Source organism: Telmatherina bonti (genome assembly GCF_933228915.1).
Source record: "Telmatherina bonti genome assembly, chromosome: 20".
In the NCBI taxonomy this organism is placed as follows: Eukaryota; Metazoa; Chordata; class Actinopteri; order Atheriniformes; family Telmatherinidae; genus Telmatherina; species Telmatherina bonti.
Genome location: NC_136618.1, coordinates 21,565,604 through 21,637,692, shown reverse-complemented (window position 1 = coordinate 21,637,692; position 72,089 = coordinate 21,565,604). Strand labels below are relative to the sequence as shown.

The window sequence follows — 72,089 nt, the reverse complement described above, 5'->3', positions numbered from 1 at the left end:
AGATATCCATTTAGTTATTATGTGAATTGAACATCCAGTCAGGCAGTACATGATAACTGCTGACAATGTGAAAGCCATCAGCAGAGGCCACACATGGACAAACAAAGATTACAGTCGATATCTACTAAAACCTGCTGCTTGGCTTGACACAACCCCAATTTCTGAGCAGTTCTGAAACTGTGAGCATTCCCTAAAGTCATAAAGCTGGCTGGCAGGGCGTCCAGCCCACGCCTGATGTTCCTTGGACACAGCATGGAGGCAGGCTGACCGCTGATGACAGATGGGGCGCTGAGATACCAGAAACCTGTGAGGCAGTCACTTTCCCCCACAGACAGTGTGTGGTGACAGCAGTGAACCACCTACAAAGCTCAGGCAAGACAAGAGGGAGGCATACAGTATGTGAGAAGAATGATTTGTAGAGATACAGTGCTAGGCAACGGACTTATGATTCACCCAGTGGTATCAGTCATGGAAACCTCAGCCAGAAGCCATTGGTGAGGAAACATGCCAGCAGAGAAGCGTGACATGACGAAGATTTTCAAACATGACCTTATGCTTCACAATCAAGTATGATTTCTTGAGTTCTTTTAAGTCTCAAAAATCTCTCAGATTAAATTGTCCTTAAAAAAATGTTGTTGTTTATGCTGACAGTGTAATTATAGTGTGAGATGACCAAATCATAGGGACACCAACAGCGTCAAAAGAAGACAGCAACAATGAACAGAATGTCTAAGTAGACATTTTCTATTGAGCCAAAATTGTGTCTGTCTTTATCGGTGTGTTCCTTTAATCCATCCCCAACTCTAATCACATGTAATTTCAAGGCATCCAAATATAGAATCTCAGAAATTATCACATTTTGGTGTTTTGAGTCTTTTATGTTTGTTTTTTTTTTTTTGTTCTTTTTTTTTTTTACTGTGTGATGCAGCTTAACCCAACTCATCATCTTTAAGCTCTTTATACTTGTCTCGGATGGTGTCATGCTCTCAACATTGGCAGGATTAGCTGATTATATTATACTACTAGTGAAATGTTTGGACACTGTCCCATTATATGTAAGGGGAAAGCGTGCCCAAACTTTTGAGTGGCACTGTATGTGGCATAAAACATTTAAGATGGCCCATTTGTGCCCAGCCTTAATTACATTAAACTGTTTGACATCTTAGGCGACATTCCTCGATTTCTAAATATGCCCTTGAATTACATTAAAAATAGTGCAATTTCTAGGGGTTGTGAGAGCTACTGCATCTTAAGTGTAAACATGGTAGCCACTTGAAGGTCAACTTCTTTACATCTATGACAAAGACAAAGCCAATGTATGGTGGTCTATATATGTCATAATATATTTTCAAAGCCAAAAATACCATAATATAAGTAGAGAATTAAGTTAAAAGCAAAGTTATCCGCATCAGGGAGAAGACATTAAGTAGTAAGCCTTAACCATGACTTTGCATCCCTACAAAATAGTTTGAATTATGTTTGTCTAAAACAGTTTGGTCAAATCTGATAGGAACACATGTGGTAACTGTCCAGTCAGAGTGCTTGAATAAAGATTCATTCAAAACTGAGAACAGAGTATGTAAAACAATTGTTCTTTTACATGCACTTAGTTATTTAATTGTCTTCAATTGTACTTCATTATGCTGCAGTAGTTACAATGGTGTGTGTGGTAAGCAGGGATTTATCATCTTTGTATCCCATAGAACCTCAGCTGATGTGGTGTTAAAAACATTTGAAACATAGTTGATGTTATCTGAAATTGGAGGGGGGGGTTGACAAGTTGGGCTGTACCCTGCCACGCACTGGGAAAACACCATTATGTAATACATAAGTCATTTTGTTTAATTTTGCATCAGAGAATGTTGTAACTTCAATAAAGATGCAGTAATTTTCATAAAAATTGTGTTAAGCATCCTGTTTATTATTCACTTGACCTTTGTGAACGATTGCCTGTTGTGGTCCAACATACTCATCAGCTGGGACCTTTCTGTATGGAGTGTGGACACTCTGATTCCCTCCCACAGACCACAGACATGCATGTTAAATTAATTTGGGATTCTAAATTCACCATGAGTGTGCAGAATTGTCTGCCTTTCCCTGTCCCTGTGATGGACTGGTGATCTGTCCAAGAAGTACCACGCCTCCTGTCCCCCTGTCAACTGGAATGGGCTTTAGCCTTCCGTGACCATGAACAAGACAGCGTCAGTATGCCAAACGCATGGATGCTTATTTGTTTTTATAAAGCGCTTCAAAGCCTATATTGCAGTTTTTCAAGATGTTTCGCTGAGAGCCAAGAAAAAACATCACACAAAAAGGCTTTTTATTCAATCTTTGTACAGACATGCTTAATTTATTCTGCACTTTTGTATTATTTTGCTCAGTTTTCACACAGACCAGGAAACAACAGGAGGCACTGACTGTATTATCTTTGTTATATTGACTATTATCTGTAAAACAGCACACAGTCATCTTGCCTCTTATAATCAAATTTCTTTCACTTTTATTTTTTTCATTGTATGGTAAGATACAGCAGAATATATGTTTTTTTATGGCATAAATGTTTGAGTGTGTAACTGTTTTTAGTCATTAAATATATTTTCCTCCTCGCTATAGGACAACAATACCCTTGAAAATGATCTTATGTCTGGAATATACAATTTTTACTTTGTTCTTAATTACTGGAATGTATATGCAGCCTCTCTGAATGCCTGACCTCAAAGCTTTCGCATCCCATTAACAAGAGAATACAGACTGAAGGCTGTGGAAGTGTTTAAATTTATCACTGTCTTCTCAGTTGCCGGCTGCCTCTCTATCCAGTATGCAGTGGAAACATTGATCACAGTTAATTTTGCATAACCTTGGAGAATGTCAGTATTATTTACTCTGAATGTTAATATTCCTAAAGACTTATTTCAGCTATATCTGCATGTGGCGGTGAGGTTAAATAGCAAAATTAGCTCATTAAATGAGGGAAAAACAATCACCCCGATTAAAATTGTCCCCATAAATAGTTTTTATGTTAATATGTGGAGCTGAAAAAGCAAAAACAAAAAACAGAAATTTGATTATTGAGGTCAAGCTAAAATAGTTTTGTCTTATATTCGCCCTTCTGCACTGCATCTATCTCACATTCCTGAACTTTCCAGCAATTTCAGTCAATCCTACAATACATAAACTATGTAATGAGCTGCGGATAATATGTTAAAGTAAATTATTCAAAGATATAATTGGAGTGTGAACTCTTTCTCTGCAGCTACCTATTCACATATTACAGTACAAAGTAAATCCAAAAAAATGTCAGGACTTGTATGAATATAGAGTTAAATATGAGTTATTCATTATGGACTGTGCACTGAGATCCACTGGGTGCCTTTGGGGTTTAATGAAAGTGTCCAATGCCTCTGAAGAAATATCCTTTAAGATGAATTAGAGGGGGTGGGGAGGTGTGGGGGGGGGGGGGGTTGTGATGCATCCTAACTCAGCTATGGCAGCCTTTCATATTGCAAAGTGTCAGCATATTCACAGCCCTAACTCTATCGGCGTGTTTTATTGCCATAAAAGCTAAAACAGATCTGTGATAGCTCATCATTACACCCCCTTGAATGGTTTCACAGACCAAAGATTCATTTGGTCTGCTGAATAATGCGGTGGTATGTGTGGTGCAGTGCCAATAAAATTCCTGCTGAGGCGCGCAGTGTGACATGAGTGAAGCAGACCGAGTGGATACAGAAGTCCGATTAAAACAACACACTGTGGGAGAAAAACCAAGAGGGGAGAAGCAGCGTCATGTCCTGTTATGATCGCTGAGATGTCAGGGCATGATGAGTCATTATCTAAATTGTGAGCTAATGCAGGAGGCTGGGGATGATGGTGCACTGCTAAAGATTTCACTGATGACAGAAGTTACAAAGCACTCGCTTGCTAAGTCAGAAACACTTCATTATCACTGAAGCTGCAGCACAGACTCTTGTGTTTTTGACACTGTAGACAGTGTTATCATAAAACTCCCCTTTCATATGCATACAGTGTCTGAATGTTTGCATTTGGGACAACAGATACTCAGATAAGTCAACTAAACTCAAATCTCCACTTAATGATAAGATGTTGTCTCCTTCCACATCAGTTTCTCATAAAGTTCTTAAAAACAATTGATTTCACTATATTTCTCTTGGAAAATGAAACAATAACGCTGCCATGATCAAAATGAATAAATAACTCAAGATCACATGACTATGTTTGTGGGAAAATGGGTGTGATATTGACTAGCTAACCCAAAACATGGCATCTATGTATGTGGACAATTCACTGTTGGTTGTCTGCAACATCATACTAAAGTCTGTGTAACCAGAACCTGTTGTACACAAATGTGGACGCATACACAGTTGCATGCAGTGTCAGAAGAATATGGTTTATTTAAAATAATATTTAGACCTACATTATAGCTGTAGCTCAGGAGGAAAAGCAGTCATCATCATAAGGGCTAACAGGGCATGTGTGAGGGTGGTTGTGGGTGGGTGAAAGGGGACTATGGGTGTATGTGTGTTAGTGCTTTATCTAATTTGATGTAAATTGTTTTATAATGTGAAGCACTTTGCATTGTTTTTAAGCACGAGAAGTGCTATACAAATAAAGTTTGATTTGATTTGATTTGATCTCCCAACTGGAAGGTTGGCGGTTTGATTCTAGGCTTCCCCTGACTACATGCCTAAGTGTCCTTGGGCAACACACTGAACCCTGCATTGCCCCCTGAAGTGCCTATCGGGGTGGGAGTGTGTGTGGGGATGGGTGACTGTGACATGTCGCATAAAGATCTTTGAGTGGTTGACATGACTGAAAAAGTCTATTTACCATTATATATAATGAAATATTAATAATATAAAAAAAAAAGAATTATACATGTTTATTTGTTGCTAACCTCAAAAAGCTAAGAAATCTAAAACACAAGTCAAACTAAGATGGTCTTTATAGTGGATTATTAAGATTTTAACAATCCATTTATCCAGTTTCATTTGCTTATCCAAACTCTGATCATGAAAGCAACAAGTTCAGGAGGAACACAGCTAACCAAGCAATACCTCAGCTCCTCCTGGGGGATCCAGAGGCCTTCTCAGGCCAAGTAGGAAATACAACTCCTCCAGCATGTCCTGGATCTCCCTGGAGGTATTGTCCCAGTTGCACCTGACCAAAGTCTATACCATCTCCGCTGATTTCTTTTGATGGAGGGAGTAAAGAGAGAGTTAAGCCTAAAGGTAAAGTTTTTCCATTTAACTGAGCCATCTTAGTTTCAATCCTCTCCTGAGATTTCATTCATGTCAACACCCTCACCAATGCTGCAGGTTAATCTGGTTCTTCATCAGTTTGTTCTTCTTTTTAATTCTTCACCAATTAAGAAGTAGCCCACACTGCAAAGGTTTTCATCTTAAACACACATGCTGTCTTTGTGAAGTCCCAAAATGAGTAAAGGATTTATATTTGAGCAACCATGCAGATGATATGAATCAAATGCTCAACAGGTTTAATATACCAACATGCTCAACTTGATCATTTTAAGTAATTTTAAATTCAGACTTGGTCGTATTTTAAACATGGAAATGTATCTTTGGCTCTGACACAAATACAGATTGTACAACAGCAAGATAAAAGTATAACTTAAAATAAAAACAGTAGCCATTACAATGAATAAAGACAGTGAAAAAAACACACTCTACTTTCAATCAAACTGTGAAGCAAAAATATAATTGAAGCACCAGGACTGAGATAATCATGCCCTGTCTCTCTCTCCATGCCTTACCACCAGTCTGCTGCGGCGCTCCAGATGCAAGCTCACAGCTGTTGACAACTGGTGATCAGCGTATCAATCAGTGGCACTATAAAAGACTGCTCTGCTTGCCTGTAGCCAGGGCTGACCTGAGAGTGGCCAAGGTGGCAGCGGCAAGATGACTGAGTGGCAGAATATGAACAGAAATGGAGAATAGGCTGTGCTGTGATTCTAAGGTTGTAAGCCGAGTCAAGACAGAGATATCCTGTGTCTTTTAGGAGGCTGTTGCTATAAGTCCACTCACCCAGGTCTCTCCAGGAGAGGTTGTTATCATTGCACACTTTTAATTGTTTTTTCTATAATGTGTCAATTAAAAGTGAGTGCATTGTTTTTATCCTTTATTTTTATAGCATTTCTCTTGCTGGTCCTGAGTGTGGCCTTAAAGCTGGTGATTGACTGTTTTTAGACTGAATTAGGCTTAATGGGTGCTTGTTCAGTTCACGTTTAACGTTACAATTATCACTGGTAAAAGTCCTTTACTGTGTTGTGCAGGAGACAGTAAATGTGTTTTTTGCTCACTCATCCTGGCTTGCTCTGGCTCTCTGAGGTGCTCTGGCCAAGGGGGAAAGTTCAGGGTCACAGCCCCACTACTTCTTTACTCCCTTGTGTTATAATATATTTATTTTATTAATAACAATAAGTGCAATCAGGTCAGATGCAGGTCATGACTTTACAACAGATGCATTTACTTCATTTACTATTTACTATTCATTTTTAAATGATTAATGGAAATTTTGCTTCTTTGATTCATTTTGAAAGATTTATGGAAACCTACAAAACTAAAACTTTAAGACTTGTGCTGCTGTTTCTGAATTGGCATGTCCATCCATCCATCCATCCATCCATCCATCCATCCATTTTCTGCCGCTTATCCGGGGTCGGGTCGTGGGGGCAGCAGCCTAAGCAAGAAAGCCCATGACTTCCCTCTCCCCAGCCACTTTAGTCAACTCTGCAGGGGGGGATCCCAAGGCATTCCCAGGCCAGCCAAGGGATCTAATCCCTCCAGTGTGTCCTTGGTCTTCCCCGGGGTCTCCTCCCAGAGGGACGGGCCTGGAACACCTCACCAGGGAGATGTCCAGGAGGCATCCAAACCAGATGCCCGAGCCACCTCAACTGGTTCCTCTCAATGCAGAGGAGCAGCGGCTCTACTCTGAGCCCCTCCCAGATGACCGAGCTCCTCACCCTATCTCTAAGGGAGAGCCCGGCCACCCTGTGGAGTAAACTCATTTCAGCCGCCTGTATACAAATTGGCATGTCGTTTGATTATTTGTCATCAGGTAAGGCAAAGTCTTGCTTTATCCAGCAAACTAAATTTAATCCAAAACTGTTTATCCATGTAGTAACAATATATGGGAAAATATGGGAATCATCTGCAGGAAAAAAAATGGAAGTCTGAAAGCTGATTTTATTAACAACCACTCCATTAAGACCCATGGTCATAAAGCGTGGTGTGTATTATGGCTGCAGTTGGAATGTGGCAACATTAACTAGGTTTCCTTACCTGTCAGTCCCATCAAAATAATTTCCAGGTTGAGATATATGTAGTGAAATAAAGATTTTGTGTATTAGAAATAGTGTTATCTAATGAGACCAGAAAGTGATTGACTTGTAACAAGATGTTTGACACACACATTGCTCCATAAGCCACTCTCAGACAATGTTTCCCACATCTCCATCCGGTACATTCCTCATTTATTCACCAGAATTAATGCCAGTTCTGCAGCTCCTTCTGCTTCAGTTGCTTCTTTGTTTGCAGCTTTTCAACCAGCAAACACTGTACCTCAGGAGACATTCTTCATATTTTTTCAGATGTAATTTGTATTAATGTCTTTATTAATGTTTTATTAGGTATAGATGCTCTTCACTTCAGTAAAGACATTCATTAAACATGTATGATTTAGTGAAGTTTCTCTGACTGGTTTGACAACTAAAAATGTGGCGACCCTAAGCCAATTTTATTTCTGCCCTATTTGTATCAATACAAGCAGAATATAAAAGAGTTAGGGTTAGTCAGTATGTTTGGGTGAAGATGATGGTGGCTGTTTTCATCATAACTAAAACTGGTGGTTTGCTCAAACATGCAGCTTCTCAGCTGCAGGATTAATGCTTAGACCTTGAGCAGCTGGTTCCAGGTCATCAGCTGAAGATTTTTGCAGTGTCACCCCACTGCCTGCACAGCCTCCTGCCATAAGATTGAAGTTAAAAGCAGATTATTCAAATGCATGCTCCCTAAACTTTAAATGGCATCAGAAACTGTCAGTCTTTGAGGCTGTTTAATCTTTGATCCTCTTGAGATTCCAACTGTAAGTTTAATGACTGTTCATTTGCATGCAAAATGATGGGAGTCTCTGCTGCATGCTAATCAGTAAAAAAAAAAGAGCAACTTTTCAGATTCATTTTGATCCCAGACACTGTTGACAGAAGCATAAGCAAGGGGAGGGGATAAATTATGGACAAAGAGTAGGTTACAGTGTATGTGCTTATCATATGTATCAGCAGTGACTTTAAAGCTCCTGACAAGCTTATTGGAATTGATGTCGACAAAGTTGTCACTCACGGGGGATATCAAGTCTTAAAATACTACAGAGCGTTATTCTTGCATTGTTTCCAAAGGTATAACATGTTTTTCATTAGCTTTCACTTGCAGATACAATAAATGCCACATTTATATAGCATTTTATTCATACTGCTGTACTATCAAATGGAACAAGTAACTTATCTGCAGTGCTTTATACAGGCTATCCTCAAGAGGAGATGCTGTTTTTTCAGTTTAAATCATTTTATATATGGAAGTGGGTATTTTGCACTTATCTAGAAGATGTTTGAAGGGTTTTAATTTAATGAATCTGATTAAAACGTGAAAAATTTAACCCGGAGGCTCCTTTAAGATTATTTTTGGGAAAAGTGTGCAATCAAAACAAATGTCATGCCAAATAAATAAAGCCAGAAGGCAACTTTTCTGATATAACTACATCTGTATGAATTAGCATAGCATCCTCCCCATGCATGCTTAACGTGACTGGAGTAGCTGAACGTCAGGAATTTTGTCATGATTCCAGCTCTGACTTTAGTTTATAACCCTCTGAGTGTCAAAGCTTAAATCTGCATGACTTTGCTGGATACAGATCTTGCTTTAAAGCCTTTTACACACAGGTCACCAGCAGAAATTTGAGCCTTAAAAATAATATTCAGTTGTTGTTAAACTATTGAAAAAAGCTAGTTTTGGAAGCTTGGTAACCATTGTGTCAGCAATGGATATTCAGCAATAGATGTTCAAAGTCCTCTCATTTGATGGATTTGTTCTGTGATCTGTGGATTAAGGTGGGTTTTAGTTCTTGTTTTGTGGTTTGTTAGGTTTCTAGTATTTTTTATTTTTGAGCTCTTTGTTGTTTCCTGTATTATTTTGTAGAGTTTAATTTCCCTTGTGCATTGTGCTTCATGTTGCCTACATCCACTCTTTAATTGTTGCACCTGCTTCTTGTCTTGTAATGAGACCCTCTGTATATATGCTGTGCAAACTTTTCCTTTAGTTATTGCCAGTTCGTTGTGTATGTGTGTTCCTTGTTAGTCTGGTCCGGTTGTTAATCTTCATCTTAGTTGTGTTATCCATTGTTCTCTCAGTTTGGAAGTTTTTTAATTAAACCATCTTGAACTCATTCCATTATCTAGCTGTGTTTCTAAGTCTTACATTTGGGTCTGTCTCCCATGATTCATGGCAGGGATCACCAACCCCAGTCCTCAAGGGCCAGTGTCCTGCAGGTATTGAATTTTTCCCTGTTTCAATCAACCAGATTAATAAAAAGATCTCGAACAGTTTGATAAGTTTTGTAAAAGTGACATACAAGAAACATCCAATACCTGCAAGGCACAAGCCCTCCGAGACTACGGGTGATCCCCAATCTAGAACAAAGTACAGAGCATAAAGTGGTGCAAAAAACACACTAGACAAAAGGGCAAACCATAGAAGATCTCTTGTTTTCAAAGGACACTACAGGGTCAATCCAAGTGTTCCACTTAGGGATTTTTAGAAACATTTATACTTATGTTGAACACTTGGACAGAGCTGACACAAATTCTAACATGAACCACATAAACTGTTTATCAGCAAGGTCCCAAATGGTTTGTGTACAGTGACAAGGAAACCATGTCAATTCATGCCTTAGATGTACCCGTTCCCTCATTTGTTTGCTGTCTGGAACAAATTACAAAAACTTTATGTTAATGCTAATCACAGTACAATAGAGAAATAATAGGCTGCTTTTTTTTAAATCAAATTTTCTGACACAACATCTTTACTTTCTCAGTTCACACATTGTTCTTTATACTCAAATCTTACACAGGGACTTTTTAGACTGTCTTCCTAAATTACTATGTTCACATGGGAGTTTAATTCTGAATAAAAGTTACTTCCCTTTAAACTGATGAAAAACGACCATTAAACACTTAATTCCTCATGCAAATTTCTATTCGGAACTAAACTTAATTTCGATGTAAGTGGCTGGTTTATTCGCACTTTAATTCTGAACTATTTAATTCCTCTGTCATGTAAACCTTAATTCCGCTCTAAGTTAATTCCGGTCGTTCTGTGCATGCTCGTTACCTTGTCCTGTCCCAAAGGTGCGCATTGTTTTGCCTCCCGTGTTCGGTGGTCTAACTTTCTTCTCCTTCTCAGTTGCTGCGAAAAATGAAGTAGTATGCTCGTGTCAGGCTGGTACTTCAAAATTATAATCAAATTAGCGGCAAAAAAGGAACTTATTAGGTAGTTTTTACAAGTTACAACTGAAAAGACAAGAAGCGGGGTGCAAACTTTATTATGTGATCTATGATGTCGGAAACTTTATTTCCGACATCATACATCACGTGCACCCTCTGTCCAATCAGAACCCTTCCCAACACTTTGCTCTAAAGAGGAGTAAAATGAGGATGTGTTTCATGTAAACCCCCATTCTTGATTATTATTTTTACGTAAACTCGTAGGAGAATACGTTAATTCCTAATTATTATTTCCGAATTTTAAAAAAAATGTGTAATGTGTGTCCTTTTGCTCTCATGTATGTCAAAAGAGCTATTTACATTAAGGAATTTGACGTCTACTAGTCGTGAAATTAACTGCAAGTAAATTGTTTAAAACAGCCAATTATTAACAAAATAGTCCTATTATAAAAAGAAAAAGAAGTGATTTACATTAAACTTACCGCCAACAAAATGCTTGTGACACGGCTTCACAACAGCTTGGCAGTAACTCGTTTAACCCACCCTTCTGGATCAGTAGGTAGTCTTTGGAATGAAATTCCATCCTTGAAATGTCAAGTAGAACAACCAAGGTATGGATGTAACCTTTTCTTTTTTTCTTTTTTTTTTTTCGCAACAAGCCAGCTACAGCAACCAAGCTGATAGCAGTTTACCTGCCTTGTTTATCTTTTGTCACCCACAAATTTGTAGAAATTATATGAAAACAGCCAGGATGTAAATTTCCCTTAACTTTTATTTTAACATGTAAAGCTGTCAAACTAGCATCCATATGGTTGCATTATTAAATTAGGAGTCATTGATTTTTTTCCCCATTTTTAACTCATCAGCTTAAAATGATGCCTATATTTCCTGCCCCTCATTCATCTGTGTGTTTCGCTGTTCCCTTAAAAGCTTTTCAGGAAGATTTGCTCGCTGACTGCCTCAGTCAGTGTTTAGTCCAATCCAGGGGTTTTGAAAACAAATAACCGCAGATGTACGAGTATACGAGCTGCCCTTAGGGAATTTTAAGTAATTTATGCCCTTGGTGTATTAAATCAGAACCACTAGTTATTAAATAATTCACACATTGTGCGGCTCATAGTTTTAGCATTAGCATTAACATTAGCATAAACTCACACAAGCTAATTATAGCCATCTTGGAGATAACAGACCAGTTTCTGTTTGTTGATTTTGTGTCTTAGAAATTATAATACATTTTCCCTTTCAAATCTTTAACTGATAACAATGAAACACCATCCTTTTTGCACTCTTGACCAGAGGATGAGTGTCTACAGATAGCTGCATAGTGAGCTGCATGCTTTTACTAAAATCCTGTTCTTGATAACAGCTCATGTTTTTCCAAAGGTCATTCATTAGTATGTTGGATTGCTAATTTTAAGATTAATCACAACTGATTTAAATTAGTAGTAGCAAGACAGTGTGAAGCTCAGCTCAGCTAAAACAAAAGCTGTGAAAAAGAAAAAAAAAGAAATGGAAAAAAAAAAAGCCCTGGTCTACTGCCATTGTATTTGATGAAGAGGAGTGTCAATATCACACAAATGAGGTGTACAGTGGTGTTTACAAAGAAAGATAAATGGATAAAGCAAAAGACCAACAGCAGCCGCATTCATCATTTTGGAAGACTGTCCACTAGATTGTATTATCCTTTGTTCCACATAACAGAGATGTGCGGTTCTGCAGTGCGAGGCTCAGCCTTTAGTTTTATGTTTTTCTCTGGGAGATGAATAAAATATTAGTATAAGTGAAGATTTAAAGTTATTACAGATGTAAAATTGATGTTTCATCACATGTTTAACAGCGAACTTAAGTATTCAGTTACCCTTTAAATGTCTGTAAGTGTATAATTACAGCCTTTAAATTTTATTAGTTTAACATGTGGCTACTATGCATGATTGAATGGAATCCATTGAAAGTAGGAGATTGTTATATTCAGATGTCGTCTGATGAATACTGATATTTATGTCTCAGAATTGCTAGACAAACAACTTTGATAAGACACTCCTGATAAATCAGTTGGTTACAAACTATCCTTGTCTGCACTGTCTGCTGATATAACATGTTCATTTTCTGATGGCAAAGACAGTTGGCATCTGTTTCTCTTTGTTTCATGTCGCTGGAAAAGCTGATTGATGTAAAGAAAAAGTACTGTTGCCGCATAGGACTCTAACAGGCATAGCTGGCTGGCTGCTTCTCGTTCAGAGCTTGTGACAAATGTAGCCCCTCAGTGGCTGTGGCAGGCTGTGATCCTGCAGGATCCTTCATGTTAAGTATGAGCGTTAAAATTTTTTCATTAACTCCAGGTGCTCCATCCCATTTTCTCCCATTCTGTCATCTTTGGCCAGAACGGAGCAGTGCAGCCAGCACTAAGCAGTTTTACTTTCCGCTCTGTTTAAATCATGTCCAGAAAGCCGGAAACACATGACAGACAATCTCTGCCCTACATGCAGCTCCACTACATGCACACTAAACAGAGACACACATGGAGCTGAAGCCACAGAAGAAATACACTTTTAAAAAAAAAAAAAAAAAAGACAACATAGGGCTAAGGGCCAGCTCTGAATCTGCCTCTGGCTGTCCTTGAAGGACCTCCTCTGGGCTAGATCCTCCTGGGTGGTCCAACCAGTGTGGTGCACTGAGACGATTTATCTGGATGGTTGACAACTTCTGCACCACTTACTCAGGCTGCGTGTGTCTCCAAAGAGAAAAGCTGTCACTGCCTTAAAGATGAAACTATTGACAGTTACATGGTGCCTTTTTTTTTCAATCTGGTTTTCAAGTTTTTAGAAAATACAGATATTTTTCTAAGTTCTAGAAGAGATTTCATTACTGTTTCATACTGAACTAGCCATTACAGACACATTTTACATTTAGAAAAATAACCATATGATATGCAAGTTGTGTGTACAAGAGGACATCTGTTCAGGCAAAGGTTTCCTGTCATGCAGCATGACAACAGCCTAAACATACACTCTGACTCCTAAAGAACTAAAGCAACAACATGGAGGCTTGCAGCAGATGGTACGGCCCCAACAGGGCCCTGATCTCAACATTGTGAAGTCAGTCTGGGATTACATGACAAGACCAAAGTCACTGAAGCGGCCCAAAAATTACAAAACAACTTTGGAAAGTTTGGAAAGATATTTGAAATGTGCTGTGGAAAACACTAGAGGAGATGATTTCTTTCTTTACTTTTCGACCGCAATGCTTGAGATGATACTTGATAACACCGATTACAACTGTAACTCTGGTCAATAAAATAAATATTAGAAAGCACTCACTGAGTATTACATGAGAGCAGTAGTCCATTGAATCCTAGATGGCTTTCAGTGGTATTACACTTCTTGCTGTTTGAAGAAGCACTGTATAACTTTACGATCTCAAAACTGTGTTTTCACTCATTGATGGTAGAGTGATCTCTGTTATGTACATTTCTGAAGTTGTTACCCTCCCCAACAGTGTGTAAAGGCTGAAAAACTGTTCTTCACAACTTTGCCGCTTGGGACGCTGCTTAACGTTTCAGCTGACTTTTTGCCTCAGACACCATGCCACGCATTGGCAACTGGATGTAAGTACAGCTACCATTTTAAACATGCACCATGGCTGATAAAGCCAGAGAACAAAGGGATAGAACAAGAGATAAGACAAGAGTCTCCATGGAACTGACTTTTACTGGCTAGAGAGAGTAGAGAGTACAGGTAGGATGCAAGATGGATGCCATATTAACCATTGCTAGGGGACATGTCATCTTGAACCGTATAATTGTCATTGATCACATACTGTCAGAATAATGCTTATTTTCAGAATGACATTAAGGCGGCACAATAGGAAATTCAGACAATGCATAAATGATGGGATTTGCTGAATAGAAGTAAATAACATGAAGACGTAAATGAAGTTTTACTTGTAAAGGACCATGCAAGGTGGCTCCAACCTCTTGGCCAGTATCTGTTAGGGTAGAAACAAACAAAGTGCACAAGGAAACCTTACATTCATCAGAAAATGAATGCATCCATTTTTCAAACAGTTTTGTAAAAAAAATAAATAAATAAATAAAGCTGTTGTACAAAAGCCTTCAGCTCTCAGCCTTGAAAGAAATGATGAAATCAAAAGGTAGTTTGAGAAGTTAATACTTTAGATTTTCATAAATTATTGACTTCATTAAATTTAGCGAACCAGAGTTTATCTAGATGAGAAACACTTGGTGCATCAAGTGTAAATGCAACAAATGATTTCTAAACCACATTGTCTCTTTTTATTTAGATTTCAATCAGAATCCAAAGTTTGAGGGAAATATGACTGTATATAAAAATATCTTTCCACATCTCAGATGAATCGATGACATCCACATGAACTTCTCTGTTATAACGGCAGCAGATGTTGACAGCACATTTAACCATCTCTGTGAGTGTCTTATTGTCTCTTGTTCTCATTAATATTTCAGAAATCTTTCATCCTTTTTACATTTTTTATCTAAGTCCCTAGAGAAACCATCTTCAGTCACATTTTATGCAAAAGAATTCAGTTTGCAGAAAATGCCGTGAATTTCAGCAGAGTTTTCTTATTAGTCATAGAAGCAATGCAGTCGCCTGTGTCGCCTGCAAAAATAATCAGCTGTGATTGTCATATTTAGGTTTTTATCTGCTTTTCTCTCAGTGATACCTTACTGCCTTCAGAAATAAGAGTAATTCAGTGCGAAAAAACAAAGAATGTGCATATTACAACCAAGATGCCCTAACATTAGTTGTTGGTCTGTTGTGGTCCTTACAAACAGAAACAAACCCTGATTTCTATTATTGTTTGTTTGCAAGTTTGTGCATCAGCCATCTGCTCCCAACAAGAATGTATTCTAAGAGATTACTTTGCACCCGTGGGTCATTTTAAACCAAATAACTGCTCACAATTATGTTTTCCTAATTATGATTATTTCATGATTACATGATAGAGCTCCCTTGCCAAAGCAAACACAACATGGTCTCCAGGCTACTGGAGGAGAGAGGTGACAGTGTCACTGGAAGCAATTAAAAAGCTATCACAGGGAGCCGAAAAGGAAACATTTCCTATTAGATTGTAAAGTTAACCACTGGCCTGAGCCAAATGTGGCCACAGGGGCTCGAAGATGTTATTACTCTCTGTGGGCGTTGTGTTGTTATTCGTCTGTGCCGCTGGATGCTAAAGTGAGCTCTGTAAGGACCAATAACTGCACTTTGGGCTGCTTTTTCCAAAGAAAACCACATCAGGAGTGTCTGTCTCTACTTGACTTGTCATTGTTCACATGAACTCTAGAAGGCATGTGGTAAATTTTAAACGCTTTATTTTTGTCTGCGTTGTAGCTGTGCAGAAGCATGTGTGTGTGGTATGAAGGGACCATATGGATAAGGGAACACTGATGAGATTATCCCCCACTAGAATCAGGCTCTTTCAAGCATACTAAGACAAAGTCAATGTAACTTTCACTGCATTTGTCCGGTTTGAATGAGCAAGCTACACAACAGACTCGTCTGAACAGTGCAGTGAAGACTGCCCTCCGATTCCTCTTGATGCTGCGGTTAATCAAGCATCCGATGTTAGTGCACCATCTTTATTAATTCATTTCTCTGAATCAATGACTTGAACAACCGTGGAAAAAAGTATTTCTTCCCTAAAATCTCAGTCAAACATCCTTGAGAATGTTCAGTCTGGTTTGGAGTACAGCGTAGGTGATCCGGTCATGAATAAACAGCTGTCAGTAACACAGCTGGAAGTAAAATGTTTCCCGATATACAACCCAGCTGACAACTTTTAATCCCATGTCAGTTATCAAATACACAATACCGTAAAAACATCTGGAGCCGTCCACCATTTCTTTATTTTTATTTTTTGGAGCCAAATTTTCTCTTTCAAAGTAGTTTTGATAACTGAAGGTGTAATGGGGACTTTCCTACGCTGATCTGGTTCAGTGTTGTTGTGATCGCAGAGTGTGCATCGGTTAAAATGCAAGACAATTCAGGGGAATCCTTTAGGCTCTTTTATTCCCAGCCATGGTTCACATACTAAATGGTACATGCAGGTGTGGGTGTGTATGTGTGTGTGGTTCTGTAACACACAAAATAAAGAAGATATGAGACTAGTAATACAAACTTCACAGATGATAAAATCACAACCAAATTATAAACAGAAATAATGCAGGTCAATTCCAACATAAAGAAGCAGCAGCCATGCTCTGCTTAAAGGCACTGGATAGGCCTCAAAGTAATCACCACTAATTGCCTGGGTCTATTCAGAATTCAGAAATAAGATGGAGCACATTCCTGATGTCTGGCACCATGTACAAATCTAACATAGTGGGCTATTCCACCCATATGAAGAGGTATACACGATCAAATAATATATGTACAAAGTCTGCCGGACAGTCGTGGTTAGCTTACACATTAGCTTTGGTGCTAACAGGAATAATCAAGAAAAAATAAAGCTTACAGCATAATCATAACACTATTAAACTTATGTAGAACCTTTTATATCACACTGTAAGACACCCACCTGTCTCATGGACGCACACTTAAGATAAAAACCCACAAAAGAACATGCCACCATCCCCGTAGCTTAGGACCTAAATAATAAAAAACTATTTAACATTTTAGCTCACAAGCGGCCGCGCCCTCTGGTGGACGGTCTGAAAACTGCACCCAAGGTACAATGCAACCACAAATAGTCCTAATAGAGTCCTGTCTTCTTAACAGAAGGTCTTTCCATGTATTTCTTTGTACACATGCTGCTGTTTCAGTCATTTTCAGTTCAGTCCTGGCATCTGACCACTTTCAGAGCTATGTGCTTTTTTATGTCTTTGAAGAAGCTTGAAAAACTATTCCTGAAGTGTATCTAAAGAAAGTACTGGAAAGTTTGTCTTGAAGAGTTCATGTTGTATTGATGACTGAGTAGGTTGTACCAAAATACACTTCATTTGATTAAAACTGTACAGAATCTGTTTTTGGGTGATATTCTGCATTTCCTTTCATGCTAACAGTAAGGTTTGTGTGCATGAATATGGAGCCGATGCCACACGACTTGCTGTCACCTGATGCATTCAATGAACTGAACCGTGTCATTATTTAGACCTGAACATGTTTTAGATTAAAAAACAAAGAAAGTTTAACAATTTAAACTACAAAAATGAAAAAGATGCAGTGGATAAAGGGCCACAAAGCAGGCTGTAAGGTATGTACCCTACTCATCTTTTGGAAATGTAACTAAGAGTGACCTGAGAAACTGCACCTATAAAGCTATCGGACACAGGGGAAAAAATCAAATGAGACATTAGTTTCTGAGCTGCCCCAGAGAAAGTAATGGTCTCTGCATGGCTACCCCTATAAAACACATTTGTGGTCTTCAAACTGGCCTTGTGTGTACAGCAAAGTCCACAATTTAATCTTGTTTATTTGTTTTATTTCCCTCTTTTTAGCTTCATATTGATCAAATCTGGCCATGGGTTTAGCACCTGTGTTTAACACAAACTCAAGTCAGATGAAATCACCTACCAAAATAGGAAAACTGACAATGAACATATAAATACTGCAAATGACATGAAATATTAAAAAAAAAAAAAAAGGTAACATCCGATATTTAAAAACCTGTAAATTTTTAAAACCTAATTAAAGTTAAAACACATGTCAAATGCATTCATGCAGCTGTCTCTATATTTACTTGACCTTTTTATAAATATTTTATCATCATTTCAGACAAATAAGCACTCTATTCGGGCTTGGTTTTTGAAAACCAACAGCATCTACACAAAGCCAAGCCTGACAACTCCCTCTGTTTTGTGCTTTGGATAAAATGTAAGGCTTCTTTTTTTTTTTTAGGGATTTCTGAAGATAAGTATAAGACTATATAATGTCTCAAATACTCTATATAAACAGGCATCATTCTCTTCTCAGTTTGTGATCCAGCACATTCAAAGTGTTGTAGGCATGCTAGTGAAAGGATTACTCTGCTGAAGCACTTAAATAATCCTCCGTTCTTCACAGAATACAGAGCTCAGCTTCTCGTGTCTCAGAAGTGTTTCCTGAGACACCCAGTTTTTTCATGCAGACATTGCTCCCACAGATTCTCCCATTTTTACAGTCTGTTGCCTAAGTTGCAAAAGGTTCTTGCATCAAGCCTGTGTCTACCCATTAGGAAAGTGTGTGTGTGGCTGTGCATCAGTTTTGTTTACTGTACCATCATTAACATCCAGCTGGCTAGTCATTTTAAGAGGGCTTGGAAGTAAGTTTTGGTGCCAGCAGGCTATTCTCGTAACGCTCCCTAACATCCGTGAGAAAGGGCTGAGGTCAGATTAAACACAAGTCGTGTATATGTACTCAGACAAACAGACACACTGTTAACACTGACATGTGTTGATAAACCTGTAGCAGTCTGCAGCTGAGAAAGCTGTTCTCAAATGTGTTTGGATTATCGTGCTGGATGCAAGCAGGAGACACTGGAACAACAGTCTCAGCAGCTATGGTTGTGTACGTGTCACCTCCTCTAGAGACTGTTGCTTTTCAGGTACTGTAAGTCACCCTGACCACCCTGGAGGAAGAGGTCCCTCCTGTAAATGATCACAACGCAGGTAACATCATTAGGCAGCTGCTGTGCAGCGGCAGCTCCATGGCAGAATGATATGTAGAACCACTCCAGGGGGAAATGCTTGCTGTGCACTTAGAGGTGACAGAGATAATACAGGCCATGCACTTGTTATTCACAGCAAAGCTGTGCATCATTTGTCCGATTCGGCCATAAATAAGAATTTGTCACATATCGGTGCATGGAATCAGGCTGAGCAGTTTTTTTCTGGTTTTTCAATGGACCTTTTCTTAACTGGAACGGCATGTTTGTGATGTAGATGCATCAACATTACATCAGGGTACTTCTGGCTTCTGTCAATTTTTCCTTGAAAAAAAAAAATATTCACCACAACAAACTATGAAAGAATTGGATTATCCAGTTGGCATATATTATAAAAGCATATAGCTTAATATTTTGACATACCCTATGCACAAACTAGTCTAATTAATGTTTAAAAATATATACAAGATTTTGTTATTAAGGTGTTTGACTATGCCATGCCATCAGAACAGCTTAACTGGATCATGGCATTAATTCTCCAGTATGAACTTTGCATTGTTCTCCTAAAAACCCTGGAAACTACTTTTTTATGCAGCTCACATGACAGTAAAAATTCTCTTGTTAGGATAGAAACTCTCATCAGAGCATCAATGGGAGCACAAGGTCAGTCACACAATAAATACAAAGATTCAACCAATTAGCCACTATCCAATTATTTTAATTATCTCATAGCTTTAAGCATGGAAGCGTTTCCCATATGCACAGCACTATAATGTGCATCCGTTCTTCAAGACAGGTTCGGTTTATTGATGCAGCACATTTCGTGTGCAAGTCCTTTTAAGTGCTCTACATAAAACAAATGAAAGCATTACAGCAAAGTGTAAAAGAAAATTAAGATCATTAAAAAGAGAGAAATGAAATGGAAAACAAAACAAGATTTGATAATTTCTGCATAACTTTCACCCAGTCTGATCCGCCAGTGTTAAACACACATCTCCCCGACTGGGCCGTCTGCTGTTTTATCTCACATTTGCTGTTTCTGTTCCCCATATGAATGATCTGTCATCACCATCAGAGGTGCTGCTTGCCAACAGGCAAACTGGGCAAATGCTCGGGGCCATGAGCTACAATCGGTCCTCTGAGGCATAATTAACTATGAATCAAGAAAAACAGTGACAAAGTGGAGAGTTTGCAATGACAGGCTGAACACTGAAAGACTCTAAAGGAGCCCCACCTACAACTCTGGGTCGTGTTGCACGTAATGGTGCATCTAATGTAAACAAACATGAGAGAACAGAGTTTATAGTAATGAGAAATTTTCTATATGGCAGAGACAAGAGAGAGAGAGAGAGAGAGAGAGAGAGAGAGAGAAACCAGGAAGAGCAAAGCAGACAGCAAAACAGTGGTAATATTGTACAGAGATTCCAGAAGCTAATTTAGCTCAAACCAGCTCAGTGTGTCCTGTGGTGTGTCAGGAGGCTGAAAGTGAAAACAGATAACTTTGATAATATCAAATTAAAGCCGTCTAGTTCAGCTTAAATGTTTAATTATAGAAATCCAACCATTTTCTTATCTCCTTAGTCCAATTAGGGGAAACTGGAGCCTATCCCAGTCATCACTGGGCAGGAGGCAGGGTACATCCCGAACAGGTCGCCTGTCCATCAGACAGACAAAAAAAACCATTCACACACACACAAACTCACTCTTATAGAGCAGAGGGGAAGCCAGAATAGAGAGAACCTCCACATACAAGGGGAGAACGTACAAACTCCACAGAGTATGCATAAAAACTATGAGGAGAAAAGCCACTGTTTGTACTCCCCCCCCCTTCTTGCCGAACTTACAGTGCAAACCTCTAAACCACTGTGCATCCCACTATAGAAGTCATAGACAAGAAATATGGTATGAACTAATGTGCATGGATGAACGTTACTGTGTGTAAGTGGTGTTTATATTTTATTTTCCATGTCCAGTAGGTGTTATGCTTCTGCTGTATTAGCTATAAATGTCATCCTAAAGGGTCAAAATGCAGGTTTCTGCACAAAGTTTAATCTCCTGTATTGGAACTACATTAAATCGTACAACCCCTGTTTCATTAAATGAAAGCAGTAAATTAAAAAGTACCTCAAATTGATGCAAAAACTGTCAACTGTCATTTAAATATAAAAAAACATAGCTTCAGAATGTGCATCAAACCTTCGATGGAGGTATAATTACTACAAGGTGATGCGAGGTACTTAGCACCACAATCCCCCAGTATAATGAGACGTAAGTTCTAACACAAGCCAGGTAGCTAACAGCTCACACCCACATTTATATCACTGTATTATCAGCATAAAGGTGGCACAAAATGTCTTCTGAAAAAAAAAAAGGCAGCATACAGATTGAAAACAGAAATAAACTTAATACTATTCAGGGATACTCTACAGTTTAGAGAGGATGTCTGGGGAAGAAGAGGATCTATAAAGATCACAGTCTAACTCCAATGGTCCACGTAAAACACATCCGTGTTATAACTGTACAAAATGTTTTTATGCTTTTAAAATAGCTCAAAGATGACTACCCCTGTTTTCCTCATTGGAGGAATACATCTCCTCCCACCAGCAGGTGCCCTTCCTCTACGATAATCTGCAATAGCCTGGAATAACATTGGAGTAATTGCAACTTGCATGACTGAATTGTGCAATGATTCTCTAGAAGAGAAAACAAAATTAGACAAGGTCATATGCTGGAAGAAGGTCATTTATTCAGAGTCTATGGTGTCCTGTTGCTTTTAGCAATATTGTAAATGACCTGCTCCTTATTTCTTCTGGCTTGCTTAGCCTGCCAGAGTTCCTGGTACTGAGATACTCACCTCATGAGAGTGGAAGAAGACAAAGATAAGAAGAAGATATACATATATATACATAAATATATACATATAGTTTAAATCCATTTGAGTTTTCTTTTGTCTGCCAAATTATTCTTACAGTCAGTCATTTTCTTAACCACTTGTCCAATTAAGGTTCACAGGGAAGTAATCACTGGGCAAGAGCCAGGGTACACCCTGGACAGGTTGCCAGTCCATCACAGAGCCAACACAGAGAGACAAACAACGATTCGCACTCACTCCTACGGACAATTTAGAGTAACCAATCAACCTAACATGCAAGTCTTTGGATGTTAGGATAACCCTAACACTTACTCAGAGAAAACCCACGCATACACAGGAAGAACGTGCAAACTCCACATAGAAAGGCTACTGTTCAAACCTCCCCACAGTCGCCTTGTGCTTGCTCAGGATGAAGAATTAAATCAAAGTCACCTATTGATGCAGTTGTTGGTTTTCCTAAACTAGATTATTCATTCATTCATTCATTCATTCATTCATTCATTATCCTAACCGCCTAATCTAATGAAGGTTTGTGGGGAAGCTGGAGCCTCTCCCAGCAGTCTTTGGGGCGAAAGGCAGGGTACAACCTGGACAGCTCGCCAGTGCATCGCAGGGCCTTAACTAGATTATTCATTATGAATTGGCTCAAATTGATGTGTCTGTAAAGTGCCCTAAGATGACATTGTTGTGAAGTGGCGTTACATAAATAAAGCTTAATAATATTGAATTGAATTATCAGAGCCATAAATGACAGATATGAGATTAAATACAGCACTGATGGCTAAATATGCTCATTGTATGTCTTTCAGCATATATAGAAAAATATTTTATTGACATTTTAAAGATGAAAAATGGATCCTTACCAGATGAAGACCTAAACATAGTCAAAGCATATGGAATTTCAATAAGAATCTCATGTACAGTGCCATGTGCAGAACAACAAACATGAGGTGAAGAGTTAGGCAAATCAAGGCAAGCTGTCATAAAAAGCAACAAAGGAAATAATAAAACATCAGCAACATGTACACAACAAACTCAATGTAGGATAATAAAAGTTATTATATCTGAGTGATATTCCAAGTTTTTTAAAGACTACGTGTTAATGACGCCCTAACTAAACTAAATCAACTTGCTTAAAAAAAAGAAAAAAACATTTAAACTATAAAAATCTTTGCCCCAATTACACTCAAACTCTTTGAAGAGTCTAAAAGTAAAACTATCTAAAGACTGGCTCAAAGGGTCACAAGTACCCAACACACCATCGAAGTTTTCTAATCTTACCCAACAAGTATCTCTTACAGGAGTCACAAAGTGAATCTATACGACGAGGCTGAACATTTATGTGCACAAGTTGCAACAACTACATGAAAAACAACTTCAAATACAAAGGGTATGTGGCCAGAAAGGATTGCATAATTGCAGATTTCACCTTTGTATGTGGCTGTAACACAGATCCAGTATGTGATTTAGCACGAGAAGGACAATCTAGGACAACATATATCAGTGAAAATGAGTAGTTATCAAGTTTTCACATAGTTTCAGTCTGAGATTCAGAAAACTCAACAGACCAGTGTGCAAAAACAGAGATGACTCTTCAGAGGGACATCAACCACGTTGTCACCATTAACAACAAAGACACAAAGCAACTGCAGTGAGATGGTAAACAAAATCCAGAAATACAACAAGAAACAGACAAAATAATTAAAGCATTGAGTTTTCAATCTTACAAATATTTCTGCAGCAGAAACAAGCAGAAATTAAAACTTCACAACTCATTTTCCGCACCTGATGCATCACGTAACAGCTGGATTTTGTGTTTACAGCACAAAATCACACTCCAAAAACTTGATATCAACACCCTGGCCATTTTGAACGTAGATCGTGGTTGACTCAGTAAAGAAATGCAAGAGTACATCATCGGAGAAAGGGATTACATGAAATAGAGAAAGAAACAGGACGAGTCTTAAAACAAAGCTAGACATCAGACTGACCAGTACTAGATGGAGGGAGGTCAGAGAAGAGACAGCAATGCAAAATACTGAATTATTGCCTTCATGAGGGAGAACCAAAGTGTAAAAGTTACAAAACTATAAAAGTTACAATTGTATTCACTAAATTTAAATACTGTGTTCACACCCCAAATATTTCACACTACATCAATACTTGCTGTGATGGACTGGCGAGCTGTCCAGGGTGTACCCTGTCTCTCGTCCAATGACTGCTGGGATAGGCTCCAGCTTCCCGCTACACTGGATTGGAAAGGGTTAAGAAAATGGATGGATGGATGGTTTGGATGGATGGATGGATGGATGGATGGATGGTTTGGATGGATGAATGGATGGATGGATGGATGGATGGATGGAATGATGGATGGATGGATGGTTGGATGTTTGGAACGATGGATGGATGGATGGATGGATGTTTGGATGGATGGTTTGGATGGATGGATGGATGGATGGATGGATGGATGGATGGATGGATGGATGGTTTGGATGGATGGATTGATGGATGTTTGGATGTTTGGATGGATGGATGTTTGGATGGATGGATGGTTTGGATGGATGGATGGATAGATGGATGGTTTGGATGGATGGATTGATGGATGTTTGGATGGATGGATGGATGGATGGATGGATGGATGGTTTGGATGGATGGCTGGATGGATGTTTGGATGTTTGGATGGATGGATGGAGGGAAGGATGTTTGGATGGACATGATTACTTGAGAAATACTCGTACCCAAAATTTGGGTCAACAAATGAAAAACACAAACTGTTTATGGGACTACGGGTCTTCTCTTTTCATTAAAAAAAAAAGGATTGTCATGAGAAGGATGAGGGACAAATTACAAGACTCAATATTATGACTCTTTCCAAAATTACCAATATACCTGATCAAACTCATCATGTACAGCTGGCCAGACAAAATGTTTAGTTTCTGAAACACTCCAGGTGTGACATTGTGCATGAAAGCTGCATTAATGATGACACATGATTGAGGATGAAAGGTAAAATCTAAAAGCTTCAATTTCAGCCATATTTGCAAATGTCTTTCTAGCTGAGCTAAATGCAGGTGCCACATTATCATTCCTGATTTAAAAGAAAAAAAGAAACTAACAAGTTGAGCTGAGCTGAGACCGAAAGATCTGTTGTCGCTACAGAAAAAGACTCACAAACTTGTAGATCTCTCACAAACTTACTAAGATATTTTCCTCCATCATGACAGAAAACATGAACTCAGTGAAGTGGGCCTGATCAGTATTTTCATAGATAACACAGACACACATTGGATGGTTTACTGTCTCATATAGTCTTTGTCTTTAAGAAACACGGAGGTATTTGTGGCAATGATGTGTTTGTATTTTTGTTTTTTTTACCTACAATTACTGTCTTCTGCAGCATACTGTCAGTACAAAATTCAATGCAGAAGGCGTTTTAACGGCTTCAGTGGGCAGCAACCATCTTTGCATCTCTGTCATTTTCCCACCGCCAAGAAGAAAACTGCCAAAATGTCAGACTGTTCAGAGGAAAACAACGGCAACAAGCACCATCTATCGACTGACAGGTTGGCAGGCAGCTATTACTACGAGTTGAAGAGTTGAGGTGAAGTCGATTCACCAAAAATAGTCAGACAGGGTTATGAGAAATGATTTGACTACTGATGACAGAAACAACACACACACACACACACACACACACACACACACACACACACACACACACACACACAAGAGAGCTATTCACACACACACACACACACACACACACACACACACACACAAGAGAGCTATTTACTGAGGGAAAGCAATATCTCAAAAAAAGGGGCACATTTGCCAGCATTGTTTGCTTGTGTAATTAGGCATTGAGATATTTTTCTTAAAGTGACGGCAAACAGATGGACTTCAGCAGCTGCAGCCATCTATCAGCTTTAATGCAAAAAAAACCACTTGCTCTCCAAAAGGATCCGCAAAGGCTCTTACAGAACAAGTGTGGGCTGGTTTCCATGGTGAGGAAAGTTAATCGGCCATCTCTCATCTTGCTGAGTGACATGAAACTGAACTCAGAATCCCCTTAAAATACAGGTTAGAGGCATTAACTGCAATAACCATCTTCCTCTTCACCTGGGCCCCACATGCAAACCCTAAGAATTAAACATCTCCCATATGATTCAGAAATTACATGATCACCATCTTGCCTTAATTTGCCATTTCAGCAACAGACAGACATTGGAATGAGCAGCAGAGTGTAATTGCCCTTGTCTAGTACGCAAGATTGTTGGTATTCTGGAGGAAAAGAGACAGCAGGCCCCCTTCATTTGCCTCACGATGAAACTCATTCTCAGAATATATAACGAGGTAATTGAGCGATGAATTACTTTTTGCACCAGCACAACTCAATGACACTGATTTTGAGGTAGTAATATATTATCTTCCCCTCTGTGGCAATTTATCCCCAGAATGACATCCAGTGAAAGATGAATATTCTCCTGTTTTATCAAAACCTGAAAACAACCGAAGGAGCTTTGCAAAAGCAACAAACTGTGTCAGAAAGTGGGCTGCGACATTGCGGTTTTTCATTATGTTAAGTCACGTCTCTGGGTTCGACTTGTGATTGCTGCGATTCCCTAAAGAGAAGAAATAAATGAGTTTTGCATCACGTAATGAAATCGGCCGCGGTTAAACTTAGTTCTCCAAAAAAATATGACTGTTTGCCATAATTGGGTAGGCACCTCTACCTTGGATTAAACTGGTCAAAAGCAAAAACCGTCCCTCTGGGTGATAATTGAAGTTTGATAGAAAGAGGAATGTCTAAATAGAAGACATCCAGGCAATTCAACAAAAAAAAAAAAAAGATGAAAAATTTAGTAGAAGACTAATTTAGCGTCACCTAGAAGTTAACGTGGACCCATGTTGGACATTAATTTCAGGGCTTTTTTCTGACATCTTTGAATTCCTAAAGGAAACTTAGTGGGTCACTTCCAATTTCTTTTGTTCTTTTTTAGGTTTTCCTAAATATATGGCAGAATTTAGATGCATAATATTAGGCTTCATATATGAGCAGAATTGCAGATTTAAGCTAATTTAACTTTTTTGACAGGACTAAAAATATCCTTTTCTGTGTGTATTTTGGAACAATGACCAATAGGAACGTCCAGTTGCATGAAAGTTTCCATCGTCCTGCTGATGGTTTAAGTTTTCGTATCAATTGTGCAATAATCATCAGAACACACTCAGAGCACAGCACCACACCCATAATGTCTAAGAACATGTAGTGTTATGGCGTTAATTGCAGCACCTTAACGTCTCTTAAGCATCTAATTTTTTCAATGTCGTCTGACATCGAGTTTACACCACAGAGGACATCTCTACTTTAAGGGCTTTTGATCAAGGTGAAGGTGTTTTTGCAATCAGTGCTTCTTTCTTTGAACAAATGTTTACCACAAAGTAAAGCTTAACTGTAGACAGAGCCAATATTACTATGCAAGTACTTTGCTGAATTGGTTTACATTAGAATTATTTAATATTATTATGCTATGTATTTCATAGCAGCTGAGTCAAATGGAAGAGTTATGTCGTGGAAACATAAAATTATTTCCCTATTGTTCAGCTAAAAAACTGTTTTCCAAGTTGTCCCATAAGCTAAAAGTCCAGCTTGTTCCAAATCTGGAAGCATTAGTGTCTGTTTCTGTACTCTGTTTGATCTAATGGTGTGTTTGGTAATGTATTTTGACACTTCCTCAGTGTAATTGAGAGAATAACTAATAAGTGTGTTAGAAGTCCTGCTGGCAGGTCAGCATTGGTGCCATCACAGCTAGGTCCAGTGTTGGGACTCATTAAGCAGTAATAATGTCACACAGTCTGTAATTACAAGCTCAAACTTGGTTTTCCAGCTAGAACATTACAGCATATGCTATAGGTGTTTTCCATAATGTCTTGTTTTATTGCTCAAAACTGCATTTGCATGTTAATGAAAATTCAAATACAAAGAAAAACCTGGGTTTATGCGAATAGACCATCAGAAATCTTAGAGAATCTGAATTCTTTTGGTTGTTCCTTCATTTTTTCAGTCAGAAGTTTGAAATTCTTATTTCTAGTTTGTTTTTAAATGCATAAAATCTGATGGGTGGAAGTTTGTTTCAAGACCGATGCTCCAGCTCACTTCATGTTTTTCAATATAGCTGTCCTTTTTACCTCATGTCTATGAAGAACTACCCAGCGTTCTGTGTAGGAAACAGTATAACAGTACTATAGTGGTTCATAGTGGCTCAAAAACAAAAAAAAAAAAAGATCATTGATTTCTACAAAACTACACATTTCTTTTTCTTTCCAGTTTTGCTCTGAGCTCCTTTCCAATTGTCGCATGAATTGATGACTGACTGCTGTTAAACAAAACTGCTTTATGTCACATAGAAGCCATCAGCTGCAGTCGATTAAGATCAAAAACCGCAAGTTATGAAGCCTTGAAACCTTTCAAGGATATTTTGGGACTTTGAGCACCACTAAATTAATAATGTAAGATGCTTTATGAATATGTTTCTCCCTTATTTTGATGTATGAAAACCCAACTTAATTCAAAGTTATGAAGCAAATTGGTTTTCTTCTTCATTTCGGTGAATTATGAAGAATGCATGTAACATGCATTATTTGTAGCCCAGAAAAAGGTAATTTGAAGATACTACTGAAAGACTGGTATGACAATCACATTTACTGCCTGGGTTGGCGTGCATGCAGGGAACTGGATGAAGTGTTATGCCGTTTTTAAGAGCTCAGTTATAAAGAAAATAGGATTTTAGCACGTAAACATTTAATCTAGGTTTCTGAACATTTATGGTTGTTTTTTGTAGTTGTTGGGGTGGTGAGAAATCAGATCCAACACATGTTCAGCAAGCAGGATAAAATTCTGGATTAGACATGATGCTTCCATCTATGGAAATACACTAATTCAATTAAATGAAAACCTCAGTGATTATTTTACACAGACAAAAATGTGTCAGTAATAAGAAAAAAAAAAAAAAGAGGACAACCTTAAAGTTTTTTTTTCACAAAAAAAAAAAAAAAAACAGTAACAAAGTGTGACAATCTTTATTGAAATTAAGAGGAAGTTTGGCAGAGAATGACAGGCAACTACAAAGACCAGAAGGCAAGGTAAGGGCAGTGCGGTTTCACAGTAGTAATTACAGATAACTTCTGTCCGGTAAAGACAGCAGGTGTGCTCATGTCCAGGTGCCTAAATTGATCGAGTTTCCATGCTAAAACAGCATGACAATTGTGTGGCTTATGGGAATCAGTAAGCTGCAGTTCTGACAGCTCGAGAAGTCATTTCCCTGTTTCCAGTCTTTATGCCACACTTTCTAACCACTGACACTCGCTCCAAATTTGCCCAAAGACACATTTGACGGTTACCAGCTTTCACTACACAACTCTTCATAAGAATGTAAGCTCACTTTCCAAACATATTCAACACTGAATATCCAATGTTGGACTGGAAATGGGAAACTTCTGGTATTTCTAAACAATTAAAAATAATCTATTTTAAAAGGTACACAGGCTATAAAGCATGATTTCAGGGCCTTAGAGTTGCCTCCCTGGACTCCAAATCCGATGATGTGCTTTTTTTTTGCTTTTTTTTTTTTAAATAAAAACAGAATTACACTTGAAACATATTGGCCTGGTGGATTAAAGAAAGAGCTGTAACACCCCACCCCCAATTGATTTTAGATATTGCATACGCAGTCAGAAGCAAAGGAAAATAGGATATATCTAGGTTTCTAAGCTTTAAGATCAACTGACAATAGTACATTGTTACAAAGAAAGAAAAAAAAATAGTTCTATTCTTTATGCTCGGCGTACACTCTGCACTGGGATGTACACTTCAACCTGCCAGCTGAATATAATATAGAAACCGGTGATGGAGGCGAGAATGAAATATGGAAACAGACAGATGCTGACTATCTGAGGAATATGAGCTGTGAAGAGCCACAGGAGCCATTGATGCATGTTATGGCTTTTGCTTGACAGGTAGAACCCATTTATACAAGACATTTTAAGTCGGATGGTCATTTTGGGTTGAAATGGGTTAAAGAGAAAAAAAGAACAAAAAAAAAAAAAAAAAAGCCTGACATGTCAGGAAGCGATACAAACAGCCATTTAGGCTCTTTTCATCATCTTTTACCACAAATGGACAGGTGGCTGACAGAAAAATAAGTTGAAATGCGTGACTGTCTCGGCACTTTCCGCCCCTTTAAGAACAAGAAGAAAGGTTTTCAGGCAATAGCATACAATAGAAAAAGTACATTTCATTTATGGCAGATCTTCCTTCCTGGGCACTATCTTTTGACTCTGCACACATCAGTAACAACACCTACAGTTTGGGTCAGGGGAAGAAGTAAACAGAATTTTAAAGTATCGATTTTCTATTAAGCTTTAAAGGCAAGAATTCTTGTTTTTTTATCACTGCAGGAAATAAAGAATTAGAATGAAAAGAAAAAAAAGATTAAGATGTGAAATACAAACAGATGCATTTACCTGGAATTGGGTTTAAATAAACGGTGTAACATCAGAGTGTAAAATATCCCGTTTCAGAATCCTAATAAATAAGGTGTGTATTTGGTTCACAGCCATCCCTTCTTCTCATAGATACTGTTTACACTCCATTATTGAAAAGGCCTTTAATTTTAATTCAAAGACTTCACCGAGCAGCCGACCTAACTCACGGATACACTGAACTCAAAGATGGGAGAACAGTCCGTGCTAGAGGGGCTTTAGGAGGAAGTGAGATGAAAAACAAAGAAGCAGAACAACGTTACACAGATATGTCTTTGAGTTTCATGTCACTGCATTTGACTAGGCCTATCATCCTTTATCCAGTCGGTGCCCCTGTGTTAATCGGTTTTCTTCTCTTCAGGGTTCTTCACCCCAGCATCCTCCTCCTCCTCCTCTTCCTCCATCTCCTCCTCTTCTCCTTCTTCAGGGCCCTCCAACTCAGCAGTGCGTTGCCTCTCCTCCTCCTCTTCCTCCTCCTCGTCAGTGAAGCCCTCCCTCTTGAGAGAATCCATGACATCATCTGAACCGTCATCCGACTCGGCTGTGCAGATGCCGTAGCACATCAGGCTAATTACACCCAGCGGTAGGCCGAACAGGAAGCAGCCCAAGAGCGGAGAGCTGCGAAAAACTGACTGGTGTGGGAAAGGAGACAACAAGCATCAGGGTTGATGAAGTGGCATGTAAATGAAGGAAAACAAATGATGCAACGAGGAGGGACAGCAAGAGGACAATAGAGAGAACAATGCACCGACTCTCTTAAGGGTGCTGTTCCCTTTGTATGAGTGTGCACGGAGGCACAGACAAAGATAAAACCCATTAATCATCTGCATACTTTGACATTCATTCAAAATCTCCCTAAACCTTGTTCTTTCCTGCCTTAATTAAGTCTGGATTTTACAGGTAAAGCAGGAAATGCTTCAGCAGGCTCCCAGATCAGAGAGGGATCACTTCTTATTCCCTTTTTTTTTTTTTTTTTTTTTTTTTAAATAATTGCCTCCTCATATAGATGCAGCACAAGTGAATTTATACGTATGTAGAAGTCACAACAACAGGATGTTAAAGCTGCTTTGATTTTTGTTTATTTGTTTTTTTAATCAGTTTATGACAGTGGCTCCCTTTCCTATAATCTAGTATTAATCATTTCATCATCACTTTATTTGGTGGTCAGCATTTATCATGATTTACATGCAAGTAACCCACTGAGGAAAAATCCACTGATATGCATCGTAGTGAAGTGATGAATCATGTCTTTTGAAAAGTTCCAATATGTCTTAACAGTTATGCGCAGCTATGCATAGCTAACAGTTAGGCATAGGATTTGCAGCTGCATCGTCCATTTTTGTCTTTTTGCTTATTTCTGCATCCTCATGGGCACCAAGATAAACCCATGACCTGTGTTTACACCCCTCATCCTTGCTCACGTTTTGCAAAACATTTAGCCCCTTCCTCCTCTTCAACTCCACAGTCATGGCAACGCCTCATCCCACTATACCCAGTAATTCCTTGATGCCAAATGCCTGTCCAAAATACTGCACAAAACTGGCTGATAAACTTAATTAGTTCACAGTTTATGTTCACCCTTCACCACATCATTCCCTCTTTTATCAAAGCCAGCCAAATGACTGACTTCATCAAAGAAACTGCAGAACACTCAGCTGCTGTGAAGTTTCGTGATTGATAAGCTACAGGCTAACAATGTGGTGCAAAGCCGCTTTATGAGGCAATGAGTACGCAATTAAACAAAGCTAATGTGACAACAGTATCTGTACAAATGAAATCCATAAAGCTTAAATTTATTGTCAGATTGAACTAAGCATGAACTAAGCTAATGAGCTAAAGGGAATGTTAGCTCAATTTTACAAGCTCCTTTGTAATTAGCTTATTATTAACTCATTCATTGCCTTTTACTTAAACATTTGTTGTTGTAATGCAAAATAAAATTAATCATTTAAGTAAACAAAATGATAGGAAATGCACATCCAGAGTCTTTTATACCTGATTAATTTTCTTGCAGTGGTCTGGACTCACCTGAATGACTGAACAACCCCTGTTGCACCAGCAGTGGTATCACCTCTACAGTATCTAAAACTTTGGTGCGTAACAAGTTATGCAGCTCAAGTCTGAACCTCTAACGCTGTAAAAGAAACCCCATTTCTTCAAACAGCTTTTTAGGAGTAGCTTCAAAAGCAATTCTATCCACACTGACCCACATTGCATGCCAGGCGAGTGTCTTGGCTGCTACACAGCAAATATGCATACTATCTCAAAGTTCTCGATCCATCTTATTTACGTTTCTTCTCCCTCCAGAGAGCCAAGATGGCAAATGCCAAATAAACTTGATGCTTCATAATGTTGGTCTGCAGATCAACGAATGACATTGTGTCCTTTTTTTCTATAGCATGGCTCCTCTCTGGAGAGTGCTGAAGTGATACAATCACCCAACACCATGTTGGCCTAAATCAATACAAGAAATACAAAACGTCAGCTTTGTCTCATCATCTGTCTACCACAAGCAGCCTCTAACAAGAGTACTGGTTTGTTGGGGGGACCTCTGGGTGAAATATAATGAAGCTGGCACACATGGTGTGACATGTGCACTGGTCATGATAGGTACTTAAAAGGGAAGAGGATGCACAGACACATCATTAGAGACTGAGAGGAAACAGGGGTCGAGGAAATAGGGATCAACGGGGCCCCGTAAGTCAGTTTCATTCCCTGATGTGCCATCCCAGCCATGACCTTATTTCTCAATAAATAAATAAATAAATACACTTATAACTTATTTGTTCATTGTAGCTGAGCTGTTCATGAGTGGGTCACTGTTTTACACAACCAGCACCTCTTTCAACACCCAGCGACGGGAGATCAGAATTTGTTGATCCATCACAGGGAGGCTTTTAAGCTTTTAGTGAAGATAAATGATGTTGTTTATTCATTTATTCATACATATGCATTGCACCATTAAGCTTTGTGAGCATGTTTAGAAGGCAAGTCACAAATCACTTGTAGAAACACACACAGGCTTCAGTGTTTAAATGCTGAATTACATTTCTGTCATTTAACTGTATATTTGTAAGGAGTTAAAACCATTTGTGTCTTTTTCTGAGCTGGTCGTTTTGTTCTACACTGATGAGTTTCACCTCTTTATCTGAAACCGCTGCGATCCTTTTATGCTCCCTAACTGTACGGTTTGAACTGAGATTAAAAAAAAAGTATTCTCTTCAAACCCAGGCACAGATCTACCTTGATAAGCTGCTCTGCATGAAGATACTGTCTGCATACTCACATACACACAGCTTTAACAGCTTAATACAGCCTAACCACCCACCGTGGCATGCTAACACACACACAAAGCTGATATTATGCTACAGGGATGAACAAAAATGTCTCCTCAGACCTACACAGTGAGAGATGCTAAAGGTTACCGCATGTTTCAAGTTGAGTGATTGATCCAACTTCCTGTTGAGACACAAGACTTACGAGGAAAAGAAATGCACCGTAGCAAAACAACTCATGTGCACACATGCTACATGTTGTCTGTGCAAGCATTTCATGTTTTTCTGAGATGAAAGTCGTCATATTCGTTTTTTTATTTTTCACAATACCCTGCAGATTATTAATGCATTCTAATTTAGCACCTTGGGTTAATGACTGTCTGAATCCCAGAAGAAACTGCACAAAAACAGATGCACAAAGCCATCAACCTCCTCTGGAGAACCTCTCCTAGCCTATAATTAAAGCCCTTTTCATTTCGAATTCATGTTTTTCACCTTGATAGATTTTTCTGTTTTCCACACCACTCCTGAAAAATGCACAATCCCTCATCTCCTGTGGGAAACGCACTGATCAACTAAAAGACAGCTCTGCAAGTCCCTTTTCCAATGATCCAGATGACAAAAGTCTCACTTGGCATTAATGTAGCAAGATACATCACAGAAAAAGTACCTAGGAGGGAGCATTTGGTCACAGCTTCTGACAGCTACTGAACAGAGAGGAAGAGAAATACTCAGGTTCCCTCCAGTCATTGCTCCTGGAAGCGGGTTGGTAATTGTCAGAGCTCTGTGGTGCTAGATGAAGTAAGGATGGGTATGCTATGCTAACACAGCTTGCAATGACTCATTGGGCTTAATGCTGCTGCTTCCTAATGCTCCTGGCAGACAATGCATTTAGATAAGCTCTTCAGGGGCAAGGTTATGGCTGTTGCCTGGTTTCTTTCTATCATATCAAGTCACAAAGAGCAGCATCAGTCAACGTGATGCTTGCAGATCACAAATCCTGGAATATGTTAGCGGTTTGAATTTCCTTTCCTTTACAAGGGTAATTCAACCTTTTTTTTACTTTTCTGAAACTCCTATTAAAAGCTGAACACAATTCGGCACATTAAGCTCCTACACAGTTCGAAGAATTATATTGTTTCTGTACTAAAACCTCTCCCCATTGTCAAAAAGGCTCTGATCCCATTTAAATGTGTGAAGCCTGATCCAACTATTGAAAAGGTGAAAAAAAAAAAAAAAACCTTTTTGTGCTTCAGCATCAAATTTCAGAACTCGCTACAATTTCTATGTCTGCATTTTATGCCACAAAATCTAGCATTTTTCCATCAGGTATTCTGCACACGATTCTAAAAAGGCTTGTGATGATGGTAGTGAGGTTTACTCGGGGTACAGAACAAGCGTGCTAACCGAAGAGTATGACAACGACTGTGTTTGCATTCCTATCACTACCTTGTTTAAGATAAACACTAGTTCTCCCAAAAGAACCAACTACTTAGAGCAAAAGTCGAAGGAGAGAAGCGAGTTGAGTTTACTGGCCTCTCTTTTCTCCCCCCCTCGCCACTTCACCTCCTCCTGCTCTGCTGCTTCCGTTTCCCCATTCTGTGTTTACTGCCTGCATTGCATATTCTCAGCTGTGCGCCCAATCTTGTCCTCTAAATGTCATTTTTCTCAAAAAAGGAAAAGTGCAGGACGCTTGGGCATTTGTTTACTGCTGCTGCAGAACATCTAGTGGGCTGCACATGCAAAGTCTTAACCCTGCATACACAAACACGGTTAACGTAAAACATATCTGCGAGGGCATTCATCTTTAAGGCTGGTCATTAGGTGTTTAGTGAGACTACAATTGTGTGTGTTGTAGATGTTCAGCAGAGAAATTTAGGTGGAGCAGCCTAAATGGAGGCAATATCAGATAAATGGCTGAATAGTACGACGTGTTCGCAGATGGTGATTTCTAAAACTTTGTCTGAGCGCATGTAGGGATTTTCTTTGACATGCTGAAGCCTGATTTTAACGTGCTACCATTTAAAGACCCAGAAATCTCAGGGATTCCAGTAATGATGCAGCAGTGTCCCTCGTGAACAAAGACATCTGAGCTTTGCTCGAATCCTTTGATGACATTATGTACAATAATGAAAGATCCAATGTCAGCTGCAACATGTTCCAGCACCAGTTTCTCCTCCCTGCAACCTTTGGTTGACCCTGTTCTGACTTTTTTTTTTTAAAAAAAACAAACATTTGCTGTCAATATGGCTCACTAAACCTGTTTTTAAGATGTTTTTGTACATTTTCTATTATTCTATTGGAAATTAAATCCCAGTTTGTTAGACGTAAAAATCTTTGCATGCTGTTTACCATTGGTTTTGTAGTAGTGGTCTAAACGCGAACCAGCTTACCATTATGGTGGATCTGGCATCAAAGGCCACGCGTTTGATCCTCTGAATGATGCCGTCGCCTCCATATGCCTGCAGGAAGATACAGTTAAACAGAGACAGCGCGATGACTATGGCTAATCAATACAAATATCTTATTCGCCACATTTAAAGCACATGGTGCATCATTTTCTACAGTTCTTAAATAAAAACAGTCGTCAATATCTCACTCAGCTATGATACAACACCAACTGAACATTGAGGTCTCAGGTATCCAGTGATGTGCTTATTACATTGCAGACGTTCTTAATGTGAGTTAACTGCTGTGCCTTCCTCCAGTTTGTTTCCTGTCCAACAGCTCTGCTGCATCTGAGCTCATTTGTTGGCAAAGGCCCCTGGGCAGCCAATGAATGATCTGTCCTGCCTCTAATTCATCAGGATGTCCAATTAGCAGCCCCGGCCTGAGCAGGACTTTCTATGAGAGAACTCAAGATGGCTATAAGAGGCATTTTGTGAAAGCAGCTGTTGAACGCTGAGCTTATACAGCATTAAGGGCTGCATGAGTAGTTTCAGAAGCTATGACAACCATTTCACAGCATGGTGATGGAACTGTGTTTTTTTGTTTGTTTTTTTTTTTAAATTTATCTGATTTTGTTTGTTTCTTTTTTTTCCCCTCAGTGGAAAAATATGAATAAGATTTAAAAGTAAAGCTGGTCTGGGAATGACAACAGCAGCAAACGGGGGACACACTTAAAACAATTAAAAACAACTCCTGAAAGAAACTGGTAAAGTTGCAACAGAATGCTAATTCTGCTTCCAGATGACTGGTTTATGCTTCACATGAAGCTAAACCCAACTATCTGGATTTCAATGTTTCTATTCTTTACGCTGCCTTTGAAAAAGCACAAAAAAAAGTGCAGATTTTATTCATGTATGGAGGAAGGAGGGGGACGGCGGGGGGCATCAGCTCTTCATATTCAACCATAAAATCCAGAGTAACAGTTGTTACAATGTTAGGAACTGCAGGGCTCATACATGATGCAGAAACCACTGGGAGACCTCATAGCACGCATTTCCGTCACAGTGTGACAGGGTTGAAATTGTCCAGGCTTTTGGCAGGAAGTGGACAGCAGAAATCTGGAGGTTTCTGCTGCTTATTTGGTGGGAGGTGGTTTGTTTTACCAAGCAAAAAATAGCCAAGACCTTTCTGGGACTTCTGGCTGTTTGAGTTATGGTTTCATACATCTGGTGACTTCAAGAGAAAGGGTGGTTAAAAGAGACTGACATCTCCTTTTCTGAACAGGGTTCCCACTACCGCACAGAGTCATGTAGCAATCTCACTGCTTGGCTGAAAGGACAGAATGGGCATAGATAAGCCTTTAAAATAGGGCAGCCACATGAAATCCAAACATGCAAAAGGAGACCTCCTTGGATGGGAATATTTTCTAAGGAGGACTTACAATGCAAGACGCAATCCCTGATTAATGAAGACTAGTGGTGTGATTACAATGGTACAACACAAGGGGAAGGGGAGGGCGAAAGGGCTACGCTGAGCTGAATGCATAAACAGAAAGCATGGAAGGGAGACGACAGAGGGGGAGGGAAAAGTAAAGGAATCTGACCTGTGCAGAACCGTTCAAAACATTGTTGATGAATTGGACCAGCTGTTCCATGGTCTCGATTGGCTCACTGGGCAGGAAGTACTGCTCATTGGATGTGTTGAGGATGATAACAGAGGGCACCGTCACCTCGCTGACAAACACACACACACACAAAAAAAAACCAAAAAAAAAAAACCAGATAACACAGCTTTTAATCTCCTTAACCTCGACTCCATTATCAAAGAACGCCATTAGACGGAGCAAATTGTTGTTTCTTGAGAAACAAATCACTTTACAAAGAGAATAACAGTGAGACAAACAAACTCGTTGTACTAAGAGCAACCTAACTTTTCCCATAGGCTTTGCTTCAAAGGGAAGATTTTTCTCCAAATAAAAAAAAAAAAAATACAAAAAGACTGTGCAGCCTGGCTTATTTCAGTGGCATTTTTTCTGTCTTTTAAAAAAAAAAAAAAAAAAGCTGTGTGAAACTCAGGGGCTGTGTCGCTTTGTGCTGGCTACATTTAAAGACACCTTTACAAACAAGAGCTAGCAAGTAAATTGCAGCGTCCAGAGGGACAAAAGTAAATATATCACACACTGTGGCACACACACCAAAATATAAAAGGTTAACTCATCTTCCTTTTAGCTGAAGACTCAAACACCGAAACATAGTAAACTCCTGAGCCGGATAATTTCGACAAACGGGCAAAGGAATCATAAATTGCAGGTAGATAAGCAAGAAGGTCATAAAAACAAGCAATCCTTCTTCCACATGTCTCGTGCAACACCAAAGCCTGGCTCAGATAAGGCGTCCTGGTGCTTAGATGCACGCACACACACACACACACACACACACACACACACACACACACACACACACACACACACACACACACACACACACACACACACACACACACACACACACACACACACACACACACACACACACACACACACACACACACACACAAGGGCAGGCACATAAACAGTCCATCACTGCACTGCCACCTTGCATCCCTGCAGAGCTACTAAACCCAGCGACAAATTACTCACACGCACGCACATATCCATCACTGTCCCAACCCACCACCCAGCTGAGATCAGGAGTGCAAACATACACGCCTTTGCGCTGGAGTCATCAACGCCTCACTGCCCTGTCCAGCTGAGATCTGCGCCCACACGAATAGACGCACACATACACACACATAATGGATGCATATTTCCATCTGACATGCAGCCTACTCCAACAGATGGCACCCATTTAAAGCAAATATGGATTAGCCTTTACACCTGTGAGTGGGACTGCTGGGGGTTCGCTACTATGATGAAGGGTCATACTTTGTAAAATTAGTCACTTCCTTCCCACTGCAGTCTTTACTAATGTTACATGCTACATCTGCAGTATGTTTACGGTGACTGAAGGTAACTATTGACTTATTGTTGATGTATTTAACAATTTAAGGTGAACTGAAATTTGAAACTTCAATTGTCTGGCCTGGACTGCAGCGTCAGATAGGATGATAGTATCTGCTTTTTCAATATGCCAGTCGTTTACCCCTTTCATTCTTGTCCCATTACCATAACCGGTTAAAGGTAGAGTATGTAAGATTTTCAATATTTTCAAAATAAATAAATTAAAAAAATAACTACAATCATAATTAGATAAGTTTTTTAAACATGTAGGTTCCAGTCTGTCCATATTTGATGCGTTATTAAATTTCAAGTTTAATTAATGACAAAGACCAATCTTTAATGTTTTCTGACCAGTAAAAAAAAGTACTTTTTTTCCACCAGTAGGGTGAGTATAAGCCCATTTATTACAGAGCGGCTCTGAGCTACAGCTCACAGGCGATTCCTGCCCTCATTGGAGCTGGCAAGGAGGAGGGGTGAGGGGAGAGTTTTGCTCATTACTGCCAACCTGTGGTCGTTTGTGAAGGTAGCAGTTTTGTGGTTTTGCTCACGACCTGGTTTTTGCCACCTGGTGGTGAAAAGAATGGCTTTGAAATCTTACATACTCTGCCTTTAAGGTGAATGACCCCTCTCCCAGAGCGTCCTGATGTTTTACTTGTCGATAGGGAATGGTTGGATCTCTCTATCCCTGAAATTACTTTTTGTTGCGCGCTGATAAAGTTTAACTGAAATGTGAATTCTTGTCAACAGTCACAGGAAAATATCATACCGGTCTGTGCAAAGCTTGGAGCTAAAGCCACAAACTCGTGAAGGAAAAGTGAATTTCGGATCAAATTTCATTGGGCATGCATTCATTTATGTGTGGGAATCAACTCAATTTCCTGCACAAGCCCACGCCTTCCCCTGAAAAGCTTATCCTGCGGTGTTTTCCTCTCATGCAGAATTTTCACTCAGCTCTCATCTCTGCAGGTTTTCCTCATCTCATTTAGAAAGTCATACTTAAAACAAAAGCAAACACATCTTTAGGATTATAAGTGGTGCTTATCTTATGAACAAATGTATTCATTATTCAGTTGCATTCGTGTCCACGATGACAAACAGGGGCAGCCTTTACTCCACACAGACTTGGTGTTCGAACACAGTAATCGCGGTGATGACAGAAAAAAGGGGATAAAAGCCATCAGATTTATTTCCACAGCCCTCCTATGGGGGAGGATTAGTGGACATTGACAGGCCAGGATTTCATTCCTCAAAGGCAGGCAATTAATCCTGCATGACAGCAGCCAAAGTCCATCTAATAAAGCCCAGAAATATACATATTGTATACACCAATGCAAATTTAGGAGCGCTAATCACGTCTTTCATCCTTAAATATACACAGTGTCTACTTTTCAGCTGTGTACCAGGACATTGTTGGTTCAATGTACTCATATTTCAAATGCGACTTCTACTACGCTTGCTGACACACTGACTTAATTACACAGGACTTAGGAGACCATGTCGGCTATAATCTTTCTCATACAAACAATAACATGCTCAAATTAAAATAACATCCAGCAGCACACCCATTACGCTTGCAGATACTCACACGAAATTACACAGACACGCATAATGAGATACTGTAGGTTGTGCCCGGCTGGTCTGTAACACTAGTGGGCTTCTGTCTAATTAAAAGTGTGGCATGTCAGTTGGAGGGTCTCTTCGAGCATGACACCCTAACAGGCGGCCTCAGATCGGGCACAAAGCGACTGCAGTAGGATCTAACTGCATCATTAGTGCTGCTCTGTGGCAAGCTATGAAAACACAAGGACCGAGATAGATTAAATCCCAGCGCAGCGTTATCCGTAATTTCCTGTTATATTCCTTTCATTCGGCTGCCCTTCTCACACACAGATTTGTAGGTGTGTGTGTGTGTGTGTGTGTGTGTGTGTGCCTTTGTGCTGTTCATGTGTGTCTTATGTCTGAGGGTTAAAGTTGCCAAGAGCACTGAAAGAGAAATGACAGTCTGTCTGTGTAATTGACTTCTCCACAAGAGAGCATCCTTAATGGCAAAGGCTGGCATTACAACCCCGGCGCAGACCTGGATAAGTGGCTGACAGAAGGTAACGTGAGGCTGAGAAAAAAAAGGGGGGTTGACATGAGAAGAGAGGAGAGGAGGAGGTTGGATATGAGACACTCACCCCATAATGAGGCTGTTAATGTAGTCGTTCCCATCCATGTGGCCAAACTGGAATTCTCTGGAGATGCAAGCAAAATCAGTGGCATCAGACAGTGAAACAGTGTGTCCAAAACAGAACAGAATAAAAAAAAAAAAAAAGAAAGAAAGAAATAAAGGAGTTTTTCTCCTGTCTCTGTGGACTGTGTATGTTCGCGCAAACTGGGACACTAACTTCAGAGCGCAAAAGCACACAAATAGAAAAACCTTGGTGGATGGAATTGAATGTTCTTACTCTGAAAACTGGAGATCATTTTTGTCACCGCAGGAGAAAAAGAAAAAGAAAAAAAGCATCCCAAAAGCTCCATTCTGTGCCATCTCCTGTTTTTCCCCCTCTTTTTTTATGCTACAGAAAAAGACTCTGGTGATTTATCTAAATGATAAGGCAGGAGGGGGAATTCAATTTGTATCTCATTGTACTGCACTGTGTCTGAGCAGAGTGTATTGTGGGTACAAAATGTAAGTCCAGGGATGCCTGTGACTTCCGCTGAATGACTGATTATTGGAGTCTCTGCATGTACATTATTTTCATCCCAAATCACAGCTGCATCTAGAGCGCCTGTCTCCAGGGTGCTCAACTACACTGCCTGTTTGAATGACATGATTAAAAAGCCACCAAACCCCCATAATAAATCCAGTGAATGCAAATATAAAGTCAGTCAACACAATTGCAGGTCAGAGTGGGGCTAAAGCTCATCACAGAGTAAGTTTGTAACTCTGAAAAATGTGACATAATGAAAAATGATCTACAGGGGGAGGTGAGACTGATGCACACAAATATGTTGAAATTAAATTACTTTGGCATTTTTAGTTTGCTATTAGTGCTTTTAGCACTTAGTAACTTTAATATTTACAGATCTGTTCACTGTGTGTGTCCATCTGCACCCCTACACTTTTTGGCAAGACCACTGAGTGAGGGGGTCAAAGGAAAGGGGTCAGTAACTTTCTTAGAAGCTCGCCTGTGTGTGAGCAAGACGAGGCGTGCAGCAAGCTGAGGGCAAGAAAGTTCAAATTCTGCTGGGGTTTGCAATAAGAAGCGCAGTTTAGGAAACGTAAATACTACCTCTGGAAAAATGTGGTTTTATCTGTGAAAACCTGAATGGCTTATTAACATTGATTCCAGTGTACTTTCAGACATATTTCATCATTTTTGGACAAACGTTTGCTATGTTTGGATGCTGGTCATAACAAAAGCTGTGAGACTGCACAATGGGGCATAAAAACAATTACATTATTGATGAAAATGATCTAGCATTAGTGTGAGTTTTGCAATTCGCATATTACACACAACACATGTGACAGGTGATTGACTACCAATCCCAGTATTAAATGAGCAAAAAGAACAAAAACAAATGTGACAAAGCAAATGTTATATGCCATGCTATGGATTCTGCCATTTTAAATAATACACTGGGATGGGCATACATCAAGTCAACTTTGTAAAGTGTGAATAGAGCATGTAACACCTGTATAATTAGGGTTAGGTGGGTTTCTTTTTAGTGACAGTAAAAATTATGTTAAACATAGCTTTTCTTTCACATTAATATTCAAGTATTTGCAGTATTTATATTTTGCAAGTGTGGAATTTTCATCATAGTTATCACGTGTTTGGGAAGGGTTAAAAACCACTGAGTGAACGATTCAGTTCAACTGTCACCAATGCAGAAACTAGCTAGTTGTGTTAGTAATGATGTCCAATATCATATAATCTATAGAAATGAATCACTTTTAACAAACACAAAAAATACTAAATGTTTTTTTTTTTTCCTGTATCCATGAATTTACATGTACAGTTCTGCATCTTCTAGCCTCACTAGATACTGGACAGTCAGATCCAAATTTCCTGTACAGCTTCTTCCCCAAAGCATTAAATCCAGTGGTTCAAAACAAGCACCTGGTCTTCAGTTCATTTTTAGGTGTGCAAACCTGCAGAGAAAGTGAGGGAGTTGAAAGCTTTCACAGGAAAAGTTTGAAGTGCTTTGCATCCCACTTGTGTGCAAAGCCCATCTGAGGCTGTATGAGGTGGGAGTGTCACGCACACTTTCTCCGCAGTTTTGCACAAACACCAAGTTACTATGTCCTTCTGCACTGTGGCTCTCTCCTCTCCACCGACCTCTCATGTTACTCATTGCCTGACAGAGTTGATGACAGTAACAAGAGAGTGTGAGGAATGAAACGCAACGCATATCCGATGTAATCATGTCTGAGGCTTGAATAAAGGTAAATGCATTATTTTTGCCTTCGAAAATATGGCACGTCCAGGTAAACGAGGACATCCGGTTGGATTTTTTATTTTTGCCAATTTCAATCCATTGCTCTTCTTCTTTCAGCACCAATTTGATGAGTTTCTGATGGAAAAATGCTTCCTTTGCTAATAAAGGCTACAAAGTTGTTTTTTTTTTGCTAGCTAACTTTGCTATTGTTTGGTTTAAGGCAACCAGAATATAGTATATTTATATTTCTTTTTTAATTAAAAACAGCTGTTTGAAGCATAACAGTAAATTTATGGGCACTTTAACCAAAACAATAAGCTACAACATCACATCAGCCAACATAGCTGAGGTCAGAACTGGGTTTTTTTTTTTTTTGTTTTTTTTTTTTTACTTTACACTTAATCATAGAGTAAAAGTGGACACCAGTGCTGGGAATATATTACCTCAAGTCTAATTGCTTTTAAACAGGCAATCCAAGAGGGCAGAAACCATTTATAGACAGAAATTATGGGTGAAAAGTCTCAGTTTGCATGGCTTAGTAATAAGGTTTCTTGTCTAGTCTTACAAGCAGCAACTGGCACATTAGAGCCAAGAAATACAATGACTGTAGCCATTAAAATCACACACACACACACAAAGAAATTAACAAAATCTTTTCTCCCCAAATGCAGTTTTTGGACATACAGGCATGTGTCTCTTATCCCTCTACATACGCACACATGCTACATATGTGAGGGAACTGAATACTGCATCACTGATTGCAGCAGCAAATGGGATCGTCTCATTCGAATGTCAGTCATCTCCCATGATCCTACGACTCTGTGTGTTGCCTCCAGCCACCACTGGGGGCCTGACTCCAATAGGCAACATGTAATTACAAGCAACGTTTAGGTGTGTCAGAACACTGCAGGCAGCTCTGATCTCAGTGGGGTTCTCAAAGTCAGAAGTCTTCAAAAAAGAGCACTGGGTAGTGTGGCAGATAGTGGTATAATTGATGATAGAGATCTGTGTAATTCAATCAGTCCTAATGGGAATGGCTGTTGAGGCAGAAACACTTTGATCGTGCTTGTTTGAGTCGCACGTCTTCATTCAAAAGCAGCAGTCACTTCAGCAGATTGCATGCATGCTTTGTACTGAATCCTCTAACTATAGGGTGACCTGACGACTATACACACTAAATTAACCTGCTAAGACGTACAGCACATCTGATTTTACACATAATATGCATTATCTGTCTTCCAGCATTTTCTTTTTCACTATTGCAACAAAAGTAACTGTTTCAGAATAATATATTTGTGCTTTTATAGTTTTTTTTTTCCTTTTTCTTGCCTTGTTACAGTGGGTTTTCTCCACACAGGAACAGGTTGAACAACACACAAAACAACATAAATAGCCCCTCTCAAGTCATCACTGCACTATTGAAGCTGGAGAAAACACAAAATTATGCATTAATACAAGCTGAGTTGAGTTTCTGATTGGCAGGTGAAAGGAACACCTATATTTGGAAGCTGACATTTCACATAATTACCTTTCTACTCAACTGCTACCCAAAAAAAAGAGAAACAGACGTGCTCTGACAAGAGCATAAACTTGCTTGTGAACAGACAGGCAGCATTCCCCAGTGAACACAGCATCCTAGAATAAATGTATAAATTGGATTTTCATCTGTGATCTCATCACGTATCCGTGCCTTACCTGTTAAATTGTTCTCTGTATTCCTTCACCACCCTCTGCATCAAGGTCTTTAATCTGAAACCAAATGAGAAGAGGGCGAATGCCACAAGTTAGAGTCTATCTTTTTTTAGCCGGTGGCTGCAATTTGTGGGAAGCTGCAAACAATAACGGTGAGCCTTATCTTTATTTGAAAGCCGCGCACTTAAGTGCAGCTGTTGTGGCAAGTGTAGCGGGCAATGTGTAAAGAAGCGTGCTTTTTAATTTCAGCGTTCTTTCTACCTGGCGCTCTCTTCTGTGGGGTCCTTCTCATCAATGACTGCAATCGCCACTAGTTTGCCTGAGGTGACACAGAAGGATTACAAATCACAACCAGACACACATGAGAAAAAGAAAAGAACAAAAACAATAGCAGGTAAGTTAATGACTCTATGGGAGATGCATCACCTCTCAACGAGCGGAATAAAAGGAAGAGGCACAGAGGGCTATTTTACTCATTCATCACTCAAACATTACGCTAACTTGTGCTTTCTGCATGGTTGGACAGGAAACAAGTGGTCACTTTCTGGTAGCAAAGCTATTTCAGTGCAATTCAAAACCCAAACCCATAACATGACAAATAGGTCTACTATAAAAACACTGTTACACAACTTAAAAGGTCTCTCATTTAAATTGGTATGGTTTGAGGCCAGAAGCTCTTTATGTTTGGTTGAGAGTGTCAGCCTGCCCCCTGCTGTTCGCTGATGCTGAAATGTTATGCAAAGCAATCATATACATCTCTATATTTAACCCCAATAACTTACACTGCATAGGAACTTTGCTGTTAAAAAAAAGAAAAAAAAATCATCTGTGGCTTGGTTTGTGTATGTTTTTCTTTCCCTACAATATGATTTTGTGGGAATTCCACCTGTGGGAATGTGCATAATTAACTGTATGGAGTCTGAGCACCTAACAAGGTGCACAGGATCTAGTGCTGGAGTAGCTGAATTTTCTCCAGAGCTGGAATAATCAGCAGAGACGCATCAATCATCAGTGCATTGCCAAGAAGAGCACACAGATTTTGCTATTTCGTTAAAAGGGGTTTTAACTTAGATATGCTACAGTTTGAGGCTGAAAAAAGAAAAAGAACATCCGTTATAATGCCATCATTTATTCTTTTTTTTTATTATTGTAATAAGCGGCTTACATAATTCAGCACAACTGTAGATCACTTAAAAAAAAAAAACATTTTCTAAGTCTGCATCCTAGTTGTGCAGGTTGTAATCTTTGTTCTAGTTTGTCATCTCGTCTGTGTGGTAATCAAGTAGATAAAAACGCTAACGGTCTCGCAGATACAGAGAAATTTACTCTGAGTTTCCGTACAAATTACAGACCGACTAAGTTCTTCAAGTGTCAGGGCTTTCACACTTTCTACTGACCAGGTGCAGTTATAAATATAACTAATCATTATAGTCATTAACGTATTCATTAAATCTACAGGTGGAAAAAAACTGTTTATTAAAGGGTATTTAAGCTCAAATGCCATGCGGTATATTAAGGGTCGAAGCTTTATCAAAGCAGTTCTTGCTGAATGTTTGTTACTAATCTCACATAAATACATTTCACATCCTCAGCTTTTAGGCTTTATTTTAAAATAAAACTAAATAAACTGTCTACAAGCAAAGCCTTGCATGCCATCCTACTGCTGACATAGTCCTCCCAGCCTCTGAACATTAACTAATTAAAACAATCGAGCGTTCCTTTGTTACGACCGGATAGACTTCCTTGAGTGCATCTCGGCAAAATCTCATTAGGAGACGTTCACCGGTTTCTCAGCTTGCTACCCTCTGGCGTCACATCTCCCCCTGTGAATTTTGAAATAATGTGTGACCAACGGATGAACTGAAGCAGCGCTAAGAGACAAGCTGCATTCTCCGAAATGAGAAGACAGTTTTTCTCCATAAGTGCTCGGCAAGAGATGTTTCAGGTCCTAATCTGAGCTGTGATCAATAATCGAAGAAAAGTTGCAACATCTGAATACTTGCTTCATGTTTTAATGCATCAGAAAGCATTTCTGAATCACTCACAATGCTAAAACCCTTCAACTTTAAACATCTGGATGAAAGTTTGCATTAAACCCTATTCGTTCGTGTCCGCTGATGTAATCTAGTTTAATAAAAAAAAAAAAAAAAACCCATTGGAAAGCTCGTATCATATTTCCTGAAACCTGCTGAAGCGTCTCCGTGGGCTAGTCAGGCTTGCTTTCTAATCCACTGGTTCAGAGACTGTTATTTGCCCAGCTGATGATGTCTATTGACTAACTCAGAGTGAAAATCCAGTTTTAATATGCAGTGAGATGGATTCCTACAGCTCAAATAAAAAATGAAAAAATAAAGAAAAGTAACCTAATTTCTGTCTGTACAAATATTTGTTGCACTATTAAAAGGGTTTGTTGTGTTACTGTGCTCATCTCTGGCCCTGAACATCAATGAAGGAAACAAAACTCCTTTTTTCTTTTAATTTGCAACCAATAGTTGCCTCCGTTCATGTTTTTGTCTCTTAAATCTTTGCCTGTATGTAGAGCTAAATCACACTTTCAGGCTCTCCGCTCTTTTCGGTCACGCCCTTATTTATATTTGTATCCCTAGTTTTGTCTTTGTATGACATCTGATATGTGAGATGGGAGGGGGGTTCAAGCATAAAACATCATCCCACCAGCTTCTCTGAGCTCAAGTGCATGAAATCTGTAACTCGGTTGAGAAGACTTCGGCGTCACGACACCTGCCAATTTTATCATTTATTTATTTATATTCGCACCGTTTTCACGCAATCACACAATCTAGACTGCAGAGTCTAATCAGTCACACAGCGTGTATCCAATTACGACGGTATAGAAAACATTAAATGAGCAGAAACGCTAATGCCAAACAGCCAATCTGCTTTCACATCATCTAGGGAGCAGAGGTATACACGGCCACAGATGTAAGCAACATCCTACCTTTTTGACAAGCATCGCTTTTCTCAGTAAAAAGCACATAAGGGAGAAAAATACTGGATCTAATATTAGAAAGCACATATTTCTCTGCACAGAGCATCAATTTCCTGCTCTTTAAGAGGCAGTTTGTATTTCACTCCTGCACTTAAATTACCTTTTCAAGGAAAAGTGTATTTGAACAAGAGGAGCAACACGGACTATTTCTGGAAGGCAAGGAGACTCTTCCCTCGCTCACAGGCCCAGTGCTCATGTAAGGCTGATATTTTTACAAGGGCTCCTGACAACGGCAGCTCTATAATATTTGATCTTTCATTTTAAAGCCGACATGGGGTGGAGGATATATTTGAGGGGTGGGGCCGCTGAACATTAGGACTTAACAATATAATAAAATTGTGCTGACGCACTTCAAATGATGTATGCTTGTATTTAATATGCAGTTTGAAAATGCTTACAAGTGACTTTGGTTCCTTGGTCGTAAAGTGTGAAAAGGACAAACGTGCAGAAAAAATAAATGGCGATATAAAGGCGCACAGCTTATGCTCACAGTTAAGGAAATATAGTTGTTTAAAAGAGTCGATCTGCAAAAAGTGGAGCTGGGAAAAAAAAAAAGTGTCAGCTGGAAATTTCTCTCTGGGAAAACCGTGCTGGATGTCTTCGTAATGGTTTAGGTGACATTTTAATTACGTACATTGTAATAACCCTGGTGAATGTGAAGCAACACTAATGGTTGACTAGAAGTTTTCTGAAATGAATATGCATGGACCCTTCAGGTCACGTTTACGTTATAGATTAAAAGCAGTGTAGTAATAGAATGCATGAAAACTGCATACACCACCTGTTTCTCCCAGCTCATACAACCTAAAGCCGTCAATCTGAAGGTATCCTTGGAAGCGCTCCTTGTTCACCCACGATGACAAGCTCCCATCTTCATACTCTGCAACACGGAGACAGAACTATTCAGAGGCAGAAGGACGGAGCAGTTCAACATTCGGCACGCAAGCTGTGTGTATCAAAAAGCAAAGCAGAGTGGTGTATTAATGGCTGGATTGCCAAAAGATCACCGTGTTTACCACATGTGCGGTCTGCAGGGGGTAAAGAGCTGGACACACGCTGAACGTTCATACACACAGGTCAGCTAAACAATGCTCAGACATCATTTAGAGAAAAAAGGTTGCCCCTGGCTGAAGCAGTCAAGAGAGGCTATTTAGGCTCTGAAACAGCACAATGGGGGTGACTCAGTGAGCAGATCGAGAATCAATACAGACAGAAAAAAAAAATGGAGCAGATTTGGGAACCTGTGGTTTGGGGTGGACTGTCTGCAATCATGTTGCTGTTTTTAACCAGATGTCAAAAATATTTTTTCTTTCCCCCAGATTTTAACGGGCAATTTAACGGGCCACATATGCATGACATGGGAAGAAGGAAAAGTCTAGGATGTCTTCCTGTATGAGAACCACATGTTGCTTCAACATTAACATCTGAAGGCAACATGCAAACCGCCCGGGGGGGATGGAGTGTCGCATGAAAAGTGCACTAAGCCTGCTTGAAAACACAATCGAGGGAAGCTTCAGGATGCTTATAATTGATGTCAAATGTAGCTGGGCCCTCATTATGACATGTTAATAAGTTGCCACGACCTTTCTGCTGCCGTTACAATAATTACAAGAACGCTGATGACTCTTAACATGAATCTTGTGCTCCGGAGCCTCAAAGGAGCTGGGAGCACAACACCAAACATGACAGCTTAAAACCAAGGAACATGCTTTTAATACCCCGAGGTTGTAGCTTACAGTAGGGTTCGACTCTGTGTCTCGGTGATACTGTTGTGCGAAGGCAGGAGAGCCTTGTTGTGAAGCCTGCTGAGTTGGTCGATCTAGCAGACATTCCAAAGACCCCCCCCCACAGATGTTCAGGCTTTCTAGACAGCATGCAGCTGCCCAACTTTTCCCCCCAGAAGCAACACAGACAGCGAGAGCAGGAGGCCTCTTTCTGAGATTGTACAGTCTGATGAAGCTTCTCTCCACTGACTGAACCTGCTTCACCTTGAAACAAATTAGTGCCGCTCTCTTCCCGGGTGTTAGCTTCACAAACTCTGTGCTGCCCTGCAGGAGCCTGTCAGCCAACAGTTCACACAGAGACAAGATGGAAAGATGAGGGGCAGGTGGGGGAATAAAAACAGACAGACACTGGGTGGAGGGGAGGATGATCCAGTGGCAGAGTTTGAAGCAGAGGGAGGAGGAAGCCCTGACACATTTCAAGGATGAAGGTTAATGGCAAAGAAGACCTCCAAGACTATGCAAATAATGTAGAAAGAAGCAAAAACCACAGGGAGACAAGACAGAAGAATGGGGGAGGAGGAAGGCAGCAGCATCAAAGATAAGTCAAACAGGTTAAGGCACAGAAGGTGGCATGGGGTGAAAAGATTAACGTATATAAACGCAACAGGGACCAGCACGTCTCTCTTACCATATTAAAGCAGAAGGATTCAGAGGTTCCAGTTTCATTTTAACTATTTATACAAAGTTCCACAATATTTTTATTCTAGGATTCCAGTGAATTAAATAAATGGATTTTAGTTTTCTGTAAAAGATTTCCCTTTTGTTGTTTCTCCTGTCTGCTTATATCACTACGAACAATTCCAAACAGGTCTTAATAGTTTCCTCAAGTAAGCTTAACAAAAGGGAAACTACTTAAGGGGGCTGTACCACATTATTAAGCAACTCGGTTTCTATGCAGCATGGGGAGAAACGAGTTTGTTCAGGTAAAAGTACATCATGTAAAGTGATGTTTTGGGATAGAATAACAACGAGAAGTGAGAATATCAGCCCCTTTAGGATGTCTGAGTGAACCAATGCAAGTACAACAAAATACATGCAGTTTCTAAGTGACCATATCCAGCCATGGTGTAAAGAGGGAAATATGGCCTCTGCTAAAGAAAACAAAACATTTTATGCAAGACGCGCATCTCATCCTGCAACAGTTATCCCTGAATATTTGGCTGCTCTGGATATAAAAAAAAAGGGAGAAAGAATCCTGGTGTGGCCATCATTAACTCCATTGAGAACAGGTGGAGGATCCTTAAAAAGAAAATCCATGAGGGCGGGGGACAGTCCACTTCCATACAACTTTAAGAGATAATTCTGGCATGGCCTCAAATGACATCATGGTGGAAACTAACGGTTAAGAAAGTTATTAAGATGATATTAAAGGATCCCTATTTTTTTTATATTATATATATATATAATAGAAATAAAATACATGCAGCCATATTTTCTATGCTGTCTTTTTGCATTTTTAAATTACATATAAACACAAAATCATACATAGAGATCATTAACGTGAGTTAAGTAATGATTAAAAAATAAAGTTCAAATTTTTTTTTTATTATTACTAGATTTGTAGCGGGATTAGTGCACCATTGTGGTTTTGTGCGCCTGCGCAACTGGTACTCAGAAAATTAAAATACTTGGTGCCCATGCAGCAAAGATGGAGGATAAGGGCAAACCGAGTGTCTTAATACAGTTCTATTCAGTTTGAAATGTTATCAGGAAGTGGTATTATCCAGGAATGAGGAAGTTCTGAAATCTGGAAGACTAAAGAATTTGAACAAAAAGGCTCATCTAAATGCTCAGTTTGAAAAAAATGCACTTCTGTGGAGTCTAAGGAGGAGGTGGAGCATTCTTCCACTGTACTGTGAGACAATACAATTAAACCCCGAAGGAAGCATTCCCCAATCACAAAATTCTGCATCAGAGGTTTGCAAATGAACACAAATAAGCCTGATTCATTATGAAAACAGATCCTGGGGAGTGAAGCAATCAAATTTGAACTTTTAAAGCTGCACATAAAAAAAAAAAATTCAAAGTAGTACAGTTGATGGATTTATGTGCATAACATCATCTTGTTACCAGGTCTTTAAACGGCATGTAGGCAAACAAAACCCATGATAAACAACACATAATACATACTACATTGAGTTATTCTTTTAAAAGAAGAAGACTATATGCAGAATCAACGTGAAAAACAAAGTACAATCTTACTCCTTCCAGTGGAAAGAAACAAGAGAAGTAGCAGCCAGGTGCTGCTAGTCTAAAGCAGTTGATTTACAGATCATCAGAAAGTGGGAGCACATTTGTCAAAGTAGACACATTCCAAGGCTGAAAGACATCTGCAATGCTCAACACTTTAAAAATGGTAATGGCGTCATTTCCAAATAATTATTCCACCACTCTTCAATGAGACAGATCATTTAAAAGTGGAAAACATTCAAGGTAGCTGTCAGTCTTGCTGAGAGACTGCATGCTCAACAAGTTTACCCCAAAGTTAGAGCCTGAAATAATCAAAGAAACTGCAAGAAGCCAAGGCACTACATCCAAGCCCACACGCCTAAGTTACCATGTTTAAGGTACAACATAACTAGAGCGCAACCACTAGAAAAACACTGACCAAGAACGGCTTTTTATGGCACATTGATTTCCCAAATGAAAGCTTTCTTTACACATTGTAACAGTGCAGATAATTGGTCAATATCTATTAGAGGTTGGAAATTAAACCGAAAAAAATCGAATATCTGGATTTTTTTTGTTATGTTGTTTTTTCCTAATTGAAATCAAGGAAAATGACAAGCAAAAAAAGCTTTGTACATTTTTTTTTGTTTTTAGTCTACAAAAATCAACAATATCGAAGAACGGTGAGAGTCGCAATTTAAATGGAATCGGCACCCAAAAAAATCTGATATGAATTGAATCAGGACAAAAGCATATCCTTACAGACTTTATATCTATGGCACCATTTTTTAAAGTACGAAAAATAACATGAGCACAAACCCTCCATACTATCAGTCAAGCACAGCGGTGGAGGAATGATGATTTGGGATTATTTTGGGATTATCCTGGACACATTGCAGTCACTGAGGTGATCGTGAACTCCTCTCCTTATCAAAGTATTCTACAGTTAAGCATGAGGCCACCTCTCCAACAAATGTATGTTGGGTGATGCTACCCACTGGTTTGTGAACCACACTCTTGAAACTCAGACCATTTTGCTATTCAGGCTTATTTAAATGCAAACTACAGGCAGAGGAAGTGTTTGTTTGACAAGACAGCATACAGATCCATTCAGCAGCTGCAACAGCATTCACCTCCCACACAGAGTGGCCTTGCCTGTCATGAACTCTAATTTTTTTTTTAATGTTACAGTTTAGGTAAACGTATTTAAACTAGTATTTCACCTCGTCTTTCCATTGATGCAGATATAACTAATCTTTAGGGTCAACGCTGTCTTTGTGTGTCTTATTTACATGAGGTCACTGGGTTATCATCTGGTTAAGCATGATTTCAAAATATCCCATGACGTGTTCGTCAGTCTCTCGGTTTAAATGCCCTCGATAAACTCATGCAAAGAAGTTCTGCCTCACAGCTGGCAGCTTGACAAACATTTCCTCAAAAGGAGCGCCCAGGCCAAACCATTAACTGCTGAAACAGATTAACAAAATGATATGAGGAGCTTTGAGGATAAAAGACATTAAATTAAGACAGCGATAACAACTTATTGAGTCCTTGAACAAACATTTTTTCTGTTTTCACATCGCACTAACAAGTCAGCCCCACATCTTTCTACGCAAACAGACTAAGATCAAAACCACCCAGTGCTTGAAGCACAATAACAGTTCAGACCTGTGCAGCACTGGGAAACTAAGGATTTGAGCAATTAAATATGTATGAGGCTCCGTGCCGGACTTTATTTTAATGCTGTTCTTCAAAGGGGATGTTTGTGATGTGCGCTACAGCAATCAAAGCTTAACAACAACATGTCAAATATCACTTCACAGAAAAAGGAAACGTGTTTGGACAGAGTGCCTCCGCACACTGGGACCTTTTTCTTGTTAAAATATAGCCCTGTACGGTAAAAGAAGCAAGAGTATTTCAAATCTTCCTCTTGATGAAAGTTGTTTGCATATTCTGGAGAGCGCCGGCAGATAAACACAATGCAAATATAGAATATTACAAGTCATGCAGTGAAATAGCTGCACTTTTAAATCAAGGTCACGGGCAGATGTTAAGCCGGGTCATTATGGCTATGCAAAAATGTCCAGGCAGCCCAGCCACATAACATTTGATAAAAGAAAAATGTAAAACAAAATTTGAACAGATCATCATGCAAAGTTAGGCTAATAGAAAACCGAACAAGCTGTTGGACTCTCATTCGACATCTGGTCAGTAAAATTTCAGGAGGGTTTGTTTTTTTAAGGGACTACACGTATATAAAGAAAGAAGACATTGAAGACCACAGGTGGTAAAAACAAAAAGAACCAGCCAAAGCACTTTTTTAATGCAGGGTGAAGAAACTTCTTATCTGCTTTTACTGTAAGTAAATGTTTAATGCTTAATGTGCTAAAATCTTTTTCAGAGCCACAGTCATCAACAATAACTGACTGTTTTATATCTACAGTTTCTAAAGAATCTAAAAGTGAGAAGAAAGTAAGGACGCAGTCGAGTCATTTTCCATTATGCTCTCCTTTTTAATCTTTGACAAGTTTAATACACTGTAACCATGGCAATGCTAGACATCCGCCGCATCCTTTGTGTCAGGGTCCTGGAGGACTCTGCAGAATGTGGAGTTTTTGTCATTAGCGTCTACTGTGGGGAGCCTCTGCTGCTGCGGTTCTGGAGCACGAAGCCCGCTTTCCATAACGGCGAGGTGGAGCAGACGGAGGTGAATCTGCAGGCGGGGGCTGAGATCGATTTTGTTCTACGGGTGACACGCCGTGCACCTAACCTCCCGAACAGCCACTACTGGGGCCCGTTTGTGTTGGCGCTATGCCTCGATGCTCTTCCCTTCCACTTCCGCCTCCCAGCTCAGGCTAGATCTGGCATCGATATACAACACATCATAGAGGAATGCGGTGTACTGACGCTGCTGCGCTGAGAAGTTCCACCTCCAGCTACGCAGCAAAAGTAGCTCCTCTAAACCTCTTATGTCAAATATGATTATTTGCTCAGACTTGATTGCTGCTTCGGTGATTCAGCTCTCGGCTTTGGTTTGACTGCATATACAAAACAAGCTCTGCACAAGTTTCTTTTTCTGAAACTGTGGCCTCCCTCGCCCACTCGTGCCAGTCAAAGCGACAAGGCCTGCTATGCAAGTCCACCCAAAGACAAACCGCCACAACAACACAGCCCGAACCACACACATGTAATAGTGGGCAGAGCCCTGTGTGCTTTACAGTGGACCAGGCTCACCATAAGTCACTGTGGTGAGGAAGATGAAAGAGTACAACTCGAGGAACACAAGGAACACAGAGGACAGTAGGAATGCAGAGTCACACTACTGAGAAAGAAGTGTTTGAAGACTTACCATCATAGGTAAAATAGGCTCCATCCTTAAAGACCACAACAGTGGGAAGCTCCAAAAAAGATACAGACTGTTCAAACGGACAAAAAAACAAAACAAAGGAAATATGTACTTTTTACTTTTATCGAATGACTACATCAAATCCATAAATCACAGTATCTCTGTAAACTCCTGGAAAATATGAGGTTATGTTGTTTTCAGCAGGACACTGCAGGAAATGGTCAAGTTGAAGACGTACTGCAAAACAGCAGCATGTTATCTATGCCCTTTGGAAGGGCAAATCTGCTAAAAGAAAGTACTTATACCATTTATTATAAAATAATAATACCACAAGGCTGGAAGCAGTACTTGAACACACAATAGTGAGGGTATCGATGACCTTTGATGTCAGAAATATAAAACTTTTCTGAAAATCAGCCTATGCATACTTAAAGACTCACCTCTGGTAAGGCTTCCTCTGAAGCCGAGAAGAAGTAAGTATAAACAATGAGCTCAGACGCTACATCGTTATACTTTTCCTGCAATGTAAAAAGAAAAAAGAAAAAACTGTATAAGGTTTGTGCTTATGCAGTTCAACTACATAAGCATGTTGCTTACTTTGAGTGGAGACTCCCCACCGACGTACACAAAAAGAACGTCATGGCGTTTCATCATGTGTTCAAACATCTGCCTGCTGGGAAGTGCCCGCACGGCTGGTCTGGGAGAGTAAAACCAACAGAGATCAGGGAAATTTGATGAACAGTCAAATGAAAACTAATGCAGTTGCAAACAGGATGCACTTGTAAGTGAAGTCCTGCTTCTGATTTCTGCACCGCTGGCGCCCCCTGGTGGAGATTCAAGAACCTAACTCAGAGGGGGGCCAAGCTTTTGATCAACTCCTTTGTCACAGAACAAGCTTGATCTGTCAGGCTGGGGTGGTACAGGGGCTTAAAGTGGAGCATCAGAGGCAGAAATCCACTAAGCTGTGAAACAAACATGGCCAGCGCTGATAAGCTGACTTGGACGCTTTTCATTAGTGCAGAATTTCTGCACAGATTTACTTTCATGTCATTTCTGTCTGAAGCTTGTGACTTACCCTGCCACCCTGTTGGCAAACTCTACAATATCATCTTTTGTCCTTGGCCCCTTGTAATTGTAGGCAAGATCACCCTTTAACCTGAAGAGCAGAGACAAATCCAGAAAGACTGAAAAGAGGTTTGTTTTACTGGGATGAAGCAAAACAAAAGAAAAAAGATTCATTATATAAATTAAATGGAAATTAATTGTATGTTGTTTATTCAGGCATTATGACACAGATCAAGTTGTCAAAAGTAATTCAGTAAATTTTTCTTTAACACGACTCTAATCTACTTCATGGTCAGATGTGAGCAGCTAGGAGGTGTGAAGTTGAGTCAGGGCAGGACAATCAGAGGGTAGCAAGTCAACAGGTTGGTTTATTCTGAGAAAAACAGAACATGATGAACTTTGATAAGAGGAGCAATATAAAATGGTCTGAATGTCCATATAAGTCTCATGATTAGAAAAAAAATTCACCACACCAGCCAAGTGGAAGACGCTCTCCAAGAGGAAGATCATTATCCAAGTCAAGATAAAGAGGAGAGCAAACAGAAGGTTCACCTCAGGGTGCAAACCATTTAGAAGATGGAAGCACAGGAAAGCTAGATTAGACTTGGAATGGTTTTCTTTGGAAAGATGAACCTGAACCAGAATGAGGAGGAAAAAACATGGAGAAAGCTTAGAACTGCTCATCATCTGAGGCTACAGGGTCATTTGTTACACATGGAGGGAGTATGATGATATGGGGATGCTTGGCTTCCAGTGGACTGGATCATAGAGCTCAGTGATTGATGTGACCACAGCAACTGGAATAACTTTAAAAGTTTTAAGGGATATTTCTTCTTTTTTTTTTTTTTTAAACAAATGTACTTAAATACTGAAAATTTATCTAGATAACACAGATGCAAAATGTACCCAAAACGTACTTTACTATGAAGACAAAGTAGGTGTTTTTGCCAAGTAAAGAAGTTGATTATTCTATCTACAGATGCTAATTCATGATTGTATTATGCTGATTTACATCACCAAATCATCTCCATGTATTGTGTTGTGTATGCAGTAAGATGAACCACTTTTCCATTCTTTCATTTATGATAAAGAAGATGACTGAATGTATGTTTCACCTTTTTCATTTTTTTTTCTATAATCTGGTTTCAAAGGATGCGGTCAACATTAAGCTTTTGTGTGTGTAACTGTGCAAAAATAATAATAAAACTAACATTTGGACCAAAAAGAAGTAGAATATTTTACAGCAGTGTCAGCCACAACTGGGCAAACATCTGAAGACAGCAGCGGATTCAAAGGATTCTCAAGTAATAATAATAAGCCTTTACGTTATAAAATGACACGATGTGAAGTGAGGTTGAAGCCACTGAAAATAGATGCCTGTGTGCTTTTGAACTCTTTTAAAGTGAATATAGTTTATTTCAGATATTTTATGGTGTCTAAAAGACAGCAAAATGTCCAAGCCTGACTTTTTCCTTCCAAAGAGTCGATTTCGTCTTTGCACCCAGAACAAGCTGAAATATCTAGTTCCACAGAACCACAAAACTATGAACCCACTGTTTCTCCATTTGGTATAGGATTCAAAATAATAGCACCAAATTGTTGCAGAATTGTCAGCTATAACCCAACATCCCAAAGGCACTTGGTGGGACTGATGGACTGTGGAGGCGAATGAAGGACGCTGGCCTTGTGCTACTTCGATGGAACCAGCTTGACATAAGTCGTGTGTAAGATCCAGCTGGTAGCAGCCATTAAGGCATGGATATGGGCAGCATAACTACTTCACCATGCGGGGCCATTTTAATGTTGCTCAGCAGGTATTAAGTGCTCTAATGCATGCCAGAAAAGCACACCCCCACTTTGTCACCATTAATGTGAAAAATAGGCACAGGGGATGACAGATGCTGCTTGGTAAGATTCTGTTCCGTGAATCTGAATGTTGCAGCAGAAAGGGGGGGGATCAGCAGACCACATGATGCTTGTCTGGTGGTCAACAGTCCCGTTTTAATGAGCCTTCAGTTGTTGTCGCCTCTTTCTCAGCATGAGCACATCTATTAATTCTCTTTGGCTTTTTGTTATGAACAAAAAAATAATCACTGTTGAAGTTTAGTTTCGCGACTTATGGTTAACTTAAAACACCTAACTCTCAGTCTACGGTCTCACAAGTCACATTAATTATGTTTCTTTCCAATCTGACACCAAACCAGAGACAACTACCATAAAGCTCATTTACTACAAAGTTCTACTTAATCTACATTACTACACTTTCAATAAAAACAAATTTAAATGTGTTCGTTACACAAAAGCTGGTCAAGTCATGTTCCTCCAACAAGCAGAATATATTAAGCACTGCTAAGGTTGCATCAGCCCAGAGGGTTTAATAAACTCTGGGGAAACCAACTCTAAATCAAGTCTTTCTGTCATCATGGGAAGGAGTTCATATTTTTTTCCATGGATGTTTCATCACTTGCTTGGTTTAATGTTGTGAGCTTTGCCGTGATCCTGTGGCAGTTTCCCAAATGGGCTTGATGAAACTAAATGGGACGCCCATTATGACACTGCGCTGATAAATGGTAACATTTCAGATACACGGAGGAGACTCTGCTCATTTATTTCATGTCAACACCAGCTGCTAGCTACCTAAAGCCATCAATTTTAAGCATAAATGTGTCACTTGCAGTTTGAGAAATAATTTGAGGGAGTTACAGAGACTTTCAGTTGAAACTCGCAAAAAGTAAAAAGATAATCAGCTACATGTGGTGTTCGGAGTTTAAACTTAAAACAATAAATAAAAAAAGTGGCTATTTTTTAATCATTTATTCCCATGAACTGCTTAATTAAAAACATTTAAAGAGCTGAACCTGATTAAATTGAAGTTCCAAATGTGTGAACAGAGCTTGTCGGTTAGTTATGCCTTCAGGAAAACACGACAACACCTTAATCCCTCCTGAATAACAGTAAATATCTGCTGGGCATCTCCACAGGCTAAGCCTGCTGGGAGAAAACACAACAGTGGCAACAAAATATACTAACAGTGACACAACTTAAAACCATACCTATGGTGTTATAAACAATACTGCACCGAAAAATCACATAACACATGCAACTGCATTGAGGCTTTTGACCGTTTCTGAAGTCAAATGTTACACTTGGCAGATATGCGTTGCTGGACTGCATGGCAACAAGCCTTTTTAATCATATATAGATTTATTAGAACAGAGAGTATTGGAGCAATGTGGAAAAAGTGTAGCTCTTATACAAAAACAAGTGTGAGAAGTTTGCACCATCTGGCCAAAGCACACTGGAGAAAGACACTTACAATTTTATTGTAGGATAACCACGAACACCAAACTCCGATGCCATTCCTGCATTTCAGAAAACAATCATTAGTGTGTCAGACAAGAGAGGATGATTTAAAAACAATAACAGCTGCGGAACTGGCTGCAAAATTAGTGTGTGTGAGGGGAAAAAATGGAGAACATGCATTGAGAAGCAGCAAACTGAGGCTTTGCCATAAAAGCAGAGCGGTAAATTCATTGGAGAATTGTCTCCCAGCATTGAGGTAATGTCACAATAACCAACATTGAAAATGTTAAAGTAGATTTAGAAGGCAACATGGTCGGCAAAGAAGCAGCACAGAAATAAATAAATGTATAAATAAATGAATAAAATAAGAAAATTTCACTTGAATATGCGCAAGCTCCAAGGGGAAGATATCAAACTGCCTTGTGATTTGCTCACCTGAGTAAGCAGTAGCATCCATCTTTCCTACACGAACCGGTGATCCGGAGCTCTTCAGCTCTGCTCCCACTTCGTGCCATACTGGTTCTAGTTTTTTACAGTAGCCACACCACGGAGCATAGAACTGAAAAAGACCATGAGGTGGAAGCAAGCATGTTGTCAGTCTCACATATAAGTCTGATATTTTTTTACAGAAAACATATACATGAAGTCAATATTTGGTCATGAAAGTCCATTTTTCCAATGCATGTCCAGAGAATTGCATTCTAGTTCTTATTGTTATGTAACCATAGAGCCTTAGTTGTCGCTGCTACTTTCAAACAGCAGTCAGTATTTCAAACAAGTAAACAGGTATGATCATAGATCAGAGCTCTGAATGCACAACTACTAATTTAGACTAGACAATAGTTTGTTTTTAACATGTCTTGTCCAGTCCAACGCAGAGAACCAGAAATATCATTTTAACTGCCACCACTTCACCATGGTCTTAAACACATCTCTGTGACTAAACTTTTTGACTTTTGCCTTCCCATCATACATTTGCTGTTGAAAGACACTCAGCAAGAAAAGCTGAAAATTAAAATTTAAAAAAAAAAAAAAAAAAGGGAAAGTCTCTGCAAATGATGCATTCCCAACAAATCATGGGTTTGTTTCCTGTGCAAAGAAAAGACCTTCTCCTTTATCAGCGCCTCAGTCACTGTGCTGGCTTGCAGGAAAAAGAAAAAACTTGTTCTTTGGCCCTTGTTGGCTGCTGTACTTTCAAGATGGCAGACTGTCATGGCCCCCCCTACTGGCTCACTCGTCATATGTACAGTCGTCCTTTAATTTATTCATAACCTGTCATTCAAGAAAAGCCTGAATTTTCAACAGTCACTCAAATAACTGGAGGCTGAAAAAGGAAAAATAACTAAAAATTATAATTTAGTGATATAAGATACTTTTTTCATTTAACTGAGTTGAAAATAAAAAATAAAAAATCGGTCCTGAACAAATAACAGCACTTTTCTTATTAACAGTGGGACAAAACACCTGCCAACAGGTGCAGAAGTCTGACTTGAGAGGAACGGAAAACACCTGACTGTGGTGGAAATATCAAAGGATTGTTCAACAAAATATTAGTTTATGAGTGATGTAACATATATTATTTTATCTTATTTGGTGTTTTTAAAAAAAAAAAAAAAAAAAAAAAAAAAAGAAATAGAAATTAATGTGAGGAATTTTGTCAGTTTCAGCTTATTTCACAGACAGCTGTTTTTTTACCTCTTTAATGAGAGGGTATGAATAAATTTGAGGACAACAGTAAAAACAAATCTAAACTTCTTCATTGGTGGGAATGTCGGGTTATTAGCAGAGGTCATAATACACCAATGGTAACACATATATAAATGCAGACATCAATTCAGGCCAGTAAACAACAAAAAGTTACAAAATTTCCCTTTAAGTGTTATTCAATGTAAAGTTTGTGTATGTCGGAATAGTAATAATAATTATTGTTTAATAACTGCTGTCTATATTTAATATTTGAATTCAAAGTTACCTGAGCTCTTTTAAAGTGATTATATAGCATGATTTTTTTTACGAAATTTGGATTTCATTTCTGTGGGTTTGATACCACAGAAAACCAGAACCCCTGCTTTTAGGTTTGTCTGTACTGTTTGGCAGAGTTATATTTGCTTTGCATCTTTAACAAACCCGGATGAGGATCACTATCCAGCCACTGCTCTACATCAGTTTGTCTGTTGTCAAAACCCAACAACATGAAAGATGTGTTACATTTCTTATTTGTTGATCAGAAGCAACTTTAAAAACACAAGTAATACTACATTAAGCACTTCTTAGCTCTTGGGATAGACTCCAACCTGGAAGTGGAGAACATGGAATGATAGAAGGATGTGTTTTCACTACATGTGCCATTTCTCTGCTTTATATAGTTGATCACACTCATCTATGTTAGAAATGCTCTTCTTTGGATGCAATTTAATTTATCCGCCTCAGCGGTTCAGTTAGCTTAAAAAGGGCTTATATAAATTTTCAGAAGTAATTTGCATTGTCTAAATATAAGGTCAAATTTATAGTTAGAATTTCAAATAACATTTTTCTCTTTGCAATCTATGAACGACGACAGAAGCCAACTCCACATCAACCACATCCAATATGTTTGCATGAAACAGATTTTTTTTCCCACTCTGATAAATCTTCATGTCATAATAAAGATGTCAGCATATTTACACACTCTTCCAGAAATATTTTTGTTATTATTATTTATAGCAAACGTGTTTCTGTGCTGTTCTTTAATAACAACTAAATGAACAACTATTTTTTTAAGTTGAAAACTTCTCATGTTTGAGCTAAATAGCTGCAAACACAGCAGTCCTGGCGTGGGAATATTTTAGCATTAATCTTAGCAAGAAAGGAGAGCTTCAGTCATTTGCAGTGGTATTTTAAATCACAGAAAAAACTGTCACAAACAAGGTTCCCAATCTACAAAAATCTATTACAGCCACTTCCCTCTGTCCAGTTCTTCTCCAGACGCTTCATGTTAGTTGTTTAACACGCAGTTATTTCATGATAAACTGTCTACGATGTGTGTAGATTTTTATTTTCATTGTTTTTAGTTTGTTTAAAAGCATGGAAGCTTAGAATTACGGTAATTCACCCTTTTGAAGTCTGTTCATGTCTTAACAAAGAAGTATCTGCCTCTTGAAATATTATTTGCTTCAACCTATAACGACTTGTCTGACAAAAAACTGTGCCACAGTAAGCTTTATATGAGGTAAAACCAGAACAGAAAACAAAAAAAAACAACAAATAAAAACTTAAAAAACTGATCAAAATCCACGACTTTTTATCAAAATCCAAATATCAGTAAAATATTAATGAGAAAAGTTTAGATAAGATACTCAATTGGACTCATAAGTCGTTTTAATTGACAAGATTATCTTCTCTTTTACTGTTTTGAACTAAACTGTCTTTTGATTAGTTTGCCCATTTTTGATCAAATGTCCATTTATAAGTCCAGTGGTAAACATGTCAGAACATCTGTTTTTGTACGAGAAACAGTGACATCAGCGTATAAAACTTCCTGATTTTAGACCTCATTGCAGAAACTGAAATGAGCAGCCAAAGCAACTTTACTTGTAATGGGCCTAAACCTAAACTCTGATATAAACCTCTGCAAGCCCCCGGCTTTGCCCCGCACGTACGGTTTCTCATGCACTAATCACCAACACAAGAGGACGGCATGTACACTCCCCTCCCTCATAAAATCCCACCCTGACTACAAGGGATGATCCACACAGTCCAGTACTGGATACAATGTAAACCATAGCTCAATGGACCAAGATTAGTTTGCGTGTGTGTGTGTGTGTGTGTGTGTGTGTGTGTGTGTGTGTGTGTGTGTGTGTGTGTGTGTGTGTGTGTGTGTGTGTGTGTGTGTGTAAAACGTGAGACTTACATCAACCAGCCAAATGTCATTTACTCTGGAATCTTTAAATCTATCAAAAAGACAAAAGAGAGCATATACAGTTGTAATGATTTAGAATAAACTGGAACATTTGAGATGACAACATATTATAAAGAGATTGAACGAATCACTGCACAAGACATTTGCTACTCTTTGAACACATTTATAAATATGAAAATCATGGATATAAAACTACATATTATTAGTAGAACTGCAATCTGGCCCCACAATATGCCAAAAGAATTTTTTATGATCTGCTATATGCAGGTATACACAAGATATTCTACAAGAGGAATAAAGTTAAAACTTGTACCAGGAACCTGAGAAAGCGAGGACTAGCACATTTCCTGTTGGTTTGAGAATGTAATCTAAATATTTAGATTTTTGCTGCTTTATAATATCTGAATAATTTAGAAAATAATCTAAACACAATAGGTAAGAGGTCCCTTTGAATCCACAAAATATTTCTTTTTTTCTACCCACGGAAGTTGCATGAAATGAGCATGTTTTCTGACACAGTAGCAGGAAGCTGAATGGTGGAGCACACATGCAGGCATCACTTACGAGTCATCTAGGTCTTCAACAAAAGCAAGCACCGTTGAAATTAGGAAAGCTGCTATAGCTGTCAAGATAAAAAATAAAAAATAAAAAAAAAGAAAAAAGAAACACAGGGTATCAGACAAAGTGCATGTTTATATTGTCAGCCAGTTTTCTCCTCTAGTCTGGGACCTCATGACTGAAGCATCACCGGCTAACTCTGCTTCCGACTGAGCCAAACAATAGCTTTAAGGGCTGTTTTAAATTCATGCTGTTATTATATATAAAGTCAAGTGTTAGTTGTACATGAAGGAAAACGTGAACGTACCTCCACAAATCAGGAAAGCTTTCACTTCTGCCATCGCTTCGAGTGGAAACAGCAAGCAGGAAATACAGCTGCTAAATCTGCTCTCTGCGCATGCGTGAGGTTACGCAGCCTCCTGAAGGCAACATCATGTGGTGGCGATATTTATTTATTTATTTGTTTGTTTAATCTATTATAATCAGTATCAATAAATAATTTTTTTGTTGAATATATATATATAAAAACCCCTTTTCTTAATCTATATATATATATATATATATATATATATATATATGTTAAAAATGAATTAATCATATTTGATTAAGAAAAGGGGGGGTTTATCCATTCTTGTTGTCATCACGTAATTAATAGCGAAAAATGTAAATACTGATTATCGTAAGCTTTTTAAACAAGGGTTACTTAAAAAATAAAATAACAGAAGATTTCCTTTCATTCATTCATTTATTCATTCATTCTTTCATTCATTCATCCTTATTTATTAATTTATTTGTCCTTATTAATGTATGTATTTAGGTGCATGTTAACCCTGGTAGTGATTTTGTAGGAAGTGATAATCCTTCCTTTTTATCGATTTAGTCTTTGTTGTTTTTGTTGTATTTGGTTTTCTTTTTAGCTTGTCTTTTGTACATACAGTTTTGTACATAGAGTTTCGATGTTATTGCTGTTTCGTTTTTTGTTTTTGTTTTTGTTTTGTACATTATTTCCTTATTAACAGTTCAATACAGTTCTCTTTTTTTATTATTATTATATTTACAAGGACTCAGATGTTCTTGGATTGTGTTTTAAGCTACTTAAGACTGATCTAGGAATCATTTAAGCATAATAGAGATACCTTACTCATGAATGAAGCACTTGTGTGTCTACACGTAGTAACTTATTTACTAATAATTTTTAAGCACTTTACTTGCAGCCAAAACACATTATATGTTCCCATTTTTAAGTATGAAAAAAATTTAAGATAACAGTTTGATAAGTTTGTTTATTTGTTTGTTTTAGACAAACAAGGAGATGGCCAAAGAGCCATTAGACTACATGAAAATCTGATATATTTCAACATGGCACAGTTCGTCTTAGAAACATTTATGGAAGGTGGAGAGGTGGAGGGAGAAAAGAAGTTTATTACCTAAAGAACGATGCACGGCAGATGGATAAATTTTTAAAGCGATGCTTTAAGAAATAGGAAACAACTCAGCAAAAAACAGAACCTGAGCGATGGAATTTTCTATTTATTCATTTACTGCCCATTAAAGCTTAATCAGAATAAGTCACCTTCTCCATGGAGGGGTGACTGTCAACAACTCGTTCTTCAGAAAGGAAAACAGTGACAAAAGCCTGAGATATGCCAAATTACACAATAACTATAATCCTCTCCAGAACCTGGACCTTAACATGACCGATGCAGTATGGGGTCATGTTGATACAGAACATAACAAGTAACACCCATTGCTGGGAACCGCCTTTCAACAAGTCTGGAGAACTGAAGAGAGAACACTTGCTGTTCATGTCTTACTATGTAATTTCTCTTACAGCAGTATGACACACTACAATGACAATGAAAAAATGTAAAAACAAATAATGTTTCCGTTTGGTATGTTTGGTGTTACATAAAGTAACACAGTAACATATTTGTGTAGTCTAATGACATGGATTATGTTAAAATGAAACATGTAAATTGGCTTAAATGTTGTTGGTTTTTTTAATTTTCATTTTCAAAGTTGTATTTTCATGCTTGCTCTATTGAATAGTTTAGAATGAGAAAAAAAAACACTGATGACTTCAAGCATCAACCACAAGATGTCCCTCTAAAATAAAGAGCAGCAGACTGTATCCTCCTTTGGATATACCAGACAATAATAAAACATGTAAAAGTTTCATAATACTACTGATAACTTTATTTCTATCTTTATTTGTTCTTATTTCTTATATAAATGATTGCAATTTTTTTTTTTTTACTTTAATGTATTTTCATAGAAATCATTTGTTTTTTCAGTTCATCACAGCTGCAAACTAATCCCCTCCTCTGACCTCCTGTGACCAAATAAATGACATCATATCGAAGACATTTATTGAAAACATATCTATTTATTTGAAGAGAGCATATAGATAAATCATTTGTATTTACCAAATAGATTCAGTTATCAAACATTTTAACATGTCATTTTTAAAGTTCATTGTTAGGATAAACTGCATTTCAACATATTTACACAGCAAAGGACCATCCTACATATGACATGAGTATGTAAACATACAATGATAACAAGGCATAGAACGGTTAGCTTCACAGAAAGTGAAATGTTTTATGTAATTTATTGTCATATTTCACAGAGCTGGCAAAATGGGGATTCTAAAGTGTTTCACATTTTCACTGAAGTTTGAGTTTAGAGCAGGTTTTGTACCATTTCAGTTAAAACTTTACAGCGACTGTGGCAAAATGTTCAAAAATTGGGCCATAAACCTGCATAAAAAAACAAAACAAACATCTTAAGAGCTTGGATTTTTTTTTAATGTAAACTCATCTGGCCTTTCAAAATGTCAAAATACTCTACAGTACAAAAGCCTTAAATAAAAAAAATTCCAGTTTTCTGTTATCAAAATAAAATAATAGCTGGCTTTAGGTGTGCTGCTTCCAACAAAAGATCCATTTATTAGAAACCTTTATTATCAAAACAAAAAAGGAACAGCATGAAATAGTTGTTGTACCCTGTGAAAGAGCTGTACTTTCTCACGGGGTGAGTAAAGATCATGACTGTGTTACTAAATAGACTCATGCGGAGGACATGCTGAACGCTTCTGTGCCAAGTCTGTGAGGGTTCAATGCTTTTTGTATTTAGAGGGGCAAAAACCTGGACTCAAGCTGTGTGCCTACATTGTAAGGGTGCAGTGCTTCCTGCAATCACAAAACATTCAAAACAATTAAAGTTAACCCTAAAAATATACATATTTACAAATGTTCAGTCTCATTGAAAACCTATGCAATGCACAGCTGAATTCCACAGCAATTGTTTCAGAGATGAAAGTGCCCTTCTTAGGATGGGAGGGTCTAGAAAGCCTGCAAAAACATGAATTTTAATCAAGCATTTGTTTTTTTCATGTAACTTTTTCTATAGGAGGTTGCAGTAAATCCAACTTGTTTGTCTTCTTAAGATAAAGAAAGGACTTGTTCTGCCATCACAGGCAAGGCCACACTGAGCCCACTCATGTCATTTTACAGAATGGGACAGAAATGACCTCAGCAGAGCAAATAAACAAAGCTCTCTTTGCTCCACTTTGTCATTCATCAGATGGCAGCAAAAGTTGTGACATGATTCGGTTTCTACAGAATGGCTGCACTTAGTCTTCTTCACCCTAATCCATCCAACTATCTGTTTAGGAAATTATTCATATCAGACAAACATTACCAGATACATGCGTTACATAATTACATTCATACATATTTTATCATCAATACAAAACATAAGAAAAACATTCTTGGCAGCATTATGTTCTCACTGTGGAAACAAAATGACAAAAAGCCTTTGTGTTTCTTTTAGATTCTTTATCTTGATGGCAGTCCAAAAACTAAGTGAGACAGAAGCACCATGAAAATCAATCTCCTGCTAATGCTAACAAACACGAGTCTGTTGCATAAAATCTTCATAAGTCTTCGTCAGCGGCTCATAGTGACTATTTGTTTCAGGGAAGAATTTCTCTTTTTTTGTTTAGTGGCAGCTAGATTCCTCATGCCTGTCGTCAGAACAAATGCAGTCCGGCTTCACATGGCTATCATGCCTGAGAACGCACTGCGTGTCACAGCCACAAAAATATAAGATTATAAGTTTTAAGCTGGTGCACATTCGGATACTGAATGCTGGTGGAACACGCACCAGAAACAACAATCTCGCATCAGCGTTTTTGTACTTCCACACCGGAGAGGTAATACTGGGAGTAACACTTCAGGGAGTAGTTCAAACAAGAAGACAATGGGCTCTGCAGATGCATCACAAATCTCTCCAGCGAATCAGGCCCGCGGCTTCGAGGATCGGTCGATAAGTGAATAAATGAGACAGATAAAATGGCCCAGTCTGATCAAAAGATTGCTGGTCAATCAGACAAAGAAACACTAACTGGTCCAATAAGTTCTACTTGTTTCTACAATTTAAATAATGCATATTCCTTCCTCCATCAGTCCCAGACACACCCCAAATCACAAACACTGATCGCTTTCAGTTCTGTTAAGGGGCGAACTGATGTGTTTAAAAGTGTGACTCAGTGCTTCATCATTTTAAAGCCTCATACACTCAGTCAAAAGATTTTAAAAAGTAAGGCTCTGGATGAGGCACACTGGTGATGTCACGTAAAGTGGATGAAGTGGTGCTGCTGATGCAGTCAAGCAATGTTTTGGTGCATACTGTTTTAAAAAAAATTTTTAAAAATGAGCAAGTCAATAAGCTGCTACAACAAGCAGCTGCAGCATTGAAATGGAGACGCCATGTGCAGCGTTGCATAGTTTGGTTCCATTAAAAGGGTTTCCATCCATAAGTTTTCATTCCAGTATGTCAGTTTCAAATGGGACCAGATGGTAGTAGGAGAGGTTGGTGACATATGCTTCTGTTTCTTCATCACAAACATCTGCTTCCATTGGTAAAAACTCTGTTCCATCTTCATACCTGGAAAAACACAGAACATACATTATCCCAAGGACAGGACAGGACAGGAAGAACTGTGCAGACTACCCTCAAAACCTAAAGTTTATGCGTGAGCTGCCTGCATCCACCTGAAGAGACAAACACTGAGGCAGCAAAACGCTTAAGGCTTGTAGGAATGATGCAACATGTTGTTTTGTGTAAAGCGCTGAGAGGAATTGTTCCTCTTTAGCTTCCACCCAGGGAAGGAAGAGGTGTACAGACACATTTCCTGTGCGGATCAAAGGGGAGTTGAGGGTCACATTTAAGAACTTCTTCGCTCAACAACTCTAAAGCAAACAAGGAAATCCTACATTTTGTGGGAAAACAGGTTCTTAATTTTCTAAGTTGCCATCAGCTTGATATAGTCATAAGACAAACCTTTAACATCAGAACCAGACTAAATTATTTACCTTATTTATGTTTTCTACAGATGTTTACAGAGGAACTTCATTAAAAGGCAGCTATAATCATGTCTGACAAAGAAGTGGATGAAAATAACAGCAGGTTATGTCAATACTCACGTATGCTCTACCGAATCTGTTGATGAAGGTCTCTCCTTTTCCTCAGGAACACTGTGATCGAATACTATTGTTTCTGTATTGGCCAGACAAAATCCATTTGACCGCATGATTTCTACAAGTTACAGAGTACAATGTTACACCACTTGTGTTATCATGACCTTAGGGATGGCAGCTATCGATCCATCTGGATGTTACACAAGAAGAAATACCTGATATCTTGATGGGACTCTGAAAACATGGCTGGATTCTGTGGACTTTGTCATTTCTTAACACTTGGTCCAGCGGTGAGCGCTCAAAGAAAGTCAACATCACCTCTGACCTGGAATACTGCAAAGAGACATTTTTTAATTAATTATTTGTTGTTTCCACAATATCAACCAGTAAAACACACGCAAGAGGATTTTCCAAGTCTGCTAACATGGTATGCCAGTAAAATGGCAACCTGCTGCAGAGCCCTTTATTCACTCTTTTGTGCAGTTATTCCATTCATCAGTGTCGATGTTTTGTTTTTTATCATTGTCCACAAAACACAACTATTACTCAATGAAAAACAGTAACATCTCTTTCAGGAACAAGAATTTAGAGGAACAAGAATTAATAAAAACATCACAGTTATTTCCAATCAATATATATATTTAAATGTTACTATATATATATATATATATATATATATATATATATATATATATATATATATATATATATATATGTATAACGGGTGTTATTTTAAAAAAAAAAAAAAAGTCCATATTTAGTCCAGTGAGAGAGGCTGATTTTTGGTTGAATGGTTGAATTCCCTCTTTTGCGTGTCATCCAGCTCTCCAGTGGCCTGGTAACATTTGATCCAGGTGGAAAAATTGCAGGATGGTCACTCTCGAGGACCGAACTATGGCATCCCCGATTTAAAGGATGGCTGCAGTATGACTCATTTGGTTTATCACAAAATTAACAACTCAGCTCAAAGGGTTTTAAAACCACTGCAACAGAGGACATGTCTTATGCCGGAAGAGTTATGCTTGTATAATACTGATGCGAAATATTTGCAATCAGACTTTTATCATTGTCTTTTTTTTTGTTGTTGTTGTTTAGTTTTTGGCATCTTGACAGCATAAGGCACTACACCGACCTTGCATGGCATGTTGATGGCATTCTTCAAGAGTCTCTCCACCTCATTCAGTTTCTCCTCAATATCATGTGCTTCTTTGATTTTTACTAATCCTGCAATAAATAAAAAAATAAAAAATTAATACACACGCATACAAACAGATATACATACCCTACATTGATACATATGTCATATATGTTGCCTACTGATTAGTGAGTTTAAAAAATGTTTTATTCGCTTATTTGGAGCCAATATGTACAAAAAAGCCATCTAAGTAATTATTCTTTTTGTGAAGTTGTTGTTAAATGGTCTATCATCATATTGGTATTCATGAAGCACATTGCGACTGACAGCCTGAAAAAATTTGGAACCATCATACTGTGATTTAATTTGCTTCAGTATTCTTTATGAATACTGAATGTATGAATACATTTGACAGTGACAATCAGTTGCCTGGTTTGCAAAGGGAAGGATTTATCAACATCCAAAATGCAAAAACTTAACTAAAAATGTGACTAAATATAAAAAACTTTTTCTTTTTTTTTTTTGTTTTTTTTTTTTAAAGCTTCAAAGACAATGTTTGCAATACCATCTCATCATCCATTAGTTACCATCTCACCATCTAAAGATCACCGTTCTGGTATAATTACAGGAAGCCTGTTAGCCTCTTTGGACTTCAGCCCAGCCACACTGAGCCACTTGTGCAGCAACAGACAGTAAGTCTCAATATATATTATTGGCTCAATGTTTTCCAGTGCATCAGAACAACTATTTTATCTATTCTTAGTTTGCCTCCAGTGTATCTTAGTATCCACTGAAAACCTCAAATCAACTCAACAACAGGCTTTAGAGAAATTTGTCCAAAATTTCTTAAAGAATTGGTTTTGTCTATTTACAGTACTACAGGACCGTCAGTGAGACCTTTACTGTTATCAGAGTCCATAAAGTCAGAAAACAAAAGCCAGACAGGTCTGGCTTTTTTTTTCTACCAAGAAAGGTCACCTCAAATACAAAAGAGAACCTG

At 38.7% G+C, this 72,089-nt stretch overlaps 2 protein-coding genes across 2 annotated transcripts in view; both read right to left on the bottom strand.

Annotated features, from left to right (window-relative positions):
* Positions 1–30,901: 30,901 nt before the first annotated feature.
* Positions 30,902–64,815, bottom strand: tmx3b (thioredoxin related transmembrane protein 3b; the record flags this gene model as incomplete). Its single annotated transcript, XM_079259455.1, has 16 exons — positions 64,779–64,815; positions 64,478–64,535; positions 63,905–63,944; positions 60,451–60,574; positions 60,029–60,074; positions 56,723–56,803; positions 56,245–56,344; positions 56,088–56,165; positions 55,651–55,717; positions 49,130–49,228; positions 45,603–45,660; positions 45,345–45,398; positions 41,402–41,458; positions 37,830–37,959; positions 36,232–36,300; positions 30,902–31,195 (listed from the first exon to the last, which is right to left on the bottom strand). The coding sequence occupies exons 1-16, from the start codon at positions 64,810–64,812 to the stop codon at positions 30,902–30,904; spliced, it is 1,389 nt and encodes a 462-aa protein (XP_079115581.1). The 5' UTR covers positions 64,813–64,815.
* A 2,122-nt stretch (positions 64,816–66,937) lies between these two features.
* pxdc1b (PX domain containing 1b) overlaps positions 66,938–72,089 on the bottom strand; it is an 11,969-nt gene continuing 6,817 nt past the window's right edge. Inside the window, exons 2-5 of the mRNA XM_079259334.1 lie at positions 71,087–71,178; positions 70,170–70,287; positions 69,961–70,072; positions 66,938–69,421 (exon numbers count right to left, since the gene is read on the bottom strand). Coding sequence (XP_079115460.1) covers positions 69,298–69,421; positions 69,961–70,072; positions 70,170–70,287; positions 71,087–71,178 — 446 coding nt within the window. The 3' untranslated portion in view covers positions 66,938–69,297. The remainder of the gene's footprint in view (positions 69,422–69,960; positions 70,073–70,169; positions 70,288–71,086; positions 71,179–72,089) is intronic.